At 37.9% G+C, this 60948-nt stretch overlaps 2 protein-coding genes, 1 long non-coding RNA gene and 1 other non-coding gene across 5 annotated transcripts; 2 read left to right on the top strand and 2 right to left on the bottom strand.

Annotated features, from left to right (window-relative positions):
* The first annotated feature begins 470 nt into the window (after nt 1-470).
* On the top strand, nt 471-4405 carry LOC106430532 (peroxidase C2). The gene is made up of 4 exons (XM_013871320.3): nt 471-758; nt 3323-3514; nt 3637-3805; nt 3891-4405. The coding sequence occupies exons 1-4, from the start codon at nt 531-533 to the stop codon at nt 4358-4360; spliced, it is 1059 nt and encodes a 352-aa protein (XP_013726774.1). The 5' UTR covers nt 471-530; the 3' UTR covers nt 4361-4405.
* Nucleotides 4406-8388: 3983 nt separating this feature from the next.
* LOC125577561 lies at nt 8389-10849 on the bottom strand. 2 transcript variants are annotated; one of them, XR_007315964.1, is made up of 5 exons: nt 10524-10849; nt 10140-10296; nt 9957-10016; nt 9785-9870; nt 8389-9245 (listed from the first exon to the last, which is right to left on the bottom strand). It is a non-coding gene; the product is annotated as an uncharacterized LOC125577561 (long non-coding RNA). The 2 variants fall into 2 exon arrangements; XR_007315963.1 differs by having other exon boundaries at nt 10140-10846.
* Nucleotides 10850-11879: 1030 nt separating this feature from the next.
* Nucleotides 11880-14366, bottom strand: LOC106430502 (deaminated glutathione amidase, chloroplastic/cytosolic). Its single transcript, XM_013871292.3, has 9 exons — nt 14139-14366; nt 13368-13504; nt 13156-13281; nt 12993-13051; nt 12758-12870; nt 12570-12662; nt 12397-12499; nt 12233-12315; nt 11880-12125 (listed from the first exon to the last, which is right to left on the bottom strand). The coding sequence occupies exons 1-9, from the start codon at nt 14295-14297 to the stop codon at nt 12102-12104; spliced, it is 897 nt and encodes a 298-aa protein (XP_013726746.1). The 5' UTR covers nt 14298-14366; the 3' UTR covers nt 11880-12101.
* A 20201-nt stretch (nt 14367-34567) lies between these two features.
* Nucleotides 34568-34674, top strand: LOC125578697. The gene has a single exon (XR_007316780.1). It is a non-coding gene; the product is annotated as a small nucleolar RNA R71 (small nucleolar RNA).
* Nucleotides 34675-60948: the final 26274 nt, after the last annotated feature.

The following is a 60948-nucleotide window of genomic DNA, read 5'->3' as shown; positions in this document are numbered from 1 at the left end:
TAATTTATTTGTTAAATTTAGTGGTGTGAATGTTGATGGTTAGCATACTTTATCCTATTTGAACATATATAAATTAGAATGCCTTTTGTTTTTTTTCTTTATATTTTTTAAGATATTGAACATATCTTAAAAAAGAAAAAGAAAATGCTTTATAAAAAACGAAAAGTGAAGTCATTTAAATACTATAATATTTTTAATGTTATTTTATTTTATTTGTCTTTAGTATTTTATATTATATTACAATATAATTAATATTTTGATTATAAATAATTTTTCTAGTGAAAATCTAATGTTAAGTCATCGTATTTGTCTCAGGTCCCTGATAGGGTCGGCACTGCACTGTATATGATGACGATAATTCACAAAACGAAAAGCCTCCAAGTTAGACCCTTTATAGAAAAGTAAAGAAGATTCGTTTTACCATTGGCCTCCAAACTAGACCATTTTGTCTATAAAAAGATTCGTTAGCACGAACCTTCATTCACACAACGCAAGTCTAACCAAGTAATTTAGTTTAGAGACCAAAGAAAATGCGTTCCTCTTCATCTTCTTCATTCGACTCGACAACCCTAATAAAATTGGGATTTCTTCTTATTCATGTATCATTGTCTCACGCTCAACTAAGCACTTCCTTTTACGATAAAACATGTCCTCAAGTCTTTGACATTGCAACTAATACCATTGTCAATGCGTTGAGATCAGACCCTCGTATTGCAGCGAGCATACTTCGTCTGCACTTCCACGACTGCTTTGTTAATGTAAGATACAATATTATATTCAACATACTCACATATACAATAAGATTAAATAACTATTTTCAACTAAAGAAAAATATATTGGCATATACTTCTGTTCCATTAATGGATTTAGTTTCTTCTATACTTTTCATTATGATTCAAATACAATAGCTATTCAGTGCTTCTATTCTCATGTTGTTGGTGTTCTAATTCCCTGTACACCTCTTTTAATTATAACCATATACTCATGCACCGTATCAATATTTATAAATAACTGAAATATAATAATTGGTAAAGATATCACTTTTCAATTGTTTATAAAATTTATATTGTTTGTAATTTATACATATATATATATAAGAAAATATATGATTTATTTAAATAATGTTACGTTGTTGTATTAATTAAACATGTGATGTCAGATAGAAAAAAATCAGATAGATTTTTCAATTTTTATTATATTAGGTTTCATTTATTTATTAAATTATAGTTATTTTCATTATATAACTAAAATATGTAACGGAAGTAAAATCGTGGTAATTTACTAGTTGCATTTAGTTATGTTCTTCATCTTAGATAGGTATGAGCATTTGTGAATTCATATAAACTAAAAACGGAAACTAAACTACAATGGATCTTTCCAGTAGATAAATTTTGCATCAAATGAAGAACCGATAGAATCTAAGTTTGGTCTCGATTTGATTCCTTTACGTTCCGAGTCAGTTTGGTTTTTACTATTAAAATCTGCTGAATACCTGAATTTTTTGGGTGTGGTTTGTTCTGAGGGTCTGACTGGTTTTTCTGCTACGATCCGCAAACGCAGTTTTTGCAGTTCGTAGAGATTGATAGCATTTTGAAACAATCATACAAACCGATACAAATCACTCTAAACCGCTCCGAATCTCTTAAAATTAAAAGTTGGTTTCAACTAGCGTTTACAGTTGCGGGCGGTTACCGGTGAAAAAATAAATATAAAATTATTTTCAAAAATATTTTAAAATTTTAAAATGGAAATATTATAAATAAAAATATATACATATTTTATATATTAATTAAAATTCACAAACAGTATCATAATTTGCTTTAAAAAACTTTAAACTAACTATTTATTAGAATTTTTAAACATTTATATACACAAATATATAAAGATATACACATATATAAAATGAATTAAATTTTTTTAAAAAAAAAAATTAATATAAATCTTCAAAACAGATTTTATTAAAATCTTTCAACTAATTTAATTTTTTTATAAGCAAACATAATATTTTTATTAATCATATTATATTGATAATTATTATATTTTATTACAATAGTATGTTTTTTATATTTTTTAAATGTTATAATATGTTGATAAGGGTAATTTATTATTAAAACGCTGCAATATCTTATAATCAACCAGTCACAAATATCCCGCAAAAGCAACAATTTTCAAACGTTCTACCAGTCATACAAAACGCTTAATAACGCTTGAAACTGCAACCACTCGTATTAGAAAACTCCCGCACCAGTCAGGCCCTGAGTACACAGTACCCAAAAGTTCAAAATATACATAAAAACCTGAAAATATTTGAAAATTCAAAAAAAAAAAAAACTAAACCAACACATTCATAGTACCAAAAATCTGAAACCCCGAGAAAACATAAAATATAAAAAATATATTTGTAAATAATACATTTATGTCAACAACTAAGTAATACATTAAATATGACTTTTCTAAGTTTTCTTAAAACCAAAAAAAAAATTTAAAAAAGAAATTAGTTCTCAAATTATCTGTTAATTTAATTCACAAATAATACTTATAAAACTAAAATCGTGAAAATAATGTAAATTTAAACATAAAACATACTTTTAAAATAATGATACAAATATTTTGAGACATTCTTTTATTTTATTATATTTTTTTATTTCTGTTATTTTGAAATGAATAATATATAGTAAAATATTAATTAAGAAGCCAACTGAAAACAGTAATAAGTGCTATTAGTATAATAATTATAATTTATTAAGGATGTTTATATAATTAACCATTGTGAAAATTAATATGAATGCAACAGGTAAAACTGATTTCAAATAATATTATATATATATATATAATATCAATATTGAAATTATTATTTGGATAACCAAATATTTGATTTAATTAGTATACCTCTACATCGAATAAAGTGCTTTCTTAAGTTTAAAATTCTGTTGTCAAAGCATAGTCAAAGATGATTTGTCAATAATGGGTAAACCCATAATCCAACTTGGCAAAATGTATTTGTATTATTGTATACCATATTTTTCTTGTCGGAGATCGAATCACAGTTTTCTCTCCAGCATCAAAATTCGAAACCATAGACTTTGAGAAACCTCTTTTTATACAATTTTCGGACACATCAGTTGACTGATGTTATATAGCTCTTTATGATAGATTTCTTGTTTCAGGTACGATAACTGAAAACATTAGAAATAATGATACTAAATCAATGTAAAAGGAAATGTAACAGATTTTTGTTTGAACAGCTGTTGAATACGTTGATAGTGATAGCGATATCTGGTCCAATTGACTAAATGTGACAAAAAATAACTGTTTTGTGAAGGGATGTGATGCATCGATATTGTTAGACAACACAACATCGTTTAGGACGGAGAAAGACGCGTTTGGGAACGCAAATTCAGCTCGTGGCTTCGATGTGATCGATAGGATGAAGGCTGCCGTAGAGAAAGCATGTCCTAAAACCGTTTCCTGTGCTGATTTGCTCGCCATCGCAGCTCAAAAGTCTGTCGTTTTGGTATACATTTCTAACAATGCAATGCAAAATAACATTTCAATTCGTTTTGCTATTTAAAGAGGGTTTCTATCCGAAAATACTAGATCAAAAGTACTTCTTTACTCTGACTTGACGTATAATAGGCAGGAGGTCCTTCATGGAAGGTTGCAAGTGGAAGAAGAGACAGTTTAAAAGGCTTTATGGATCTTGCAAATAAGAATCTTCCTGGTCCAGCTTCTACCCTTAAACAACTCAAGGATAGGTTCAAAAATGTTGGACTTGACCGTCCTTCTGATCTTGTTGCGCTTTCTGGTACGTAATCATTATAACTTTTTTTTATAACCAATAGTTGTATTCATTAATAACTCTATGGTTATATATATTTTTCTTTGGTTAGGTGGTCACACTTTTGGTAAAAACCAATGCCGATTCATAATGGACAGACTTTACAACTTCAGTGAGTCTGGTTCACCCGATCCAACCCTTGATAAATCTTACCTCAGTACGCTTAGAAAGCAATGTCCCCGCAATGGAAACCAAAGTATCTTGGTAGATTTTGATTTACGTACGCCAACAGTTTTTGATAACAAGTATTATGTGAATCTGAAAGAGAACAAAGGTCTTATCCAGAGCGACCAAGAGTTGTTCTCTAGCCGTGATGCTTCAGACACGATCCCCTTAGTCCGAGCCTACGCTGATGGTCAAGATAAATTTTTCAATGCGTTCGTGGAGGCAATGAAAAGAATGGGAAGTCTATCACCTTTAACAGGGAAACAAGGAGAAATTAGATTGAACTGTAGGGTGGTGAATTCGAAATCTAAGATCATGGATATGGTAGATGATAATGAATCTGTCAGCTATATGTGAGGTTCTATGTCATTCTTCTAATAATAATACTAATAATCTTAAGCTGTTGTCGAGATGTAATGTTACGGGTTTAAGTAATTAAGCCCCTTAGATAAAAAAAAAATCATTAAATAAACTAATCGACTAAAAATCTTACAAAATAAATCCTCAACTTTAATTCTGTTAACGTCTGTTATCCTTCATCATCAGTTTGCATAGATACTATGGTACATCTGGAAAAGAAGAAATAATAAAGTCTTTAGTAATCTGGATGTGGATCCTCTAGATACCCTTAAACTGACAGAAATGAAATCAAAACTCTGGGCTGAGGCACAAATATTGAATAATCAAAAGAGGACTCCACAGGTAAAGGCTACGATTCTTCCGTCAATTCCAGGAAGATAGTGTTTTACGGATGATTTCTGGAAAGAGAATGATATTTTTTCAGGTTAAGGATGATATAATACCTTATAAGGATTTGAGGACTTGATGGGGGCAAAGAATATCCGGGCTTCCCTCTCTCCTTTTCATGTAGAGATAGAAGCGTTACTATGGATAATGGAATGCATGAAAAACTTATTATAATTTCAGGTTACGTTTGCAACAGATTGTTCTCAATAGGTGAAGAATGGCCAGAGTTTGCAAGTTATTTGGAAGATATAAACAACTTGAAAGAGAGTTTTTTTCCGAGCACAGATTATCTATGTACCAAGAATGCATAACAAGAAGGCGGATAGCTTAGCCCACAGTCCTAGGAAGGAAACATCTTTTGTAGTTCACATGGATCAAGATCTCCCAGTATGGTTCACAAAGTCAATATGAGTCTATAAAGTTGATGACAAAAAAAAAACGTATGTTATCCTCCATCTAAAAACGGTGGTTTGAGGGTTTACAATTTTGAAAACTTAGTTGAGGAGTATTCTTGCGATTCAAAAATAGTTGACGGGTTTTATCACCAAAAATTATTAAATATTTAAAACTGATTTATGAGCCTTTTAAACTAATTTATAAATTCTTATACATTACTTTATTATAAAATTAATTTGTACATCCAAATTAACAATTCTTAATACTACTTAAAACTTAATATAACTTGGAAATATTAAATTATTTAATATTAGGCAATAATGATAAAATAAAATTTGTGTTTTATATCACCATTGTGCAATTTAAAATTTCTAAATTATATTAAGTCTTAAGTAGTGTCGAGGATAATTCATCCATGAAGTTAATCATCATAATAGAGCAGAACGCTAGTCTTCTTTTCTTATTTTCACGATTTCTGACCTTGGATTCATACTTTCTTCCTATCCCCAAAAAATAATGCACGATTAATCTTATTCTCTTTGATTTATGAATCAGTATGTTATATTTTTGTTTTATTGGTCAGTAAAATAATATATAATTGATGTATTATTCTTGATATATTGTATTACGTAGTATTAGTTCATGTTTTTGTAGTATCACGAATAATGTTATATTATTTTATCCTAACAAGTAGCAAGAATTTTAAAAGCTTATATAATCATTGTAAAACCATAGTAATCATTTGTAAAAGTATTAAAATATTTATGAAGCTTTATAAATCATTTATAAGATTGATAAAGTGATGTATTAAAATTTATAAATTAGTTTTATAGGCTTATAAATCATTCTAAAACAATGCATAAATGATAATACATATTTTAAAATGTTTAATGAGTTTTAGTGATAAACCCCCTCAATTGAATTGGAACTAAAATTGAGAGTTCATTTAATATGATTTTTAGTTGAGGGTTGTTCTTACTATTTATTTTTAGTTGAAGGGTTTAATTACTTAAAACCCTTTAGAAAATTATAAACTTGTTCATTCATAATATCGAGTATACAACCATACAGAGTTCCATCAAGAGATTTATGTAACGACCCGATCATCCATGAATAATGACGTGATCAGAGATCTTAACATTGCCAGAATGCTCATAGACATGGGAAGCACTACTGATATCATCTTCAGAGAAACCCTCAAAAGGATGAACACTTACCTATCTGAGCTCGTCCCAACGCCAAAACCAGTAACTGGTTTTTGTGGGTCAACGACAATGACTCTCGTATCAATCAAGCTTCATGTTTTGGCTGAAGGCGTGACAAAGATCGTCAATTTTTGAGTAGTGGATCACCCACCCAAATATAACGAAATCATGGGAACACCTTACATAAATTCCATGAGGTCCGTCGCGTCAGCTTACCACCTATACATCAAGTTCCCAATTCCTAATGGAACATTAACAATTTGGAGATGCCAAAAACAGTCGATCCTATGTTTCTAACTGAGTACAAGCTACAGAAATCAATACTACATCAATGGTAAAGTCCAAAAGCACGAACTCAACTCAATCTACGGCTGAAAACATATTGGAAAAAGATGACCCAGAAACGTCAACTCAAGCAACGGTTCCAAACAAAGAAAGCAAGCAAGCTTCCAAGCCCAACGCTCTAGACAACTCGGAAAATCCGATTCCATAAAAAGTTGTCATCTAGTAACAGTCATTAGGAAGTGTAAAAACACTCACGGCAACACACTGATCTACCAATGGTTTGATCCTCGAAAAGGATACCTAAAAAATTTGTCAAAAGACCAGTTCAACTGTCCCCCTCTCAAAAAGATAGGGAAATGGGTACGTTTAAGTATACTCGTATTTCTCATATTTTAAAATATCTACTTCATGTACTTGATATTTTCGAAACTTTTTTGGCAATAAGAAAACCCAGTTCGGCATAAAACGTCTAGCTAAACACTTTTGTCACAAAACACTCGCTCTCGCAATCACTTTACAGCTAAAACATCAATCTACGATTCCGCTATCGTATAGCCCGTACAAACGCGATCTTTCTCCTTAAACAATTCCTGAACAACTAGTGGTTAAACGAAATATTTCGACGGAAATTGTTAACGTCGTTTTAGTCCATTTTCCCTACATGTTTGATATGCTTCTAGTCAAACATGGTCCTTCAAAATCATATTGTTCTCTACTCACAACCACTTATTGTTCTCTTACACGATTTTGTACGAATCTTCATCTAGACTCTGATACCATTACTAAGAGATAATGTACTAGGAAAACTGTGTGTATTATATTCATTCTCTCACAACGTCAAGCCGTACAATATTCTTTTAGATACTAGGGTCGGCCCGCCCTACGGGCGGGATATATTTTACTTGTGATCAAAGTTATTATTTTTTGTATAATTTTGTGGTTTGTGTTTTAGATTTGCATTTCAAGAAACTGACGCGGACGTATAACGGAGTACGAACATAAACCAAATTGTTTCGTGCTAAGAGCATCTCTAAAAGCAATTTCAAAATTTCAAATATGAAGTTTTACATGCTCTAAAAGCAAGTTCAAAATTTTAAATTTCTAATTTTTGTACAGTGAAACTTCATATTTGAAGTTCTAATGCACAAAACTTCATATTTGAAGTTACTTATTTATAAATTCTTGCAATTATCTTCTTTTCAAATACTGTTGTTAACTTTTATTGTTATCACTTTAGTCCTTATAATCTTACTATCTTATAATTTTTTACTTTTAGTTTTTATAATGATTTTGTCAACTTTCATATAATATTTGGTAAAGTGGAGTAAAATATTTTGATTAATTATAAAGTTTTGCTTGAAATATCATTAATTTATATTTAAATACATATTTATATGTAGACAAACGTAAATATTCTGTAAATCTTTTATTATCTATGTGTATATTATATTTATTAAAGCTTCCAATTGAATTTAAATTATTCATTTGAAGAGAATGTAAACAACTTTCATCCTAGATGAATATATATATATATATATATATATATATCTCAAAAAAAATATTTTGCATATTTAAACATTTTAAATTTTGATGATCAATAAAATTGACAGGGTAAATCTTTATATCTTGAAGCCAAAATTTATTTTGAATATGTAAATTTATTTTCTATTTAATATGTAAGTTTATCTATTATATAAAAAATATGTAAAATATTTTAGTATGAAATGTTTAGGTACTAAAAATATATTGGTATTTTGTAGGTACTATGTATTCTATATTTTTGAAGTCTAAATGTTACATCCTTTGCTTCTTTTCTTTCTGATACACACTAAATAGTTATCTACTCTGTGATAAGAACCATTGAGGAATGCACAAAAGTGTCATAAAGCTATTTGGCTCAAACTTTGCATTAATTTTCAACAGGCTCAATCAAATATTTTCCATGAACTCTTTGAGAATGTCTTTCACAGCATCTTGGGGTTTGACTTTACCAGGAAGGATGGCTTCCACAATACACCAATAAAGAGCATCATCTTGTTGACTTCTTGATTCTCCGGGAGCACAACAAAGCTCAGGAAGCAGATCTTGCTGTCAGTACTAAGCCCCAAGAACTTGTCTCTAATAGTCTGAAATCCTTGATTCTTTTGAGATTTCATTTAACATGTATACCTGGCAAGGATTTCGATACATATGTCGTTATTCTCCACTTCACTGTCCTCAGAATGTAACCTTTCTGGTTTTTTGCATCTATTGGGAAGCAAAAAAAACCTGACACATCAACTCAAAGATCTTGTTGACATCCTCCGAGTCTTTTTTCACACCTTTGGTCAACTAAGTTTTGATCGATCCGTTTCCCCCTTTTTGAAGCAGTTTGTCAAGTGAAACTATATGTCTGATACCTCTTCTCCAACCACTTCGTTAAGCAGTTTGTCAAGTGACGCTTCGCCATATCCTCCTCCAACAAACAGATGTTACATTTTTGCTTATGATCAAATTCTCTGACTCGTCATGGTTCGAAGAAGTTTCAACCGCGACACTTCATTAGCCTTTGGAAGAAGAGCAGTCGTGGACTTTGTGAGGACTACTCGGGAGCTGCCATGCCAGATTTTCTTCTCAACAGATGAAATAGGGGAACAGTAAAATTGTGAGCAAAAATCATAGCACAATACATAGGTACCTGAAATGTCAATTTCTCTCTATCTAACTACAAAATTAAGAAATTAAGAACGACCGTGAATTCAAACAAAGCTATATGTTGAAGAGAAATGAAGTTTAAAATAAATTGTAGATCAAAACTCTTGAAGTGACTCATAAAAAAATGAAAAATCTCAGTTGCCAAAAAGACAGAACAGGAATGAGATTTGATGAGATAATAATAAATTAACAGTTTTATAATATGTATTGTGGAAGTACTGAAGCAGAAAAAAAGATCAAGAAAGACATTCTAATCAGCTCCATAAACATTTAGAGAAAAGATTTTTTTTAGATAGCAGAGAGATTTTGCAGCTATCTATACTCATGCTACAAACCTCAACTTCTTAGTCATCGGCTTCCTCATGACTTTGATTATACAAAATTGAACATATGAAAGAAAGTTTCTAATATGCCATGAATCATGATGCGTAATAAAAAAAAAACAACCACTGACCTCTTAACTACCATCCTAAGCATCGTCTTCATCATTAACCTCTGAGAATATAATTGAATGGCCTCATCTTCCTTTCGGCCTTCCTCCTTAATATCGTAACAAATCAATGATTGGTCAGCGACTCAAATAACAGCCAATATATAAATTGACTCTCGTTTGGCACTTGCTTTACCAGGTATTTGTGGTAGTCAACCTTGCACTTTTCAGCATTAGCAACATAAGATGCCTTCTTCTGAATTATTGAAATGCAAGTATCAGACTTAGTTTAAGAACATGTCAACTGAGATAATAACACAATTATGAGTACGTTCTGAGAGAACGTATAGCATTGTCTCCGGTAGATTTAATTTCTAACCTGTTTTTGCATTCAAATTCAACGCCAAAGTGCCAATCAAGATCAAGAGGCTAAGTTACAAAAGAACCTTCAAGGTGAGAAGGAGCCACTCACAGCAAAGCAGCAATATATTTGTTCCTTAGGATGCTCCATCTTGAAAGTCCTACAGAAATATTACCTTTGAATCATAAAAAAGTCCAGCATTAGCACAAAGGTAGAAACTATAATGATGAAAACAATAACTGACAAAAAATCTACTCTTCTAACCTTCAGTAAATTTCACAGATGAAAAAGTTTTGGACAGCCAAAAAGTTTAATCCTTGTAAACTACTGAACAAATTAAATTGAAGAAGCAGTAGCCAGTAGGCAATGATTATATGAAAACGAAGAAGACACTTGTTTGACCTTTTTGTTTAGTTTGGTTCCTTTACAGACGCTTTGCTACGTCCTGCTCACTTGATGGGCTTCTTGACACCTAAAGAGATCGATAGGCAACATCATTAGGAACTCTATAATTTAGTCAGGTACTTATTAAAATCATTAACATAGAAAAGGAGACCTAGGCGGGTGTAAACAATGCAAACAATTGTTCGGCTCAGTAACAAAAAATCAACATGTGACCAAAACAGAACGCAAACACATAGTAAAGAGGAATCAGAGATATAATCAGGTAAGAAAATCTAAGGTGGAAAGCTTATGATTGGGATGATAGAACTGATGAAATTCACTGGGTAGGACTTACGTTTTTATAGGTGAAGGTTCTGAAAAAGAAAGTAAAAGAGGATGCATTCGATGACAGATTGGGTGAGGTGTGAGGTGTAGAGAACAATTATTACTCCATTAAAGACGACGCTTCAATTCATTCAACTTGAATGATTCAAACTCTGTAACGTTTCAAGATTTTTCCGCCGGCAAGATGAACAGAAGAAAAACTTTAGGGCTATAGAAGTTTCGATGTCAAAGATTGTCTTCAACAATAGACAAATTAAATTTCTGTACAGGCCCACAAAAAATAACACATACACGAATGATAAAGCCCAGTGGAAAACTACCGGAAACAAAATTCGTTTACCATGACACGTGTTGAACTCTCCTTCCCCTATTTTCTTAGGTGGCATCACAGGAGAGAAGCAAACACTTCTTTATATAATTAGATTTTACTCTATCTATGGTTATACCAAATAATTATCAACATCTCGTATGACTTACCCCAACTAACCATAACCCTTATTTAGATCATCTTCTAGAATATTTACTAAACCGAACTTAACGGGCCTTAATACATAACAATCACTTCAACTTTGAAGACTCTCCCATACCGAGTTCAATGAGAGTTCCACTGAGTTATCCCACCAATCATAAACGTGGAGTTCTATGTTCCTGTACACTTCGCTAACAAAGTCTTGCTTCTCATCACATTATCACATATAAAACTCGTCCTGTTTTACGACGGTTCTCAAACTAAGAGTCTAGTAATTTCCTTCTTCCATTAATAAAGGAAGATGCTGCACTAGACATACGCATTATCATTGTAGTGTTTGGCTTTCCAGCTAGCTTACGATGATGACAATGTGGACGTTTTGTATTGAAAATTTGATGTGTACGTGTGCATTTCGAGCTGTACCTTGTTGCTCCACCAACCATGCCCACAATGCTATACTCCAACCTCAGCCGCAGCAATCAGCAATACATCCTGAATCTCTAGTTTAATCAGTGTAAAATTATTCCTTCAAGATTTCTTAAACCACCTAAGACGACAGATTATGAAATTCATGGACATTGGCTGATAAAGAACCCTCTTGTGTAAGAGCAATTAATCCAAACTCATCGACGCCAATCTCAATTCTATTCTACTCACAATAAAGTATATAGACCTCAAACAATCCTTTTGCGACTAGACAACATTCATAACCTCACCACTCTGAGATCTTCTTGATCTTCCTTCCTTCCAGAATGTCTCCTCATGTAAGCGTACAGGGTTATTTAGAGATCTATGGAGACCCGTTGCTGCAAAAACCAAAGAACATGGACATATAAGACTTTTTTTGTTCCCATACAGAGTTCTTCTTCTATCTCATTCATTCGGGTTTTGTCAAATGTGTTTGTGTTTTTACCTTATCAATTGGCATTTTAGTTCTCACTGACTCAAGCAGCGAAAAATCAATATCTGCCACGGTAATGCCAGTCGAAAAACGATCTGCAGGAAGCAACAAATGTATCAAACTGCATTCAGAAGATATCAGAAAGAGATGTAACAAATCCAGAACAAGATCCTCACCAGGTAATCTTCCAACCACAGATCCCCACGGATCAATGATCAGTGTGTCCCCATAACTTTCTCTTTTCTCATTATGTTTTCCAGCTTGAGAAGCAGCTATTACCTAGGCAATTGAACAAAGATCAATAAGATCAAGTGGTCAAAGAAAGAGAGAAAGTGTGTAATCCACATACATAACATTGTGTTTCAATAGCTCGGGCTCGGAGAAGAATCTCCCAGTGTGCCTCCCCAGTGACCGTGGTGAAAGCTGACGGTACCAGTATAACCTACAAAGGATGTTTTCATCACATTGTTGTTTCATTGTTTTAACCTACACAAAACCAATAAAATATAAGACAAACCAAATTACATAGAAGGTTACCTGAGCTTTCTGGTCGAATCTCAGTTGCTGATAAATCTTTGGAAACCTCAAATCGTAGCACACTGTAAGGCCTAAGCGCCCAACAGGACTGTCTACGGAAACAATATTCTTCCCTGAGAAAATACAAGATTAATGATTCATCTCGAATACATCAGTTGGTTTGTACTTATAAAAGTCTCGCAGGAGTGCTCCACGAAAAATATGATAAAAGAAGATAACAAGATAGAGAGTTTACCTGGAACCGTAAAGCTGCTTTCTTTGTATGAGCTTCCACCAGGAACATCAACATCAAACCTTCATAAAACGTAATTTGTTACTGATTTTACCCAATACAGCTGAAACAGTTAAAGAAATTAAAATCTTGTTTTAAAAATCCAAGAATGGTCAAAAATAGTTACAAATGCATTTTCTGGTAAGTGCTTTGTATCATCCCAGTATCATCGATCACGACATGTGTATTATACAAATGGGTATCATCAAATCTTTCTTGGAAGCCTCCAAGAGACAACCACATATTTGTGTCCCTGCAAAAACAGGTTAGAGAGGCTATAAACAAGGAACTGTCTTAATTTATCTTAAGCGAATTTAAGCTAAGAACATCATTACATACCTGGCGAGAGAGCAATACCGTTGCATGACTGGCCCGTCTAATGATTCAGCGATTTTCACACTGTCTCCTGATTTCTCGCCCATATAGGAGAAGTTCTCAGGGAAGCAAATCAGCTTAGCACCAGCCGATGCTGCTTCCTTTTGTCAGAGACATAAAGTCAATCCTAGAGTTAGATATTAACTTAAAATTGCAAATTTTATCCTGCAGTACACATCTTCATGCATTCGAAACATCGGTACACTATTTAAAGTATATGAAATGTCACAGCTAAGCTACTTCTTTTAGTGCTTAATGATTACTCATCAAGAACTCTGTTCAATTTAGTGTGTATGCAATAAGATCAATCTAGTATTTCCCTATTATAACAAGAGTCCTTTTTTTTTTTTTTGTTACAAAAGGTTGGTTATACTCCTTCAGGTCTGAGACCACAATATGTAATACTAGTTTTGTTACAAGCCTCTTCGTTCCTTTGACTCCTAAGCTTTGCTTTGGTATTTTTTTCTAGTTGAGCTAACATTAACACTTGGTAACTATCCATTTTCTTTCTTCACTTGAACATTCTCAGAAGACTGTTATGGAATCTACCCTTTTTCTACATTATATGCACAAACGATTGTATAATCAATCTAGAATCAAAATATGATAAGTCAACTGGTAACATAATCAATCAACTGATTATCATAAAATATTTATGTAAGCAACGAATCAACTGGAGAAGGCGTTTATGTTAATCAGGAAATGAATTTACAGATATAGGGAGGATTGATTTACTTGGACGAGACGAGAGCAGGTGTTGAAATTCGCCATCAGATCATTGACGGATGTCATCTGAGCAGCGGCGACGCGAACCGTTTTCTTGACGGTAGCCATTGGAATTTGGGTAGACAGAGAAGCTTTGGTCAAGTCGACAGAAGCAAACCAAGTGTTCATCCGCACCTACTTTGATGTTTGATGAAAGACGATTTGATGTTTTTTTTGGGTTATATAGTAGTACTAGGTTAAGATCCACGCGATGAACATTATATATATAAATTATTTTATATATTATATGTTTATAACATATTATGAAATAATAAATATATATTGAATAATTAAAAAGTCATTATCTACTACTTATATAATAAAATTGGTGCGAACATATAAATAAAATTTATAAATCGAAAAAATATTTTTTCTATTTGATATGATATATAATTAAATTTAAATGATAGTAACATATATATGGTATATTTTAATATTAATATTTATTAGATGATACTTTTTGCTCATATTTTTTTATCATTTGTATCTGTTATAGCAAAAAGTCTAAATTAGTGATAACAAAATTTTCACTGTGGGATTAATGGTTTAAGTAATTTATAATATTTTAAAAAATTAAGTTGTCAATATTTTTTCAAAATTTTTATCAAAAAAAATATTCAAAGTAAATTTCAAAATTAAGATATTTATGTATTTTTATATGGCATATAGTTTAATTTAAAATGATACATATATTTATATATCTTTTATTTTTGATACATATTAAATGAGACTTTCAACTTATATTATTTTTTAATTATTTGTATCATGCCATAACAAAAGTTTTAAATCATAGATCACAAAATTTGAATGTGAAACTTTTAACAGTTTTAGTAATTTATACTCGTTTTTAAAAATTCAAAATATAATATATAAATTTTTTTTTTAATTTTTATTATATGGTTACTATGATTGTTTAATCTATTTAATAGCTTTAAATTAAAAAAATATTATTATAATACACACTTATTTTTATCAAATCTTTATTATTCCAAATCATTCATTGTCATATATACTTGAGTCACATTAGGCAATTCCGTAATCTTATTTAAGGAAAAATAATGAAGCACATTAATAATGTATTTATTGTGGTTTAATAAAAAGCTTATTATATATTTAGATGGACCAACATATTTCTCTAAGGATTCTAAGAATCATTCTAGCGATGACACGTGGCTACAAAAAAATGTTGTAATGCTTCTCAAATAATATATTGGGGATATGGTATTTTAATATATTTTGTGTTTGTTTTTCGATAATGTGTTGTTGTGTTTGTAGTAGTACTTGCTAGTGGTAAAGTGAACATCTGATGTAAAGCATATTGAATTTGCATATTGAATTTTAATAACTTCACATTTATGCATTTGTTGATTTTAAGATTAACAGTTTCAGTGACAAATTTTAATTTTAATTTTTTTGAACATTATTCTTTTATAATGGTTTTTGCCATTTTTCAATACTTTGACCTTGAGCCATCACCATCTACGTATTTCGTTTACCTTTCCGCTGAGCGGTGCTTCTCACCATCATCGGAAAAGATCGACCTACGTGCTCTTGTTCTTTCTTGCATTTTTCTCCTGTAAAATTATATGGTACACTACAAGAAAACATCGGCATACTGAGAGAAAAAATCGTCGGTATGTCGTCGGAATAACACTATTCCGAGGACATACCGACGAAAAAAGTCCTCGGAAATAACTCCTCGAAAATTCATATTTCCTCGGAAATCCTTCGGAAATTTCCGACGGAATTCCGAGGAAACTAAATTCCGAGGAAACTCCGAGGACACTAAGTTCGTCGGAATGTTCCTCGGAATATACTGAGGGACGCCTTCCTCGGAATATTTCGATGGAATTCCGATGGTCCAATCCTCGGAAGTTTCGACGAAACATTCCTTGGAATGTTCATCGGGAATTTCCGAGGAACGTGGCCCTCGGAAAATTCCGAGGAACTTCTTTCCCTCGGAATTTCGGAAAAAGTTAATTTTTTTTAAAATTAATTTTTTTTTAAATTAAAATTTTTGAAATTTAAATTCGAAAATATAAAATTAAAATTAAAATTGAAAACATATTAGATAATATTCAAAGTTAAATAAAAATAAAACATTCCAAGTTTTTGAAAAAAAAAAAACTACGGGTCTTGAATGTTCGGGAACACCTCGTTCGGGTACATCCTCTTCATCATCTCCATCATTTGCTCGTTCAGCCTCTTCTGTGTCTCATAGCCCGCCTGTTGAGCTGCCATTTGAGTCTCCAACGCAGATATGCGATCATCCTTGTCCTTCAGCTGAGCCGTAAGTACTTCTGGATCAACATAGGGTGGTGGTGCAGAAGAAGGAGCAGCCGATCCTTGTCCACATCGTTTGAAATCCAATCAAAGAACGCATCCTTTCCCGCTGCATCAAGTCGGTATATGGGAAAAGGAGCCCTACCATTCTCATCAACATGAAGTTCTGAACGAGCACATATATCGACTAAATCCAGTCTTGACTTCAAATTATCTTTTGTTTTACCTTGAACATTAAGGATCGTGTTCATGAGATTGTCAAAAAAGTTCTTCTCAATATGCATTACATCTAAATTATGCCTTAGTAGATGATCCTCCCACTAAGGCAGATCCCAGAAAATACTTTTTTTTTGTGCCAGTTATGTAGGTCTCCAACACCATCTACCGGAAAACGCTCATGTCCACCGACGTCTGGCGTCCTTTCTGCACCAAAATCTCTAAGTTGTGTCTTCAAATCTTTCCCACGAATTTCCGGAGGTGGACTGTCAAACACCCTCTTGTTCTTCGTAAACAAATTCCTACTTCTACGATATGGATGATCTGGTGGTAGGAATCTCCTGTGACAGTCAAACCAACACGTTTTCCTTCCGTGTTTTAGTTGGAAAGCATCAGTGTTATCTTGACAATATGGACATGATATCCTTCCATGCGTTGTCCATCCAGATAACATACCATATGCTGGAAAATCACTTATTGTCCACATTAGTACTGCCCGCATTTGAAAGTTTTCTTTATACGAAACATCGTATGTTTCAGCACCTTGAGCCCATAGTTGTTGCAACTCATATATTAGTGGCTGAAGAAACACATCAAGTGATCTCTTAGGATGCTCTGGTCCGGGAACGAGAATCGAGAGAAACAAAAACTCTCGTCGCAAGCAAAAGTTTGGGGGTAGGTTGTATGGTGTAAGAATGACTGGCCATAGAGAATACTGTCTTCCACTCTTGCCAAACGGGCTGAAACCATCAGTACATAATCCAAGGTAGACATTTCTTCTCTCATACGCAAAGTCGGGATACTTTGATTGGAAATGCTTCCACGCTTTTGCATCTGAAGGATGTCTGATCTCACCATCTGTTGAGTGTTCCGCATGTCATCTCATTGTTTGCGCTGTGCGTTCAGACAGATACAACCTCTGCAACCTTTCCGTCAAAGGCAAATACCACATCCTTTTATATGGCACTGGAACTCTTCCACTCGTATCTTTATAACGAGGCTTCCCACAAAATTTGCATGAAACCCGCTGTTCATCCGCCCTCCAATAAATCATGCAGTTGTCTCTGCATACATCTATTACCTGATACGATAAACCAAGACCAGCTACGAGTTTCTGAACCTCGTAGTATGAGCCAGGACCTACATTATCTTCAGGTAGAATACCTTTTACATAATCAGCAATCGCATCCACACAGTCTTCAGCCATATTATAATCCGTTTTAATGCCCATCAATCTTGTAGCAGATGATAAAGCTGAATGACCATCTCTGCAACCTTCGTACAATGGTTGCTTTCCAGCACCCAACATATCATAAAATCTCCTAGCTTCTGCATTGGGTAAATCTTCCCCTCTAAAATGATCATTTACCATCTGCTCAGTACCTACACCATAATCTACATCCGTTCTAATTGGTTCTTCTAATCTAACCGCTGGCTGAGGTTCGCTAGTACTACCATGTTCATAATCAGTTTCCCTATGATGATACCAAATTTTGTAACTTCGTGTAAACCCACTCAAATATAGATGAGTCCTAACATCCCACTCTTTAATAACCTTTTTATTTTTACAATTAGAGCAAGGACATCTTAATATACCTGTTTTTGCTTCCGGTTGTCGGTGAACTAACCCCATGAATTCGGTTATACCTCGTTGCTATTCTTCCGTAAGCAATCTCGTGTTCGGATCCAAATGAGGTCGATCGATCCAAGAACGAAAATAATTTGAAGAAGACATGTTTTTTATGAATCAAATTCGTGTGTAAAGAGAGTGAGAGGGAGGATGAAGATATGGAGTGAATGAAGAGGAAGAGGGGTGCTTGTATTTATAGGTGAAATCCTGCCGACAGACCGAGGAAATTCCGACGGAATTCCGATGCCAACGGCTAGTTCGTCGGAATTTCCTCAGAATTTTTAAAATCCCCCAACGGCTCTCCAACGGCTCTCTAACGTCTATAATATTTCCTCGGAATTCATCGGTTTTTTCCGAGGAATACAATTTTCCTCGGTATTCCATAAGAATATTCCGATGGAATGATGTTTCCTCGGAATTCCGTCGGTATATTCCGAGGAAATTCTGAGGAAACCAAATTTTGTGTTTCCTCGGAATATCCTCGGAATATCCTCGGAAATTCCTCGGGATATTCCCAGGATTTCATTTTCCGTCGGAATGTCCGTCAGAATACCGTTGTTTTCTTGTAGTGGTATTTGTTTTAGATCGTGTTTATGAATTCTTAATTGTGTCGTTATTTCTCACGGCGTTTTAAGCTGTTCCAGTCAATATTAACTGTTCAAAATTTTCCTTAGATTTTGGCTGATGTTAGGGACTGCATCTCCTTGGGTTGGGTCAGAGTTAGTCGTATTTGATGTTGTATTTATTCCTCGTCCTTGGCTTGCCGTCGATAGTTTCTACTCGTTTTGGTTTTCAAGATATGGTTTTTGGTGATATGACGTCTATGCTGTCTTTTATAGCTCAAGGACGACTCCACTGTTTGCTGATTTCGTTTTATCTCCCCTTTTTTCTATGTTCTCTCATCTCATTTTGGCTTTCAATTGCCCTTCAACCAAACTAACTAAACACTTTTGACTTTTAACTTAAATATAGTACTAACAGTTAATTATTCAATACACTAGCAAATATTTACTAATAAAAGGGACTTTTTAAAGCTCCATAGAGCATCCACATCAGTAAAAAAAACTTTTCCCGAAAGATGACACGTGGCATAAAATGTAGTTTTACATTTTAATATTACTAATTTCGAAAATTATAAATAATATGTAAACATACAGCATAAAAAATGGAAAAACTACATTAAACATATATAAGATTAAAATGTTTCACTTGAAAAAAATACGGCTTATCTCCATAATGTAAATTACCGTTTTATAAAAAAAAAACAAAAAACATTATATATAATTTCGAAAAATAATAAATATATGTAAACATACAACATAAAAAATGGAAATACTACATTAATATATGTAAGATTACCATTTTAAATTTTTATTTAAGAAAAAATAATAGGTAAACATACAACATAAAAATGGAAAAAACTACATTAAACATATGTAAGAGTATCATTTTTCACTAAAAAATAAGACGATTTATCTCCATAATGTAACATTACTATTTTGTAAAAAAAAACATTATATATAATTTCGAAAATAATAAATAATATGTAAAAATGCAACATAAAAAATGGAAATATTACATTAAACATATGTAAGATTACCATTTTTCATTTAAAAATAACAATAATATGTAAACATACAATATAAAAAAATGGAAAAACTAAATTAAACATATGTAAGATTACCATTTTTCACTAAAACAAACGGCTTATCTCCATAATGTAACATTACCATTTTATAAAAAAGAAAAAAAAACATAAATATAACTATTTGACTATTTGTCCAAGTTCTTCTATTAAACATTGCCGTTTTACATTAGAAATGGAAAAATACATTAAGATTTAAACATTTATCTTAAAATATAAAATATAGATATTAATAAATATAAAGTATAAGAAAGAGAAATACTCAATATATAGAAAAATAAATAATAAGTAAATATTATAAATATATAAATATACAAATTATATATACAATAATAAGTAAATGCATAATTTTTAAAAAATGGAAATAGTACATTAAATATTAAACATCTATCTTAAAATGTAAAATATAGATATTAAGTAAATAGAAAGTATAAGAAAAAGAAATACACAACTTAAAAACAATGGAAAAAGTATATTAAGATTTAAACATCTATCTTAAAATGTAAAATATAGATATTACGCAAATAGAAAGTATAAGAAAATGAAATACACAATTTAAAAAAAAAAAAAACTACATTAGTATTTAAATATCTATCTTAAAATGTAAATCTATCTTAAAATATAAAATTATTAGTAAATAGAAAGTATAAGAAATAGAAATACACAATATAAAGAAAAATAAATAATAAGTAAATATATAATATAAGTAAATAGCCAATTTTAAAAATGGAAAATTACATTAAGATTTAAAAATATATCTTTAAATTTAAAATATAGATATTACGTAAATAGAAAGTATGACAAATGGAAATATACAATTTAAAAAAAACTGGAAAACGTACATTAAGATTTAAACATCTATCTTAAAATGTAAAATAAATATATTAAATAAATAAAAAGTACAAGAAATGGAAATACATATATAGTAAAATAAATAATAAGTAAATAATGTAAATCTATAATATATGAATTATATATATAATAATAAGTAAATACACAATTTTATAAAAAAATGGAAAAAAATCATTAAGCATTAAAAATTTATCTTACAATGTAATATATATATAATATAAGTAAATACAGAATTTGAAAAAAATGGAAAAAGTACATTAAGATTTAAATATCTATTTTAAAATATAAAATATAGATATTACGTAAAGAAAAAATATAAGAAATGGATATAAACATTTAAAAAAATGGAAAAGTACATTAAGATTTAAACATCTATCTTAAAATGTATATCTATCTTAAAATAGTAGTAAATTATATAAAAATGGAAATACCACATTAAACAAAAAAAAAATATACAGTTTTACATCAAGAAAGTCCCTTTAAAACTCATTATTCCATCAACATCAACCTCACACTATCAAGGAAAACTTCAAAACACTCTAGCAAAAAAATGGTTTCGTCATCAACTCTTGCCGTCCCAAAAATCTTTAATGACCTTGAAGGAGATTTTTTATAACAACGAACTTCTTATTAGGTGGATTCATTGTTGGGAAACCCGCAACTTCCAAAAGCCAAACTTATTCATGGGAATTGAATTGCTTTTCAGAGACTCAAAGGTATTCTTACAGATTTAAATTAATCTAATCCATAATTTTATTGTTAATATTCATACTAACTCTTTCATGATCAAACCATTACAGTTAATAACCATTCAAGCGTTTATCCCGAAACACTTCCTTCCTCGCAGAATCAGGTATTGGTTCATGTTGGTTTAGTATCGTTTTTGGTTTATTAACCGGTTTAGGATGGTCCTATTGTAAATATAATTTAAGTTTGTTTAGCATATATTATGCTTAAAATAACTTAAATTAAATAATAGTAATATTATGCTTAAAATATAATTTTAGAGAGTTTTCAAATATCGTTTACAGAACATTATAAGTGATGAATTTAATTTATTAAATTTGTTTATTACTTAAAACTAAGTTTTTTTAAAAACATACTGAGTTATAAATATCAATGATGGATTGGTGAGTATAACATGAAGACAAAAATATAAATATAGTAATATTATGCTTAAAATATAATTCAGCTTTTATTCAGTTACTCAATATATAATATCTTAAATTATTTTTTTTTTAAATATACATAATTTATATATATATAGATTAATCTTCCAAACTTAAACTATTATATTATATATGAATAATATTTTCTAAATAAAAATAATTTCTGATTAAAATAAATAAAAACAACAAATGGTTATTTTCAAATAATGAATGTAATTTACATTATACTATCATTTAACAAGTATTAGACACGTTTTGATATATCATTATTTTCTATTTCCAGAAAACAATAAATTGTTAAACATCAATATCATCTAGGTTAAGTATACGAACATCACTAATTCAAACATCACAAAAATTATTTACATAAACATTATAATACAATAATTTAATCAGAAAATACAATTCAAAAAAAATAATATTCAAAAGAATAGTTATATACTTAATATTTGAAAATCAAAGATATTTTTGCTAAAATTGTACTTATCTGGCCAAGGAGATCGACCATCTTTTTACGGATCGATCGATTGTTGAGCATGTGGTCGATCCGAAAATACTATGCAGTTTAATTAAATATCTAAAACATTTACAACACTCAACATATAGTTTTGCTAAATATGATAACTAGATAGCTAACAAAATTACAAAAAATATATTTAAATAGTAAAAAATATGTTAATTTAACGTGTTAAAATTTAAAAATAAATTTTAATTATGACATGCATCTTAACATTTATATAAATATATATCATAACCTAAATATAAATAATTTAACAACTTAAATTAGAAAAAAAAATAAAAATCCTGGGCGTAGCCCGGGTTAATCCCTAGTACGTAATAAAAGGAGAATAAGATTCTTAGATAGACTCTCTACGTCAGATGAAAAAATCACCCATTCATATTATAAGGTTTTGCCACGTAAGCTACGGTTTGGGCTTTGCGTTTTTTAAAATCCATCGTAAATAGAAGAGTTATGTGGATCCCACGTTCGGTTTGGTTTTGTGATTTATTTCTCGCGTGACGTTCGGTTCGTTTTCAGTTCATTCGGTTAGATAAGTAAGTTTTCTAAACTCTGCGTTTTTTGATTGAAATTAGGGATTAATGGTTTTCTTTTTTCGTCATCACCTCTGGTGCCCCCAACCGCACAAAGCAGAATCTCCTACGGGCTTCATAATCGCCTATGCCCCTTTTTCATTAAGTAGGCGTGAAATGACGGGAATGCCCTTGGAATGTGAAAAAAAAAAAAAAATCGAATTGGGGGGGGGGGATTTCGGTCTGGGTTTCGGTCTGGGGTTGGTGTGGGTTTCGGTCGGGTTTGTCATTAATTCAATTCAATTGGATTTCTGGAAAAATAAAATTTAAAATTAAAATCCTGCAGCTCCCACCTGAGAATCTCAGAAGCTCGTTAGCAACTCTGTTGTCGACGTTGATAGCTACTCCGGCGACACCATCGGACCGCAACGTTTCCACCAGCTAGCATTCTTTCGGATAGGTCGTAATGCAGGTTAGTTATTCTCTCCTTATCAAGCTGCAAGATAGAAATTTGATTTAGGGTTTGTAATTGAAAGTGTTGAAACAACATTGATTCTGGGATGATTTGGTTGATTTATATATGAAATTGGTATGCATTGGGGTGCGTGAATTGTCTTAATTGTGAGTAGCTTTGTGTGGGAACCGAAATTTGCACTGTCGATTTCCGTTTAAATAAGGAAACTAGGAAAACCCTAATTTCCCAGAGGACCCGGATATCTGTTAATTACCACACGTCAAGCAATCAGAACACGAGAATAACAACGATAAAGATAAGAAATCGAAAAGAGAGAGCAAAGTAGATCTTTATTCCGAATCTGCGTATGAGCGTTACAACAAGGTATAAGCCTGGGCTCGAGAGCTGTCAGCGAGATTCCTAGTTCTAGCAACCCTAAGACGGCTAAACCTAATTGAGTCGCAGCTCGAAATAACAAAAATGGAAAATTGCCTAAATTGCTCTACGTGCTAAGTTTGCTCTGAAAAAAGTTCTCTTTCTGCTCCTCGCCTAGGACTCCTTATATACTAGCTTTGGCTCGAGCTCGGTCGCTACGTAGCGACCGGGCGGGACGATCGCTCGGTCGCTACGTAGCGACCGAGCGGGACGATCGCTCGGTCGCTACGTAGCGACCGAGCTTTGGCTCAGGTTTGGTTGCTGCATAGCGAACGAACGGCGTGTATGCGTGGTGACCGAGCTTGGTTTGTTCGGTTTGAATCCCAAATGATACTTCTTCGTAAAAACTTCGTATTGGTTATTTTTACGAAAATTACATCTCTTCTTTTTCTATCTCTTTCGGAAATACGATCTCCGAGGATTTTCGGGTGGTAATTCCGTCGTAACCGTTTTTGACCCCTACAGTTAGCCCCCCAGCCCGTTAGGATCATGCATCGTAGGATCCTAGCGTGCGGTTAGGCATGTTTGGCAAGTTAGGCATGATGGATGGAATTAATATCCGAAAGTCCGAGCTTGAATAGTAAATCCTCATGTCTTATAAGAAGGGAGGTAACTTGTTCCATAATTTTTTCACTTTCTTGTCTTTCTCTAAGATCTTTCTTAAGAAAAAAATTTCTATCTTTCTCTCCACCCTTTTCCTCTATTCTCTCAAGAGAAGTGTAAAGATGTCGAGCAAGAAAAAGATTGCGAAAAAAGGGTCTTCGTCCGCGAGTCCTTATGAAGAGCTCATCGTTCCTAAGATGGAGTTCGTGCCTCACTCGGTGCATCCTGCCGAGAACGAGGCATGGTGGGTTGCTCATTATGGCTCGTTGACCCCTCCCAAGGAGAAGCCGTTCCCGGTCCTGGTCCATCGTGGAGTCGAGGAAGAGGATGCAAGCAGGACTACTGACGAGTTTCTCGCGACGATGCGATCGTTCTACCACATCCCGGATGCTGTGGAGTTCCGGGTTCCCTGCCGCGGGGAATGTGCCAACAGCCCCCCGGAGGGTTACTTTACTTGCTATGAGGCGTTCGTAGTGCGTTGTCGCCTATGGTTCCCCATACCCGAAATTCTCGTCCGAGTGTTGGACCGTTTCGAAGTTGCGATAAGTAAGTTGACACCCCTTGCCATTCAGCATCTTATTGGGATCCTGATCCTAAGCTACGAGCATGGCCTTTCCCTTTCCGTCGATCATTATGAAGCGCTTTTGAGGCTTCAACTTGTCAGGGGTACGGATAAGCATAGGTTGGTCCCTCGGAAATTTATGTCAGTGGTTAAGAAGTTTATTTCGAACTTCAACTCGTGGAAGAAGTTCTTTTTCTTCATTCGTATAGACGCTGCATCCGTCGAAGAGAGTTGCATTCCACTGTTCCGGAGGTTGCCGAATGATCGTACCTTCATCAACCCTTTTGCTCCGTTCCCCGAGGACATCATTTCGGTGAGGGATCTTCTCAGGAATGGTCCCTTCTTCTGGACTTCTTTTACGCCGAAGAGGGTTCGGAAGGCACTGAGATTCGTGCAAACCAGTCCTGCTTTAGATGCGGACACGGGAAGCGACTCCGAACCTGACGACCAGAATCCCGTCGAAGCTCCAACAGCTGTTCCGGAGTCGAGCTCTTGGAAGGGAAAAGATGTCGATCTTGGCGACATAGAGTTTTCGATGGATGACTCTATGCTTCCAGGATGGGATCCGAACCTTGCTTACGGCGACGGGAGCGGTTCGAGCGAGGCCCCTATTCCGGATTTCGATGACTTCTTTGCTTGACTGCCACCGGGTTTCGATGCTCCACCTCCTACGAAAGAATCGGCGAGGCCGAGAGTCGTTGCGGAGGGATCTCGCATCATCAATGGGGTTAGTTTTTGAGGATTTCTTGGTGATTGTCCGGTGTATACATGTTTATAACATGTAAATCGATTTTGCAGGGCCTGAGCCTGCTGGGCTCGGCCATTGAGGCGGGCCATAGAGAAGCCATGGTCTACCGCTTCAAAGCGGAGAAAGCGGAGCGGGATCTCGCTCGCGTGCAAGGCGAGATGCTGGAGCGAGAGGCGCAACTTACTCGTGATCATGCGCGGGCTGTTCGTAAAGTGGAGAGGAAAGGCAAAAGAGAAATTGTCGAGGTGATGAAGACTCGCGCATCTCAATTCCAGGTTTACCTCGGTAGGTGACTTTCGCGAGTGCTGCGGTTCGGTCGGAAGTCTTTGGAAGACGCGAGCCGATGACTATGTGTTTGAAGAGGAAATGAGCTTGATGAAGAGTGGGATGAGTGAACGTGCCCATGCTGAGGCGCTTATCCCTCCGATTGACGAGAGGATTCAAGGGTTCTGGGATTCCATCCCGGTTTCCCCTGATACCGAGGAGGTCCCGACCGGGTTTCCCGATGGTGGCGAGGAAGTGGATCGTCCCGCGGATGCGTTCGGTGCTTCGTTGTCCGGGGACTTTGACTTTGGATTATGAGGGAAGGATCAGTTATCCTTTTAACTGTTTTCGGCCGAATGTGGCCCTTTGAATTTGGATTTTGTTTAGGCCTAGATGGCCGTATTTGTATTTACCGGGACTGGCCGTTGGTGGCTTTGAATCCCTTGCCGCTTTACGCGGTTTATTTATATGATAAATGTTTTTGTTCCGAGTTTTCCTGAGTAGGGTTGAAGTAAATACGAGTTGCCGTCTCGTATTTAGTTCTGATTAGACGTTCAATCTGTCGGTTCGTTCGTGATTTTCGTAAAAATTTACTTATCTTTACGTTTTTCGAGAACCTTGAGATATGAACGGAGAGACATGGTTTAGGATCTCGTATCTTTTAGATATCATTCCTTGAGATGTTTGAGACCAGAGCGTTGGGTTTAGGGCAAGACCTAGGTTTACTTTCGGTTAAGGTTTGTGCGGTGACTAGCCGGCTATCGTTTTTCCTGTTGCGATTTCTTCCTGACTCGCACCGATTTAAAGTCCGCGATATGTTCTCGGCTTATATGACTTGTATGGTATGAATCGAGCATCTTCTCAGAATCGACTGGAAGTGCTAAACCAAAATTTCGGATTTTTGTTGTAGCGCGCTTTTGTCCTTGTGCTGGACGTTTTTTAAAGATCAAAAGAGTGATCGAATTGCGTTTGTTTAAGACGGCTGGCGTGTTCGTCGGGGCCAATCGACGAACGGGGTGTAAGGTTTTTGGTGGTCACGTTCGGACAATTTGTTAGTATTGTCCTCGAATTTTAACTTTTGCGACGTCTCGCAGTTATTTCGAGGCTTATACGTGTATTTTTGCGTGTTTGAAAGATGATAATCTTTACGATTTTTGGGCCGGAAGGGGCCGTAGACAAGAGTCTTAACGTTTTCAGGCGTGTCCTGAAATTTTCTTTTGTGTTTTACTGAAGCGTAAACGTTTTCGATAAAAAAGGTCAACGTATATTGTAGTAAAAGTTTTTGAAGTTTCTAAAAACTCGATTACAATAATGAAGATTTTTCTGAGTGGGAGTATACGAGTATACGCACCCACTCCCTTTTTAGAGAGGGGGATAGCTGAACTCGTCTTTTTTGACGAGCTGCCTACGTACCCCTTTCGAGGATCAAGCCATCTCGTAGTTCTGTTTCATGCCGCGAGTGTTCTTACTCGGCGGTAGATGTCGCGATGTCCGCCTTGACCGTGTCGATCGTGGCTGGGTCGACGCTATTTTCCGGATGTTCCGGTTGAGTTGTCGCGAGGGCTTCAGATTTATGTCGAGCTTCGACGTCCGATGCGTTTGCGTTGATAGACGATTTTACTTCGTCTTCTCCCGGGGCGCTTTTGGCTGAAGATCGATCTATCTTTGCGCGTTTGCCGTTTGCGGAAGCCGTGATTTGCCTTAACTTATGCTCCGCGAGGAAGCATAGTCGCGATTGTTTTTGGCATCCCCAGATGGCCGCGACTCCGCTTGGCGTTGGGAACTTGAGACCCAGGTGGTAGGTCGACGGAACTGCCTGCATGGCGTTGAGCCATGGGGTTCCCATGATCACGTTGTAGATAGCGGGATGATCGACTACCGTGAATTCGACGATTTTCGTGATTTCCTTGGCCATGAATGGCAATTGGATTGATCCGAGGGTCATCGACACTTCGCCTGAAAAACCCGTGAGCGGTTTTGGCGTCGGGATTACTTCTCTGAGTTCGATACTCATCCGCTTGAGAGTGTCGCGGAAGATTACGTTGACCGTGCTTCCCGTGTCGACGAGTACCCTTCCGACTTCTAAATCTCGTATGACGAGATCTATGACGAGCGGGTCGCAGTGAGGTTGGTCGATACCGCCGGCTTCTTCCTCCGTGAAGGTGATCGAGCAACTTTGGCCGTCTCGAGGAGGAGACCATGTAGGCCAATTTGCACTTGACTCTGCCTTCCGTTGGTAAGCCTTGATAGCCGACACGGTATCGCCGTAGTATTGTGATCCTCCGATGATCATATTGACTCTGCGACGATTGTTATCGTTCCCTTTGTCATCCGGCCTCCTACCGCGTTTATCCCCAGGATGGTTTCGTTGAGGGGATTTTTCAGCGGGCGGATTTCTATCCGTCTTTGGAGGCCGATCAGAATCGAGGATGAGATCCTTGACGCTAGTTACTTCCGAAAGCTCTCCAGCGAGTAGCTTCGCAGCCAGTCTTGCTCCCAAGACTTTGCAATTGGTCGTGGAGTGTCCTCGGGATTGGTGGAACTCGCAGAAGGTGTTTTCGTCATATCCTTGATTGCGAGTCCATGTGTTGCCCGTGGTCCGGCCTTGATCCGAACTGATCGCATAGTTATGCGCCCCTTGGAGATCTTCCCCTTCGTGATGGACGTACTTGTCGTTACGAGAGTTCTTCTTTTTCCCTTTCGGATCTGCGTCTTTCGAGGATGGTGTCGGCTTATGTTTTTGCGATAAGACTTTAGTTTCCTCCTCGACTATGATGTAGTCCGTTGCTTTGTGGAGGGCGTCCTGGATCGTTCGCGGTTTGTCGAGAGTTATCCATTTTCTGAATTTCGACTTGTACCAGAGCGTCTTTCTCAGCGCGTCGATGGCCACTTTGTCGCTTATCCCGCTGACCCTGGACATTATCAGCTTGAACCGACTGATAAACTCGCGGAGGGGTTCGTCTTCCCTCTGGGAGAGACTCCAGAGGTCAACATCGGAGGTTTTCCTGTCTATGAATACAGAGTACTGTTTGAGGAATTCCGATGCGAGCTGTCGAAAACTCCCGATGGTGTTGCGACGAAGGCGTGCGAACCATTCGAACGCTGCTCCTTCGAGATTTTCGACGAACAGGCGGCAATAGCCGGCATCTTTTTCGCCGTCCTTCAGTCTTGCTCTTCCCATCGCGATGTGGAAAGCCTGAAGGTGCGCTTTTGGGTCGGCCGTACCATCGTACTTCGGTACTTTGATCTTTCCCGGATCGGACACCCTCATGTCCGAAATGCGACTGGTAAAGGGGGTCTTTCGAGCTCCTTCCAGCAGTCGATCGATCTCGGGGGCAGCACTAGTAGCATGATGGATTTGAGACTTTACGGCTCTCACTTCTGCCGCGGTCTTAGTGATGTAGTCGCGAAGATCGCGGATATCCGATGTCTCGTCAGTGGATTTCCGAGCCTGTCGGCGTTTACTGCGAGTGAGCTCGGTTTGCCTTTCGGCCAGCTCCTCTTGTTCGTTCCAATAGGCGACTTCTTCTTCTTCCGTCATTAGTTTTTCGAACAGGGAGCCTTCCCGAGCGGATCAGCTTCTGGTCCTTCTTGGATGTCTGTCGACATCCTCGTCGGTGTCGTTGGAGACATCGCTAGGATCCAGGTCAATGTGTTCGGCTTCGTTATCCTCCGAATCCTTTGCAGGGGGCGGAAGATTTTCAGGGTTCCCCTTTTTGACGGGAGATTTCTCGCTAGGGTTTTGACCGGTGATGTTAGGAGTTTTCAAGGCTCCTAAGACAAATGTTGTAGTATAAATGATTGTCGAACCAGTTCTGAGGGATATCAAAGCACCGAGAATGCAAGTACTCACTTAATCTAAGTGCAACCAATGATTTAGATGGGTTTTAAACTACTACTAATACTAGAAAGCAATAACAGAATGATACTTTCTTGACTAAGGGAAAAGAGAACTCATGGGCATAGGGATTAGACCTTGGGTGATCAAGTATCGAACTAAGGATGGCAAATAATCAATCAAACTATCAACCTTAAGCCTAGACACAATTCTAAGCAAGCTCTATGTCTAGATGAATGCTCATTTGCTAACATATCTCAAACATCAAATGTCTTTGGTTGAATAATATGAAAGCAATCATTACTAACAAGTCTATTAACTATCTTAGCACCTTTAACAACAAATGTCTTTGGCAAAGTATACTAAAAGCCTAGGAGAGTTGTCTCAGGCATTTCATCAAACACCTTTTGGGTGGGAAATGCCTATTGATCAACTTTTGAGTGGCCAACTCAGAAGATGCATTATGAATACTCTACTAGCAAGGAACAAGAATGATCTACACTAAAACATCCTAGAACTAACCTAATCACCCTTGATCTCCCTAACCCATGAATTCAAAAGTGATTACTCACTAATCTCCATGATTCCTCTTAAACCCATATTGGATTTTAGATTAACCATGTAGAGAAATAGATAAGAAATCAACAAGAACACAAGATGAAAGCAATGAAATCTGAATCAAAAGAGGTTTTTTACTAGTTCTTCTCTAGAAAAGAGATTATCTTGCCTCCAATGGCTTACCAAGTACTTAACTTAGGTTTAGAAAGTGTAAAACATCAAAACAAATGACCAAAAGGCCCCTGAAATAACATAAAAATCGTCCAAGCAAAACACGCGGAGCGACCTAGCATAGTCGCTCCAGGAGGTCGCTCCCGACGCGTTTTTTTGTGTCTCGACGCGTCAAAACGCGAGTGACTTGAGCTGGTCGCTCTGGCTGGTCGCTCTGGCTGGGAGTGACTTGAGGTAGTCGCTCTGGACTGGTCGCTCTGGCTGGGAGCGACCTCGGTAGGTCGCTCTGAGAGGTCACTCTGCGATGCTCGACCAGGATGGATATGCCTCTAGTAAATTGATCATAACTCCTTCATTACATCTCCAAATGACTTGAAACCACTTCCATTAGAAAGCTAACTCAATTTGCTGTGTCTCCACAAAATCTTAGCAACAGAAGATTTCTATAAAGGCTCAATCCATGCTCATCTTTCACCCCCTTTTGGATCACAATGCTCCCAAACATCTCAAATCACTCCATGGCACACTCCAGCACCTAATAAGGACAATGAATGCAAAATGCAACCTACACATGGCTAAATCCTAATCTATATGATGAAAATGCTCATGGATGAATGGATAAAACAATGTAAATATGCAAGATATCAACTCCCCCAAACTTGTTCTTTTACTTGTCCACAAGTGAACTTTCTAGAACTCATAGGGAGAGAGGTTGAAGGTGGGAGCACATAGCAAAAGAAACACAACTAGCACACTCTCTTATTACACTCTAGCTTCTCTAGGCCTATCTTAACTCTTTTTGTTCTTACACTCATCATCAAGCATCCACACATTCAAATCAACCAACTCTCATATTCATTAAGCACAAAACATCAGGTGAATTCTTGCAAATGGTCAGTTGGTCCAAGTCATTTGGTTGGGTAAGGGAAGGCTTTTATTCAAGTGATTCAAGAGGTTCAAAACATATGATCTTTAAGGTGGTTTACTCTCGAAACAAGTAGCCTTGACATTGCACATAATATATCTAAGAAAGGGATCAACTCATGCATACAATGCTCAATCTCCATTGTTCTACCCTTTTCCCAAACATACAATTACACAATCATTCCCAAATGTCAAACCCAACTCACATCTCTCACCAAAAGATCCTAAGAGCTTTAACTCCTTCTCTTTGAAATCTACAAGGGATTTTTTCAGAACCTCAAAATATTTCTTAGCTCCTAACAACTTTGCTAGCCCCCCTTTTTTTTTTCTTTTTCTTTTCTCTTTTTTTTCGTTTTTTTTTTTTTTTTTAGGTTGGGGGCCAAGACTTTCAAAACTTGAGCTAGAGGCTTCTCTACTTATCCCAATAAAACAATTCACTTAAGCACAAAGAGTCTATTCTTTTTCTTTTTCATTTCTCCCAAATCATAATCACAACACTCACCCCCCACCTATAGCTAGACAATAGAGTGCCCAATCTAGCAAGAATGAAGATCAAGCATTGTCGTTCCCGATACTCTCAACATTATGCACATGTAAGACTTTCCGAAAAAGGCCTCACTCATCACACAATGAAAGCTTAAAAGGAGGGAAAGGTTTTGGGAGTGGTCTACCACTAGAGTTTGTCAAAAAAGATTGGCATAAAAGATGTGACAACTCAAGTGTGTATAGCCATGACTCAGTACACAAGGGACCATGAGCAAGAAGCATTAAGTTCGTTCAGTTCAAATAAGGTTGTAGTTGGCTTCAAAGACTGAGTTTCAGCAATCAACAAGTTTCAGGAAGAGTTTTCAAGGCTCGAAACATACAAGTCTTTTTGAGAGGTGCAAAAGCTACTCAGGTGCAACGTAGTGTTCTTTACAAGGCATTTAAAATCATTGCTCCCAATGCAAGTGAATGCAACCTATATGCTCTAGACTCTCCTAGAAATGCAAATGATGCAAACTAAATGATTGTTTTTTTTTTTATATGCAAATAGGTATGCAATGCATGACTCAATGAAACAACATCAAAGCAAACATGATCAAATACTTGGTACCTCCCCCAAACTTGAGTTACACAGTCTCTGTGTTGTCAAGTAGAGAGAGCTACCCAAAAGAAGACTAATATGCAAAAATGAAATGGTATATACAAGGGAGTGTGGTGGTTTACCTTCTATGGGGAATGAGTAGAGGGAGATGCTCCCTCCTCGTCGTCCTCAGGTGGTAACTCTTCAAGATGCTCATCAGCAGGAGTGGCCATCTCTTCAATGTAGAAGGCTTGCCCGAACACAGTTGGTTTCCTCATTTTCTCCTTGATGTCAAAGTGGAGGATGTTCTCTTTACCCAAATGGAGATCAATCGTGCCTTCCTTCACATTAACAATAGCTCCTGCTGTAGCTAAGAATGGCCTTCCTAGAATCAATGGGTCTTGAGCCTCCTCACCCATCTCAAGCACCACAAAATCTGTAGGTATCTCATACCTTCCAATCTTCACAGGGAGGTCCTCTAAGATGCCCACAGGGTACTTCACTGAACGATCAGCTAACACCAGAGAGAGTCTACACTTCTTGTACTGAGTGAATCCAAGCTTCTTTGCAACAGACAAAGGCATCAAGCTGACACTAGCTCCCAAATCGCAGAGACTTTTCTCAAATACCATAGGTCCAAGAGCACAAGGTAGTGTGAAGCTTCCTGGATCCTCTAATTTCTCTGGAACATCAAGCCTCTGGATGATGGCATTGCACTCATGGGTAAGAATCATCATGCCTTCCATCTCCTTCTTCTTTGCAGCTACAACATCTTTCAGGAACTTGCTGTATTGAGGAATCAACATGAAAGCATCGATGATGGGCATTGCAACCTGAGCTTCACTCATTTGCTTCTCAAACAGAGCCTTGTACTTCTCTAGCAGCTGCTTCTTGAATCTACCAGGCAATGGAAGTTTGGGTTCATAGGGAGGAGGAACAAAAGAACTTTCACTTGCTGGAGTAACAACTTCACCATCCTTTACTGTCTTCTTCTCTTCCCCAACCTTTCCTTTACCTTTGGCTTCCACTATCTTCTCCAAGATCTCGTCATTGATCTTCTCATCAACAATCACCACTTCATCATCTATGTTGATGGCAACCCCCTCACCTAGTTTCTCAGCATCCTTGGTGAGGGTTCTAGGAGGTAACTGTTTACCACTCCTAAGGGTGATAGCTTTGGCCTCCTTGGGGTTTTGGTCAGACTTTCCAGGTAGAGATCCTTGCTGGCGATTCTGGTGAGTGTTCATGGAAGCAAACTGATTCTCTAAATTCCTGACTGTAGAAGCAAGGTGTGAGAATTTGTTGTTGAGCTCATTGTAGCTCCCATCAATCTTGGTATGAAGGTTCTTCAACTCATAACCAACATGCTTCTCACTTCTAGTCTGAGACTCCAAGATTTGTTTCAGTAAGGTATCAGTGCTGCTCTCTTGAGGAGCAGAGGAGCCAGACAAGGGGTTTTGCTGAGGCTGATAGCTGCCTTGCTGGTTGTTTCTTGGCGTATAACCACTCTGTTGGTTGTTTGGATAGGATTTTTGTTGGTAGTTGTTGTACTGAAAGTTGGGCTCCTTTTTGTACCAGCTACCATTGTTGTTAATGAAACACAACTCCTCTTGACCTTCCAAACCCTCAACCTCATTGACAGCAAGTGGATCTTCCTTCTTGGAGTTACCAACAAACTTCAGCTGCTCTTGGGTTGCTTTTTCAGCAATGAGTAGGTCGATCTTGTTTTCCAAAGCTTTGATCTCTTTCCTCGTCTGCTTATCATCTGTTCTACTACCTCTGTCGTGGTCTCCCCTGTAGACTGCATCACTCTTTACCATGTTGTCAACCAGCTCTTCTGCATCTTCCTCAGTTCTCCCCAAGAAGAACCCATTGCTAGCTGTATCCAGTCTGGCTCTGTACTTAGGAAGAGCACCACGGTAGAATGTGCTCAGAAAGCCTCCTTAGAGAAGCCATGGTGTGGGCATTGAGCTTGGTAGCCCTTGAATCTCTCCCAGGCTTCACTGAAACCTTCCAAGTTCTTCTGTTGAAAGCTGGAAATCTCGCTTCTCAGCTTAGCAGTTCTTGAAATAGAGAAGAACTTCTCCAAGAATGCTTTCTTGCAGTCATCCCAAGTGGTGATGGAGTCGCTGGGTAGAGACTTCTCCCACTGACGTGCCTTATCTCCCAAAGAGAAAGGGAATAGCTTGAGCTTTAAGGCATCTTCGGACACACCATTGGTTTTTGACAACCCACAGTAGCTGTCGAACCTGTCCAAGTGATCAAATGGGTCTTCTAGTGCCAAGCCATGATACTTGTTGTTCTCGATCACATTGAGGAGTCCTGACTTGATCTCAAAGTTGTTGGCTGCCACAGCGGGTTCTCGGATTCCCAATCTATGACCATGAATGTTGGGACGGTCGTAAGTGCCAATGGGTCGAGCTGCTCGCTGTTGGTTAGCTGGAGCATTGTTATTAGCGCCATTTACGCTTGCATCATGCTGATGTATGTCTCCCATATCAGTGTGCAATCTCTGCAATTGAGCCTGTTGCTCTTCTTCTCTTCTCTTTCTAGCACACTCTCTCTCTAAAGCTCTGATATCTGCAACTCTTGGAACTAGGTTTGATGGACCCCTACTCCTCAAGTGCATACACCTGTAGATTAAAGGGAGGTGAAGAAGAATCAGTAACAAAAGAAAATAAAAATGACTTAGTCTCAAGCAAGTGACTAAATCTCAATGTTGAAATCTACTCAGAATTTGGCAACGGCGCCAATTTGATGTTAGGAGTTTTCAAGGCTCCTAAGACAAATGTTGTAGTATAAATGATTGTCGAACCAGTTCTGAGGGATATCAAAGCACCGAGAATGCAAGTACTCACTTAATCTAAGTGCAACCAATGATTTAGATGGGTTTTAAACTACTACTAATACTAGAAAGCAATAACAGAATGATACTTTCTTGACTAAGGGAAAAGAGAACTCATGGGCATAGGGATTAGACCTTGGGTGATCAAGTATCGAACTAAGGATGGCAAATGATCAATCAAACTATCAACCTTAAGCCTAGACACAATTCTAAGCAAGCTCTATGTCTAGATGAATGCTCATTTGCTAACATATCTCAAACATCAAATGTCTTTGGTTGAATAATATGAAAGCAATCATTACTAACAAGTCTATTAACTATCTTAGCACCTTTAACAACAAATGTCTTTGGCAAAGTATACTAAAAGCCTAGGAGAGTTGTCTCAGGCATTTCATCAAACACCTTTTGGGTGGGAAATGCCTATTGATCAACTTTTGAGTGGCCAACTCAGAAGATGCATTATGAATACTCTACTAGCAAGGAACAAGAATGATCTACACTAAAACATCCTAGAACTAACCTAATCACCCTTGATCTCCCTAACCCATGAATTCAAAAAGTGATTACTCACTAATCTCCATGATTCCTCTTAAACCCATATTGGATTTTAGATTAACCATGTAGAGAAATAAATAAGAAATCAACAAGAACACAAGATGAAAGCAATGAAATCTGAATCAAAAGAGGTTTTTTACTAGTTCTTCTCTAGAAAAGAGATTATCTTGCCTCCAATGGCTTACCAAGTACTTAACTTAGGTTTAGAAAGTGTAAAACATCAAAACAAATGACCAAAAGGCCCCTGAAATAACATAAAAATCGTCCAAGCAAAACACGCGGAGCGACCTAGCATAGTCGCTCCAGGAGGTCGCTCCCGACGCGTTTTTTTGTGTCTCGACGCGTCAAAACGCGAGTGACTTGAGCTGGTCGCTCTGGCTGGTCGCTCTGGCTGGGAGTGACTTGAGGTAGTCGCTCTGGACTGGTCGCTCTGGCTGGGAGCGACCTCGGTAGGTCGCTCTGAGAGGTCACTCTGCGATGCTCGACCAGGATGGATATGCCTCTAGTAAATTGATCATAACTCGTTCATTACATCTCCAAATGACTTGAAACCACTTCCATTAGAAAGCTAACTCAATCTGCTGTGTCTCCACAAAATCTTAGCAACAGAAGATTTCTATAAAGGCTCAATCCATGCTCATCTTTCACCCCCTTTTGGATCACAATGCTCCCAAACATCTCAAATCACTCCATGGCACACTCCAGCACCTAATAAGGACAATGAATGCAAAATGCAACCTAGACATGGCTAAATCCTAATCTATATGATGAAAATGCTCATGGATGAATGGATAAAACAATGTAAATATGCAAGATATCAACCGGAAGGTCGTCCTGCTCTATCGAGTGGGGTGGCGAAGTCGAGCCTCTTCCCGCGGATTTTGGTGGTTCCGCGGGGACGGATAGCTTGGGTCCTTGCCGTTAAGGTTTCAACCTGTTTAGTCAAGGTATTCACGAGCTTATCCTGTTCTTCCGACCTTTTCTCATAGGTGGCGAACATCTTTTTGAACTCCTCGAGCGTCACGGCGTTGGCTTGCGCGTTGGCTGCGGATACGTCCGCTACTGGAGTGTGGAGATCGGTGCCGCTGCCTCCATTAAGAGGAGTTTGCACGTTATCCGCGTCGTTGGTTGACATGTCAGATTGTGTGTGGCTTTTGCGGGTTAGATTGATCCGTAAGTCCCCCTCCTTCTAGCGCCAAACTGTGGGAACCGAAATTCACACTGTCGATTTCCGTTTAAATAAGGAAACTAAGAAAACCCTAGTTTCCCAGAGGACCCGGATATCTGTTAATTACCACACGTCAAGCAATCAGAACACGAGAATAACAACGATAAAAATAAGAAATCGAAAAGAGAGCAAAGTAGATCTTATTCCGAATCTGCGTATGAGCGTTACAACAAGGTATAAGCCTGGGCTCGAGAGCTGTCGGCGAGATTCCTAGTTCTAGCAACCCTAAGACGGCTAAACCTAATTGAGTCGCAGCTCGAAATAACAAAAACGGAAAATTGCCTAAATTGCTCTAAGTGCTAAGTTTGCTCTGAAAAAGTTCTCTCCTCTGCTCCTCGCCTAGGACTCCTTATATACTAGCTGCAAGGTCGGTTTACGCTTTTACTCTTCTGCCCTTAAGCCGTCATAGCATAAAATGGAGATTTTCCATTTTTCCCGTTCTTCACAATTATCTTCAAAACTTCCGTATTTATCCGCGGAAACTTGACATTTATCCTTCCTCGTGGGCCAAGCGTGAACCATGATGTGGTTTACGGGCTTCTGGTTAGGAAAATCGTAGGATGGGCTTCGAATCGTGTTTTAGGTCCCTTTGGGCCGTTTTCCGATCTGACACGTTTACTACGAGTTTTCCGCGGTTTCTAATCCGCGAAGTTTGATCGATGAATTAGAATAGCGGGAAACATGGACTGAGCTTGCTACGGTCTTCGGGAGATAGCATTCGAAGGTTTGACGAGAATGCATGGACTGGTGTCGTATCGATGTTCGGAAAGGTTCAATCGCTACGCAGCGACCGAACTTTGGCTCAAGCCCGGTCGCTACGTAGCGACCGGTCGCTACGTAGCGACCGAGCTTTGGCTTGAGCTCGGTCGCTAAGTAGCGACCGAGCGGGACGATCGCTCGGTCGCTACGTAGCGACCGAGCTTGGCTGAGCTCGGTCGCTACGTAGCGACCGACCGGGACGATCGCTCGGTCGCTGCGTAGCGACCGAGCTTGGCTCGGGTTTGGTTGCTATGTAGTGACCGGACGGCGTGTATACGTAGCGACCGAGCTTGGTTTGTTCGGTTTGAATCCCAAAGGATACTTCTTCGTAAAAGCCTCGTATAGGTTATTTTACGAAAATTACATCTCTTCTTTTACTAACTCTTTCGGAAATACGATCTCCGAGGATTTTCGGGTGGTAATTTCGTCATAACCGTTTTTGACCCCAACAGTTCTAGCAACCCTAAGACGGCTAAACCTAATTGAGTCGCAGCTCGAAATAACAAAAACGGAAAATTGCCTAAATTGCTCTAAGTGCTAAGTTTGCTCTGAAAAAAGTTCTCTTTCTGCTCCTCGCCTAGGACTCCTTATATACTAGCTCCAAGGTCGGTTTACGCTTTTACTCTTCTGCCCTTAAGCCGTCATAGCATAAAAATGGAGATATTACATTTTTCTCGATCTTCACAATTATCTTCAAAACTTCCGTATTTATCCGCGGAAACTTGACATTTATCCTTCCTCGTGGGCCAAGCGTGAACCATGCTGTGGTTCACAGGCTTTTGGTTAGGAAAAATCATAGGATGGGCCTCGAGTCGTGTTTTAGGTCCCTTTGGGCCGTCTTCCGACTCGACACGTTTACTACGAGTTTTCCGCGGTTTCTAATCCGCGAAGTCTGATCGATGAATTAGAATAGCGGAAAACATGGACTGAGCTTGCTACGGTCTTCGGGAGATAGCATTCGAAGGTTTGACGAGAATGCAAGGACTGGTGTCGTATCGATGTTCGGAAAGGTTCAATCGCTACACAGCGACCGAACTTTGGCTCGAGCCCGGTCGCTACGTAGCGACCGAGCGAGACGAGTGCTCGGTCGCTACGTAGCGACCGAGCTTTGGCTTGAGCTCGGTCGCTACGTAGCGACTGAGCGGGACGATCGCTCGGTCGCTACGTAGCGACCGAGCTTGGCTGAGCTCGGTCGCTACGTAGCGACCGAGCTTTGGCTCGAGCTCGGTCGCTACGTAGCGACTGAGCGGGACGATCGCTCGGTCGCTGCGTAGCGACCGAGCTTGGCTCGGGTTTGGTTGCTACGTAGTGACCGGACGGCGTGTATACGTAGCGACCGAGCTTGGTTTGTTCGGTTTGAATCCCAAAGGATACTTCTTCGTAAAAACCTCGTATAGGTTATTTTTTACGAAAATTACATCTCTTCTTTTACTAACTCTTTCGGAAATACGATCTCCGAGGATTTTCGGGTGGTAATTTCGTCGTAACCGTTTTTGACCCCAACAGTTCTAGCAACCCTAAGACGGCTAAACCTAATTGAGTCGCAGCTCGAAATAACAAAAACGGAAAATTGCCTAAATTGCTCTAAGTGCTAAGTTTGCTCTGAAAAAAGTTCTCTTTCTGCTCCTCGCCTAGGACTCCTTATATACTAGCTCCAAGGTCGGTTTACGCTTTTACTCTTCTGCCCTTAAGCCGTCATAGCATAAAAATGGAGATATTACATTTTTCCCGATTTTCAAAATTATCTTCAAAACTTCCGTATTTATCCGCGGAAACTTGACATTTATCCTTCCTCGTGGGCCAAGCGTGAACCATGCTGTGGTTCACGGGCTTTTGGTTAGAAAAAATCGTAGGATGGGCCTCGAGTCGTGTTTTAGGTCCCTTTGGGCCGTCTTCCGACTCGACACGTTTACTACGAGTTTTCCGCGGTTTCTAATCCGCGAAGTCTGATCGATGAATTAGAATAGCGGAAAACATGGACTGAGCTTGCTACGGTCTTCGGGAGATAGCATTCGAAGGTTTGACGAGAATGCAAGGACTGGTGTCGTATCGATGTTCGGAAAGGTTCAATCGCTACACAGCGACCGAACTTTGGCTCGAGCCCGGTCGCTACGTAGCGACCGAGCGAGACGAGTGCTCGGTCGCTACGTAGCGACCGAGCGGGACGATTGCTCGGTCGCTACGTAGCGACCGAGCTTTGGCTCGAGCTCGGTCGCTACGTAGCGACCGAGCGGGACGATCGCTCGGTCGCTACGTAGCGACCGAGCTTTGGCTCGAGCTCGGTCGCTACGTAGCGACCGAGCGGGACGATCGCTCGGTCGCTACGTAGCGACCGAGCTTTGGCTCGAGCTCGGTCGCTACGTAGCGACCGGGCGGGGCGATCGCTCGGTCGCTACGTAGCGACCGAGCGGGACGATCGCTCGGTCGCTACGTAGCGACCGAGCTTTGGCTCAGGTTTGGTTGCTGCATAGCGATCGGACGGCGTGTATGCGTGGTGACCGAGCTTGGTTTGTTCGGTTTGAATCCCAAAGGATACTTCTTCGTAAAAACTTCGTATTGATTATTTTTACGAAAATTACATCTCTTCTTTTACTATCTCTTTCGGAAATACGATCTCCGAGGATTTTCGGGTGGTAATTCCGTCGTAACCGTTTTTGACCCCAACACTTTGCACGGAGATCTCTCCGATCAATCAATCGTACATACATTTGAGTTCTTGTTTAAGCATTAAGCATTACTTTGTATAACTAGGTATAACAAGTAGAACTGATAATTGTTGTAGAGTAGGTAAAACTTGGTAAAACTGTTGACAAGTCGGTAGAACAAAGAACTACAGGTATAACTAAAACTTTTTTATTTTGTTCTTGCAGGATACAATGATAAAATATGTGAGCGTCTATTTCAAATTCAAAGGGGAGATCTCTTGTGTAACCTTGAAGACAACAGTGGAGGATATAAGTTTGGCAATGCTAGAAGAAAAGTTGTATAAAAAGCTTGCGTTGGATGAAAGTAAGGTAAAACTGGCATTGAAGTGCATGCCGATGGTGTATGGATCTGAAGAACAGCAAATTATTCGTGATGATGATGATCTGTTTGGTTTCCTAACAACCGTTGATAAAGACAACCGTAGATCTCTTTTGTTAGTGGAGGAGACGAGTAGATCAGATCAGTTAGAGAAGGTGTCGAGAGTGGTCATAAGTTCGTTTGGTATGAACTACGAAGTGTTGCAGGGAAATGATGATGTTTATGATGAAATCGGACCGAAGGCCATAACTCTGTATGTAGAAAATGATCAAGAAAATCAACAGAAGGATCCAATAGATGCAGAGAATGATTATATGGATACGGACACCGCAGCGGAGACAGACACTGCAGCAGAGACAAACACTGCAGTAAAGACAGACACTACAGCAGAGACAGACACTGCAGCAGAGACAGACACCGCAGCTGAAACAGACACAACAGCTGAAACGGACACAGCAGCTGAGACGGACACCGCAGCAGAGACGAACACCGCAGGTGAGACGGGTATGGGTGCATATAAGTATGTTGAGCAGCCACCTATAAAAAAAGCTAGTCAGGTTATAGAGGCTTGGGAAGATGGTTTGGGTCTGTATAAGCTTCATGAGTTTCCAAGTAAGGAAGCACTTCAAGAGGTGGTCGATAGAGCTGCATTTGGTGAATGCTTTCGTTATGTTATCAAAAAGTCGGACCGGAGACGATTGGTGTTAAAATGTTGTTAAGCAACCTGTAAGTGGAGTTTACGAGCTGCAAAGATTTCAGAGACTGAAATTTTTTCAGTTAGGAGGTACACGGGTGTGCATACATGCGAAATATTTTCAGTTAGGAGGTACACGGGTGTGCATACATGCTCTCGGTCTAATCAAAGTAAAAGCAGCAACATCAAGAGAAAAGGCTCAGCAGAATTAGTTGCAACTTTTCTGAATGAGGAATATCCTGGAAAACTAAGTACTCCTGTTCCGAAAGATATCATGGATCTTATAAAGTTAAAACTTGGTGTAACAATATCTTACTCGACAGCCTTGAGAGGGAAAAATCTAGCTAATTCTGAGTTGCGTGGTGGTTCGGAAGAGAGCTACAAGATGCTATATAGCTACTTGTATATGTTAGAGCAGGTCAATCCGGGAACAAAAACAGGGGTGAAGTTGGATGAGGGAAATAAGTTCAAGTACCTCTTCATAGCTCTGGGAGCTTGTATTGAAGGTTTTGCAGCCATGAGGAAGGTGATAGTTGTCGATGCCACATTTCTGAAGATTGGATATGGCGGTGTACTAGTATTTGCTAAAGCTCAAGATCCTAATCGTCACCATTATCCGCTTGCGTTTGGTGTACTCGACGGTGAGAATAATGCTAGTTGGACATGGTTTTTCGAGATGCTCAAAACTGCTATACCAGACTATTCTGTATTAGTATTTATGAGTGATAGAAACCAGAGCCTAATCGCGGCTGTAGCTAATGTGTTTCCACAATCTCACCATGGCCATTGTATATGGCATTTGTCTCAGAATGTGAGAGGGCATGCTTGTAACACAACCAAAGCCGTAGTCGCATGGAGATTTATGGAGTTGGCTAGGTGTTACACGGTGGCTGAGTTCGAGTCTGCTTACGCATCTTTTAAGGTGAGATTTCCTCCAGCGTACAAGTATTTGGAGGAGCATACGGATAAAAGCACATGGGCTCGGGATTATTTCTCAGGTGTGAGATACAACTTGGACACTAGCAACAGTGTGGAGTCAATGAACAGCATCTTTAGGGACGCCAGGAGGTATGCTTTAATACCATTGTTGGATACAATCATCAAAAAGTTTTCAGACTGGTTCAATGAACATCGGAAGAACTTTGTGGCTGGGTAGATTGATACCAAACTGGTTCTTCTTGTCGAGATTCACTTGCATAACCTATGGAGCACAGCTGAAAAAACACCAGTGCGTGAGCTTAATAGTTATGAGCTTGAGTACGAAGTAACCGACACTGAAAATGGGAAGAATTATGTTGTCAACTTGATAGAGAATATATGTAGCTGCAAGGTGTATGATTATGAAAAGTATCCTTGTCTGCACGGACTTGCTGCTTACTTATATTTCCTTGAGGTTGAAGCTGCTCCTGGTCGTCGACGTGATGTCAAGATAGAGTATCATGAGTTATGCTCGAAATATTACTGGACAGAACTTTGGGCATTGGCTTATTACAAGACCATTTATTCTGTGTCGGACAGGTGTGATTGGAATGTACCAGATCACATCAAAGAGCTTCTGATCATACCTCCAGATCGCCTCAAGAGGAAGGGAAGAAAAAAGAATAAGAGGAATCCATCTGTTGGGGAACAACGTAAAAGGACACAAAACATAAGGCGACCAAGGCAAAATTCTGGTTTCAGTTGGCTGTTGTTTGGAATGCATAGTAGTAATCCCAGTGAATCAAACTAGATCTTCTTGTTTGGATTTTATTGCTGTTGTGTTGTTTTGGCTTTTGGTATGTTGCTTTGAAAACATTGGTAAAACTAAGTATATCTTTTGTGGCATAGACTCGAATTTTCTCCTTTATAGACTCGAATTTTCTCCTCTCTCTCTCTCTCTCTCTCTCTCTCTCTCTCTCTCTCTTAGAGCTCGACTGTTCCCCTTCTCAGTACAAAATACCGAAGATGCAAGGAGATGGTTCCGGATCGTCAAGGAGAAGGCACAATTCTGGTCGGAAATTGTGTTTTGTGGCTTAGAGGCAGCCATAACCCAAGCTTGGACAGAGAAGAACCCAAGGCGACGATTTTATGGTTTTCAGCGTTTCAAGGTATCCCATCCGATTATAGAACTACCGATTCTAATGGGAAAATAGCTTTACAATTGAAATTATGGCAGGAGAAATGAATGCAAGTTCTTCGCATGGTTTGATGAAGAGGACGGGACATTATGGCAAAAAAAGAGCTTTGATTGAAGCCCGGGATGAGATCCAAAATGAAGAAGAAATTGTTAGAAAGTTTGAAGAATTCTATGTTTAAGCGATCTAACCATGTATTATCTAAGTTTAAGTGTTTGTTTTGCAATCTCTGTTTAAGCGTTTTGGCAGTTATGTTTAAGTGATATATTGGAAAACCGCAGAAAACTAGTATAACAAGGTGTAACTATGATAGAAATCGGCATAATCCGAAAAATCCCAACTACATAAGTCTTAATACAAAAACACGGTCACCAAAAATTATATAGCAGATACTGCTTCTCAAAATACATTAGTGAAGATAACAAATATTTACAAACCTCATAATAAAAAAACTCATTGTTTCATGAAAAATATATCATCGTATATAGTCTTTCAAAGAGCACTTTGTTAATAAGATCAGCTTATAAAGAAGTATTCTATAGTTTTCATCATTTAAAATATGTTATTGCACTAATCATTTATGCTTACATGGTAATGCAGAAAAATGACAAGTAAAACTTTCTTTAGAAATTAAAATTATACGTAAAACTTAAAAATGTTGAAATCACGAAAAGTAGAACTATGAAGAAAATGGGTAAAACCAGAAACTTCAGTATAACTAAGAGCAAATATTTCAGAGGGAGAATAAAAAAAAATTTCGCGCCTAAACGAAAAAAGCCAAAATTTCCAATTATTTAGGTCAAAAAATAGATTCCCTCTACTCTTTTATCTGAGTCTCGTCTTTTCCTATCTTTTCCCAGACACTTTTTCACTTCCCCACCACTCTCTCTTTCTAATCTCTCTCACCATTCATACACTCTCTCTTTATACATTCTCTTTCTATATTCTCTGAAGATCTAGGGTTTTACTCTTTCCCTTTTACTGAACATGACTCATCCGCATGAAGAGATGAAGGAGATGAAGAAGCTGAAGAAACACTACGACATGATAGGGTTCATTGCCGATGCCCAATATGGAATTCCTACCCGTTGCCCATGCGGTGGTGAAATAATGACGAATGTTTCTCCAACTCCGAAGTACAAATAAGATTTTGATACCTTGCCTGGGAGTAGGTACTTCACCTGCAAGAATTATGAGGTAATTTCCGCTTATCTTTGTCTTCGTTGTAAAACTAAGGGAAACTGAGATAAACTGAGTTTATACTATGGGTGAAACTGTGTTATACTCTAGGTGAAACTGTGTTATACTCTGGATATCTCTGGGTGAAACTGTGTTATACTCTGGGTATCTCTGGGTGAAACTGAGTTATCATATGGGTGAAACTGACTTCCACTTTGGTTGAAACTGTGCAGGACGATGGGTTGCACTTTCGCCAGCCATGGGCTTTTGGTGTTCAGCAAGAAGTGGAGCGCCTAAGGGGGGAGGTGAAAGAGTTGGCAGAAGAGATTGCTAAGCTTAAGAGGCTCATTACCTCGACCTTCCGTCCATGAGATTCTCGACCTCGCAAGTTCTGAGTTCATGTGCTAAAAACTTTGGCTTCCCTACCTATCTATTTTTCTTATTTCGGTTAATACAAGTCTTTGTTTCTTAGGAGAGGACTCTACGACTCTTGTTAAGACTTGTGTAAGTTTATGTGTTCAATCTTATGTTATGCCCAAACTTATGTTATGCTAAGCACTCTTATGTTTATCAATTGGTACTCTATATTTAGACTTTCATCATCAACCATTATTCTAATAAACTAATTTCCTAGACATTATCAATAGGTACTCTCTTAAACTAATTTCCTAGACTTTATCAATTGGTACTCTCTATGTTTAGACTTTCATCATCAACCATTATTCTAATAAACTGATTTCCTAGACATTATCAATAGGTACTCTCTTAAACAAATTTCCTAGACTTTATCAACTGTTACTCTCCTAGACTCTCACTCGACCTACACAATAAAAGTAAAAACATCCACAACAAAGATCGCATATATAGTCATAACATAGTTAAAAGTTCTAAATCCACATCACAAACAAGAAACACATCAAAAGACATCGTTTGTCTACTTCATAAAACACATAAAACAAAGTTCTAACACACCAAGCAAGTGAGGCATCTCTACTTCACTTCTTCCTGTGTTTATGTTTCTTGGCTTTCTCTTGTGCTGGTGCTTCTTCTTCTGCTGCTTTAGATTGTGCCTCCTTGAACTCCTCAATCGGGGCCAATCTCCCATCCAAATGGTCAACCTTCTTGTCAACTGTCCTCATCAGTTTCATCGTTCTTTTCAGCAACTTCATAACATCTCCCAGTTGAATCGACTGCTCACCTGCTTCTATTCCATCCCCTGCTGCAGCTTCACTCGCTTCTGCCTGTTTTTGACGCGCAGCTACATCCTCGTCGTGCATGTCTTGAAAAAAGACCTTATAGCCTGCATCCAAACACTTCTCCCTCTCTAGTTCTACCCTAGTTCTACCATAGTTTTACTTTAATCCTACCACAATATTACTCTACTTCTACTACAGTATTACTCTAGTTCTACCACAGTATTACTCTAGTTCTACTTTAGTTCACAGGTAAACTTGAGTCTCGGTAAACTTACGGTTGTGTTAGACAATTCCTTGTTTATCGCCGAAAGTGACACCCCTGTCATTCCATTTCGTTTGAATGAGGACTTGCACATCCTCGGGCAGTTGACATCAGCTTCTTCAACAGGTTCTCTGAACGCCAATCCTAGCTTAGGAATTGCCTTGAATGCAAGAAGCTGTTAAACACAACATTTATAAAATACCATCAGTAAATAACAATACCAATCAAGTCATTAATGGGATTTTGCATACTTCTAGTGGAACACAGAAACCCGAAGCGGCCATAATGTATTCTCTTTCACCACCCCTCCAAAATGCTTCATTGTGTGAGAGATCTCCTTCAGCATGTAATCATAAAAGAATCTCCCCCATGGAAAGGACTTACACAAGTCAATATCATCCACTGCTCTCTGGAACACCTCCAACACAGGATTAGCCTTGTGTCCAACCTTCGTCTGCGCGAAAACAACAGAAGCTAAGAAGAATAGAACCGCCATCTTCAGTCTGTCTTTGTGGGGTCCCATGTCACGAGCTTCTTCTTAACATCCTCCAACTTTCTAAGTTCTCCTTCCTTGAAATGTCGATCAACAAACTTCGTCCCACCAAGATTTTTGTAGCTGAGAGGATAGTTGTGGCAGAATAGCCCATATATCAAACCGTGTTCCCTCAGCCCATAACGGATGGCTACGCCCTTCACAATTAACCACACTTCTCTCCGCCTCTCGCAACCGGCAGTACGTAGCAACAACATCCACATACCTTGAACCCTGTGTTTGTTCTCGCTTTTCATGTGGAAAATGTGTCTGAATTGAGGATGCTCCGTGAACCAGTTCCACTTCGCGTTAGACAGCTTCGGTTTCAGATTGCTTATCGTATTAATCGCACTAGCTATCATGCATCTCGTCCCTAGCTTTATTTTTTTTGTACTCAGATGGCTTGAAGAACATTATGGTTGGTTTGATTGCCTCGAGTGCCTCATTTGCATCCAAATCCTGCAAGTTATATCCAATTTATATCCAAGTTATATCCAAGTTATACTCAAGTTATACTAACGCATACCAAAGTAATACTAAAACTGACAGTTTTTCCAATAGTTCTCCTAGTATTACTAACATTAACCCACTCGATTTACTACCTCTCCCTAATCATATGTTATGACTTCAATTCAAACTCATTGATAATTTGTTACATGAGTTTCAGGTGGATTCCCATTCTCGTTTGCTTCCTCTTCTCCTTCTCCATTTGCTTGTTCTTCTTCCGAACGTGCATTCACTTCATTCTCTCCATCTGGAGGTTCTTCTTCAGAATATTCATGGTCCTCGTTAGAACTCTCCTTCTCTCCATCTGGTTTTTCTTGTTCTTCTTCAGAACCCTCATCCACTTCATCTCCAGAAGCGGTTTTCTCATTCACTTCATCTCTATAAGCGGTTTCACCATTCTCTTCATCTCCAGAAGCGGTTTCCTCATTCTCTTCATCTCCAGAAGCGGTTTCCTCATTCTCTTCATCTCCAGGACCTTTGTTCAGTATCGTCGGAGCAGCTTCTGCAACCACATTAAACGGCTCCGTCATCTCCGCCGTATTCTCAGATAAGTCCTTTCTCGTCTTCTCCGTCGAGACATCTGTCGTCTTCGTCTTCTCCATCGAGACATCCATCGTCTTTGTCGTCGATTCATCCGTCGTCTTTGCCGTCGATTCAACAACCTCCACCGCCCTTGTTTCACTCTCCTCCGTCGTCGTCTTCTCCACATTTTCTCTAGAGCCCATCTTTGCAAACTTCTCTCTCGGAGCCTCTTCCTCCGTTGGATTCTCATTCCTTTTACCCCGTCGCGTTTTGACCACCATCGCAATCAGAAGATTTCACCGGATTCTATCTTGATTCTCACCGAATCAAGCTCGATTTTGGAAACTAGGGTTCTTCTCGTGAGGAAAGAAAGAAAAAGAGGAGAGAAATGAGTTTTAAAAATTTCGACAAATTGGATTGGATCTCTCTCGAAATACATTGACAGGGTTTCCTAAAGCCGACAGCTTTGGTTTGGTTTTGAGGGATTGGTTCGGTTGGTTAGTATGGTTACACGGTTAGACGATTCGGTTTAATTGATTTGCCATACAAACGGGTTGGGTCGGGGCGGATGGGTTATATCCTGGTATAACTTGTAAATACTTCAACTATTCCCAGGATTTTATGTCATTTCCATATTTTCCGAATTAAAAAAAAATTATATTTTTTTCTGTTTATTAGAGTGTCTAATAGAGATTGGATTATCACATCTGGGGGCACCAGAGGTGATGACTCTCCTCCACTTCTATGACTCAGCTGATGTTTCAGTCCAGAGACAATGAACTCTTATCTTACTTCTTTGGCTCCCTTATCGTTCAACGTATTCCTCTTAATTTCCCAATAAATGTCATTGTCATTTAACCCAAAACGCTGTGTATCTCTCTGTTTCCTTCGCCTCAAATTTATTAACTGGAGAAGGTATAGAATTGGATGAACCTTTACAAACACTCTCAGTTAATCTCCTTTATCAACCGTAGAAAGAATCCTTATGCTGTGAAGAGGCAGATGACTAACTATATGCTTCAGGACGATGAAAAGCATCAGAAGGTACAAACTTTTTCAAAACCCAATAAAATTTGATTCTTTACTCTTTAGTTCAATCTCATATTCCTTATTAATCTTTCTTCTTTTTACTTCTTTTTGATTATGTCTTCTGGTGGTGGCTCTGGCTCGTTGCAATCGACTCTTTGGTCACGATTCACCTCCGGTTACAGCCTTCCTGTCGGCCCTTCCCGAGAACCATCACTGCCGCGGTGGAGACAAAACCTGTTATGATTCCTTTTCAATCAAAACAAGCTTCAATCGGTGAGCAGATACGATCTGTTTAAGCTAACGGGAGCTCATGTTTTACTCAGTTGATAATTACTTAGAATCTTTTTTTATTTGTTGGTTATAATACGACGATTTATAAAATAAAAAGCTCGATGTTCATTTTGTGTATAGTTCCAGCAGATCAGAAAGGAGAAAGACAAGCAGTGAAATGATGATGCATTAAGACACAAAGCAAGGAGCTACCACAAACAACAGAGACTGTAAAGTAAGAAACAAAAGACTCGTAAACTCTGACTTAATATTAACATGAGCAAAGCTCTCTTTATATACAACAACGCGATTCCTTTCTCCTCAAGGTATTAGGGCTTATCGCTAACGTTAATTAATAATAATACAAGAAGATAAACCCAACATGAAGTTAATCCTTATCTAAGGATTATCTTCCTAATACTCCCCCTCAAGGTGGAGATTGAAGATCCTTGACTCCCAACTTGGAAGACAGATATTCGAACTGAGGACGTCCAAGTGCTTTAGTGAGAACATCAGCAACCTGATCCTTAGAATGAACATAGGTCGTAGAGATAAGGCCAGCCAGTACAGCATCACGAACACTGTGACAGTCACGCTCCAAATGTTTGGTACGCTCATGGAATACCGGATTTGCCGCAATGTGCATAGCTGCTTTGTTATTACACTAAAAGGGAACTGGCTTGGTTACTGGTACACCTAGATCCTTTGAAATATTGATGACCCACTTGATCTCTTTTGTTGCAGAGCCCATGGCTCTGTATTCAGCTTCAGCGGAAGAAAGTGAGACCGTCTTTTGTTTCTTGGTTTTCCAACAGATAGGTGAGCCACCAAGGAATACAACATGAGCACTCAACGAACGCCGGGAGGTAGAACAGTTACTCCAGTCTGCATCTACATACAATGAGATGTCCAGTTTTGGATCAGAAGAAAGAAGAATGCCCTGTCCTGGACAGCCTTTAAGAAACTTCACAACACGAATGGCAGCATGCCAATGATCCTCACGCGGAGCCTTCATAAACTGAGACAAGAGATGAATGGCAGAACACAGCTCTGGTCGAGTATTGGCCAGGTAGACTAGCCTGCCGACGAGCCGTCGATATTGCTTTGGATCGGGCAACAGTGGGCTCTTGTCTGCGGCCAGATGATGATTTTTCTCTACTGGAGTTGCGACGGGTCGTGCATTGGTTAGGCCAACATCAGCAATAAGATCCAGAGTGTATTTCCGCTGAGAGAGTACCATTCCTTCATCAGAACGAGCGACTTCAATATCGAAAAAGTAACGTAGCTTTCCCAAATATTTCATCTTGAAGCACCGACTAAGATATGCCTTGAATTTAGACATAAGTTCCATACAGTTTGTTGCAAGGATGAGATCATCAACATACACGAGCACCCGAACTTCTTTATCTCCTTTTGTAAACGAGAACAGAAAATAGTCATAGTAGGACTGTACGAAGCCAAACTCAATAAGTGCAGACGACAACTTAGAAAACCAACATCTTGGTGCTTGACGCAGACCGTAGATAGACTTGTTGAGACGACAAACTTTGGTAGGATCAGAATGTTTGAGGAAGCCTCATATAAACTTCTTCTTTAAGATCTCCATGGAGAAACGCATTGTAGACGTCCATTCGATGAACTTCCCAGCCTTTTGCAGTAGCCAAACGAAGCAGAAAGCGGACTGTGTTCATTTTCACAACAGGAGTGAACGTCTCCTTAAAGTCATCACCTTCTTTCTGATTGTTACCACACGCAACTAAACGAGACTTGTGACGATGTATTGTGCCATCAGGGTTGAATTTTTTTCGGAAAATCCACATACAGGGAATAGCTTTCTTCCCAGGTTGAAGAGAAGCAATATCCCACGTACCATTTTCCTCTTGAGCAACAATCTCTTCTTTCATTGAGTCACACCAGACTTTATATTTGATAGCTTCAGAGTAGCTTTTGGGTTCAGAAGCAGCAGTAACTGCAGCTAGAAAAGCTTGATGCGACCCTGAAAATTTGAGATTAGTAACATAATTACTGACTGGATATCGAATTTTACCTTGGACTGTTGCATAGGACGATGATGAAGAGCAGATGGGAACGAGATGGGTTTCTTCAGTATCTTCTAAGCACTGAACATTGTGAGATACATAATCATGAAACTTGGCAGGTGGGGCTCTGTTTCTCTGACCACGACCTAATGTCTCAGGAACAACAACATTCTCAGAAGAATCAGCAGATACAGACGTAGGTTGCACGTTATCACCAGACGGAACAGACGGTGCAGTGTGCTGTGCAGCAGTTGACTGATCTGTTGGTGGTGAGGACGGAAGAACCGGTTGAGACAGAGGTAAGACCGGTTCAGCATTACTCCCCCTTTCGACTGCAACGGGTAGCTCTTGAACAATCCAGTCATCATCTGATGACATCGGTAATACGGGAAGAGCTTTACTTGGCTGATTCGTGGTGACCGTATGTGTATCAAAGGGAAATTCATTTTCATGAAAAATAACATCACGAGAGATCAGAAATTCTTTTGTATCAAGATCATAGACCTTCCATCATTTTTGATTGTAAGGATAGCCTGCAAAGACACAACGCCTGCTTCGTGAACTGAATTTATCCTTGTCTCTAGCTCGATGATGGACAAAGCATAAGCACCCGAAGACTCTGAGCTGATCATACGATGGTTTTTTTGAATGTAGAACTTCAAACGGAGACTGATTATTGAGAACAGCTGAAGGTGTTCTGTTAATGAGATATGCTGCAGTTAAAATAGCTTCTCCCCAAAACTTTGTAGGTAGATTTGCTTGAAATAACAGCGCCCGTGACACGTTAAGGATGTGTCTGTGCTTTCTTTCAACACGACCATTCTGTTGTGGAGTGGCGACACAAGAAGTTTGATGCAGAATTCCATTTACTCGAAAGAACTGCACCATAAACATGAATTCAGTACCATTGTCGCTTCGAACAGTTTTGACTTGTTTCGAGAACTGCCTCTCTGCCATCGTACAGAAGTTTTGAAGAACACTTTTCACCTCTGACTTCTCAAGAAGTAAATATGTCCAGACAGAACGAGAGAAATCATCTACTATAGTAAGAAAATATGAAGCTCCAGTAGAAGAACGTGTACGATAAGGACCCCATACGTCGCAGTGAATAAGTTGAAAACATTCAGTAGTTTTATTCAAACTTTCATAAAAAATCTCTCGAGTCTGCTTAGCTCGAAACAAATGTCACAAGGACTTTGAGAAGCAGATTTAGTTGAATCAAACGACAAAGGTAGTGAAGATAACACTGAAAACGAAGGATGTCCCAGCCTTTGATGCCACTGAAGCTGATCAACTGAACGAACATTTGAACCAGCAACATGAACTCTCGCAGCCATAACATCTTTGAAGAAATAAACCCCATCCCGTTCTTCACCTGCTCCAATCAGGGTCCTCGTGAAACGATCCTGTAAAATCAATAAGGTATCGGTTAGTACAGCAAAACACTTCTCTTGTTTTAGTAACTTTGAGACCGATATAAGAGAGCAGTTGAGGTTTGGCACGAATAACACATTCGAAAGAATGATGTTGTGTGAAATCCGAAAGTTGCCAAAGTGTGTGGCATAAGTTCGGTTTCCATCTGCAAAACCTACTGGACACGGTGGGATGGGAGTGACATTGTCTAAAAACGAGAGCTCTCTAGTCATATGGTGCGAGGCTCCAGTATCAAGTATTAGATCTCCATAATGTTTCTTACCAGTTAACCTATCAGACGGTTTGGCCTTTTCATTCAGTAACTGAGTAAGAGCTCTCCACTGATCGTCAGTGAACTCTGGAAACGACAAGGCGTTAGAGGAGGTAGCATGAGCGTTGCGAGCTCCATTGTTCCTACTTTGATCGGATGTAGAAGAACCACGGACACGGCCACGAGCTGATTTGCTATCTCTTGATGGAGACCGCTCTTACCACCAATCTGGAAAACCCACTAACTGCCAACAATTGGACTTTTCATGACCTTTGCGACCACAGTGAGTACACTGATTGTGTTTTGTAGATCCTGAATTGTTGCTTGCTTCAGAAGATTCTTTCTTGGTAGCAAAACCAACTGCACTCTGCTGCACCTCTCTGTCTTTTGCTGATGAGAGACGCTGTTCTTCACGAATAACCTTGGCATAAGCTTCACCAAGATCAACAGGTGAATCGCTAGCAATGATCCCTTGACAAACACCTCCAAAACGAGCTTCATCCAAGCCCATTAAAAATTGGTGAACTTTCTCTTCATCTCGTTCTTTCTCATAAATTGCGGCTGCACTGCAACTGCAGGGAGGAAGAGGTTTGTACATGTCCAGCTCTTCCCACAGTTTAGCTAAACGGCCATAATAATCCATCACGGACTGACCATCTTGACGACATCTTGCTAACTGCTCCTTAAGAAAGTGAACTTGAACTTTATTGCCAACAGAGAACCTCTTCTTCAAGTTATCCCAAAGTTTATGAGAATCTGAGATAAACGTAACGGTGGATCGAACCCGCGCCTCAATAGATGAACGAATCCAACCTACAATCATCGAGTTGACAGAGGACCAAAGTTTGAAGTTTGAATCAGTGATCGACGGCTTCGGAATTGTGCCGTCAATGAACCCCAACTTACGTTTTGCCCTCAATGCATTGACTAACTCAGTGGACCACTCATTGTAGTTATCACCGGTGAACGTCACAGAGGTAATAAGCGCTCCAGGATTGTCTGAAGCAAACAAAGAATACGGAGACGTCATTTTCGCACTCGTACCAGTCTGCTCCACCGGAGCAGCAGTGCTTTTAGTAACAGACGAAGCATCATCACCAGCCATCAACTTGATGTGCTAGTAAACTATCGAGAGAAAAAAAAATTAGGTTTCAGGATTGTAATGCTCTGATACCATGTAAAGTAAGAAACAAAAGACTCGTAAACTCTGACTTGATATTAACATGAGCAAAGCTCTCTTTATATACAACAACGCGATTCCTTTCTCCTCAAGGTATTAGGACCTATCGCTAACGTTAATTAATAATAATACAAGAAGATAAACCCAACATGAAGTTAATCCTTATCTAAGGATTATCTTCCTAAAAGAGACCAAAGTCCGCGGTGAAGGCGGTGTTCGTTGACGGGTCGGGTGGAACTGGACTGTTCTTGCCAGGCAGTCATGGTACTGCTGTGGAGTCACACAAGAAATCAGGTTAGAGGCAGCCATGACACATGTTTCCTCTTTGTCGAACTAACACGTACATGCTTCTGTTTCTTGGAATTTTGTGTTGGCATACGCATGAGTGCTTGATTTTAGTTACATGATCTCTGGATTGCGACGGATTCAATCTAGATTTGTCAATTGGAACTTATATTTTTGGATGATGTTTGTGAGTCAAAAGGCCGAGTTGATTTCACTGGTGTCTGATTTCTTGAAGTGACTTCTATGTTGGCAAGTTTGGTAATTCTTCATCTCTTTTTTTTCAGGTCAAGATCCTTCACTGGCTAAATCATCCAAAAGTACTTAAATCTTGCATGGTAAATTCTTAGCGGTTACCTAAACAATTATTTGACTCTTTTTATATTTAACTGTTCTTGATTATCGTTTCTTTTCGTCTCAGGTACAAACTTCTTCTAACGGTGGTTCAAAAAGAAAAAGAAAACTTCTTCTCATGTTGCATTTTGGTGATCATTACAGCATGATTTGATTGTCAACTTTCTTATTGATGGTAGGTAATATATTTTCTAAATTTCACTTATTGTGCATGATTTTAAGCTGGCAAAAGGTTCAGTGTTTCTGAGTCTATGGTCTTGCCTATGACGTTGTCATACCATGCTTTAATATCCTTGCAATTATGAACCAAAATTCAGAACAACATAAGCTACGTAGCAGAACACTTGATGAAGATGGTGAACAAAACACTCAAACACCATCAATGATCACAAGGAGAGAAAGGTTAAAGATGCGAGAAGGCGTTGGAACCTTCACAAGAAGACATCAAGTTACCTTTCACTATGAAGACGGTCCATCCCAAGCCTCTTAGAGAATCGAGAAACACATTAAAGTAGAATTTCGATAGGTGGTGCGGCGAGACGAGGAGTCTAAACCAATAGTCATGGAAGATGAAGGCGTTTTTGAGGTTGGGGTCTATCTATGGAGGTTTTGCATCGGGACAGTTAAGAATCATTTGTAAATTCCACACTTCCAAAGCTTTTTGCAAGACCTGTCAATCAGATACAAACTTCCTCAGTGAACAGATTATGTAAAACAAAATATCCTTTCCCACTACCTACAAAAGATTTATTATTCCGCTGACCACATACGTACGCTAGACCTCATACTGTAAATATGTTTGGTTACAACCCAATTTAATGCAGTGGAATGAGATGAGCAATACATTGTGAATATTTAGGTGATGATGCAGAAATTAGAAGAACACACTAAAAAGAAAGCTAAATGGTGTTCAAAAATAAAACAAAAAAGTAAATCAGCTCATAAAATATTCATCAAACAAGTAATAAAATGAGGATATAAGCCTTAGATAGAGTGTCCACATAGGCGAAAATAATCGGCCAATGGAAAACTATATTTTTGCCATCTCACCTCCTCTATTTGTTTTTACAAAATGATCTTTTAAATTTATTTAAACAATTATAACCGAATACATTTTTTTAGTGAAATATATTATTTTTATAAATATAATTATATATTTATTTACATAATAGTTTGTAAATAAATATTTAGTGTAAATAATATCATAATTTTATAAAACACTAAAATAAATTGGGTTGGTTTTCAACTTTCACAAATAAAAAGTATTATTTGTAAACTTAGAAAAGAATATATCAAGAATATTCTTTTTCAGGAGAGAAAATAGAAAAATACATATCAGAGACAAATCTATCTCTATTATGAAATTCATTTATTTTAGAGAAAAAATAGAGGAATACATTGGAGATGGTCTAAGGCATGGCCGACGTAAATGATCGTCGTTGAGATTTCAGCTTTTCTAATTCTTACTATTCTAATGTTTCAATATAATTTGAATATTCCCTTTGCTTTATAATATAATGGTTTAAAAGTATTTTTTGTTTCACTATATAAATTGTTTTAATATTTCAATGTAACTTTATACTTATTAGATATTGTGTGGCCAATTAAATATATAATTACTGTGTAATCAAACAAGTAATAAAATGAGGATATAAGCTTTAGATAGAGTATCCACGTAGGTGAAAATAATCGGCCAATGAGAAACTATATTTTTGCCATGTCACCTCATCTATTTGTTTTTATAAAATGATCCTTTAAATTTTTACTTAAACAATTATAACCGAAAATATTTTTTCAGTGAAATATATTATTTATATAAATATATTTATTATTTTTATTTACATAATAATTTGTAAAGAAATATTTAGTGTAAATAATATCATAATTTTATAAAATACTAAAATAAATTGGGTTGGTTTTCAACTTTCACAAATAAAAAGTATTATTTGTAAACTTAGAAAAGAATATATCAAGAATATTCTTTTACAGGAGAGAAAATAGAAAAATACATCTAAGACAAATCAATCTCTATTATGAAATTCCTCTATTTTAGAGAAAAAAATAGAAGAATACATTAGAGATGGTCTAAGACATGGCTGACGTAAATGATCGACGTTGAGATTTTAGCTTTTCTGATTCTTACTATTCTAATGTTTCAAATAATTTGAATATTCCCTTTGATTTATAATATAATGGTTTAAAAGTATTTTTTGTTTCACTATATAAATTGTTTTTATATTTCAATGTAACTTTATACTTATTGGATATTCTGTGGCCAATTAAATTATGTAAATTAGTGTGTAATTGATTAAATTTATATATTAAATGACATTTTTATAAAGTAATAACTTTTTAATATTACAGATTTTAATTAAAACTGGAGGATATAAGCTTCAGATAAAGTGTTCACTAGGCAAAAATAATCGGCCAATGAGAAACTATATTTTTGCCATGTCACCTCCTGTGTTTGTTTTTAGAAAGTGATCTTTTTAACTTTTTACTCAAACAATTATAACCAAAAATACTTTTTTAGTGAAATATATTATTTATATAAATATAATTATATTTTTTATTTACATAATAGTTTGTAAAGAAATATTTAGTGTAAATAATATCATAATTTTATAAAATACTAAAATAAATTGGGCTGGTTTTCAACTTTCACAAATAAAAAATATTATTTGTAAACTTAGAAAAGAATATATCAAGAATATTTTTTTTAGGAGAGAAAATAGAAAAATACATCGGAGACAAATCTATCTCTACTAGATTGAAGATGTGAACACTCGTGCAAGTGTTGACATATGGGTGCATTCCGACTTCATCTGCAAAGGATACATTTTGGGTCGCCTCATTGACCCGTTGTACCGAGTCTACTGTGAGATTCCCACAACAAAAAAGATATCAAGATCACTAGACAAGAAGTACAGAGGTGAGGACGCTAGCTGCCAGAAGTATGTGGTTGCAAAATTTCATGACTTCAAAATGGTGGATTTAAAACCCATCATAGATCAGGTGGAAGCGTTTCAGCTCATTTGCCATGAAATCGCTGCTGAAGGAATGTCCATCTGCGAGAAATTCACAATTCGCAGTTTCATCCAAAACTCTCTCCAAGCTATGCAGATTTCAAGAACTACATGAAGCACAAAAAAAGAAAATGGGTCTCGAGGAACTCATCATGAGGCTTCAGATAGAATCCAGGAACGGAAATGATGATAAGCTCCATGCTAAAGGGCACAGTGTCAACATGGCTGAGCACAAAGGCAAAGGAAAGGCACACGCCCACTCTCCTGCCAAGTCTTCCAAAGCTGTTGCAGTCCTGAGGGCTTCTGGAACAAACTTAAGAAAAAGGGCATTGAAATCAATGCGAATGTGGAGAAATTCAAGGGAAAATGTCACTACTGCAACAAAGTTATACACAAGACAGTAAAGTATTGCAGCAAGATCAGAGACGAGAAGGCTCAAGCGAATCTCACTGAGGAGGATCTCATTACAGTGGTGATTGAGGTAAACAAGGTTGAAAGCAAAAACTTCAAGAAATGGTGGTATGACACAGGGGCGACCACCCACATTTGCACTGATAGGGTGATGTTCAACATTTATCAGAAAAACAAGAATCGGGAGTAGCTGTTCATGGAGAACACTGCAGTCTCAAAGAATGAAGGTTGTGGCAGTGTGGTTATGAATATGACATCTTGATATGAAGTCACTCTTACGATTCTGAAGCATGTGTCTGACATGAAGAAGAACCTGGTCTCGGGAACCTTGCTCATCAAGAATGGAAAGTAATAGATATACATAACAATATTTTGTGCAGTCAGCTATGAAGGTTACAAAGTACTTTTTCCCACCTCCTTTTGTATGTTTTTTAAATCACATAAATCGGCGTGAATTAAATCTAGAGATGTGTTAGTTTTTTTTAACATGAGGTGATGACGTTTTTGTGAGCTTATCCTGTATGCATACTTCACATTTTTTGTTTACTTGTTTTTCATTTTGGGATTAGATTTAGATTCATTAATCTTTGTGTAGATTTGTAGTTTACATGGCCTAATCGTTCATGCCGTATATTAAAAGATTTAACCAAATAAGCAACTTGCTTCTTCTTATTCATTGAAACTTTTGGAGCTACAACTTTCGGAAGGACTGTCATCAAAGATGAAACCGTAGAAAAATTCAAAGAATTTAAACTTGAGGTCGAAAATCAGCTTAAAACAATTATTAAGATAGTTAGAAACGACAGAGAAGGAGAGCCAAGATTGTTATTGCATATGTTTAGAGTCATTTCTATTCATATGGAAGATTGTTGGGCCAAAATTATTAACCAAAATGGGTAAAATAATATAAGGCAAAAGTTGAAGAGAAATTGGCCTACGGATTAATAAAAAGTCTTTTGGCTTTTCATGCACGGTGGGAAAAGTTCCACATCGGTTGTGAGACCTCACCACCCATCCATGCACGGTGTTCTTAGCTAGCCAAGAATGAGTAGTATAAATAAGTCTTCATGATAATGCTTGTTCAAATGTCGTACATGAGAGGATAGGCTCGCCCCCATGTGCGTGCCGCCGCCGCTCCGGCTCGGCTCGGGGCCGGCGCGTGCACATGCACGTGCATCTTGGGTCTTGGTGAAGGGTCATAGCCCAGTAAATTCTTTTTAGACCAAATTACTTTTGTTTTTTGGCCCATTTTTGAACCAAAAACAGTATGATGTTTGTGTCTAAACACTGCGTAGTTTGTTTCAAAACAACACACAATTCATCTGTTTTTCTAAGATATTTATTTTAAACGAGAGAGTACATCTTGGGAAGGGGAAGTTTCGTAACTCACTTTCCTCGATCTCCGCGAGATTTCCCCCCATGTGCAGTAGTTGCGGGAAGTGGCTCTCCTCTGTTTCTTTAAATAAATCCGACTCTCTTCATTTATTTCTGAACTTTTCCATCGCAATCCAACACCGAAAAATCCCACGGAATAGTCTAGAGAGTGTTTCATACATATTAGTTCGTTAGAGCGTTCACGAGTGAAGCGTGATCGTCTGCCATGGTTGTATCCTGGGATTCGATATTTAGCACAGTCCCATCTCACTACGGAGCAAATATTTAGAGTTAAGAAAAGAGATTGTATCTCGACTCCATGTCCGTTTCGAAAACGTTTTCTTATCGATTTTGTATTCGTCTTTTGACTTGTCTCTTTCATTAACATGGCTTTATTTATACCGTTTATGTCAATTCGGTTTTATAGCTTCTACTGGTCACAAGTTATCTCAAGTGACTCAAAAATACCTCATAATCTTTCGTACTAAATGATCATCTTGTGCTAGACTAACCGTTGTAGAGTCCGTAACTTTACCTATCCAAGATCCCATATCAAGTACACAAAGTAACTGGTACAGTTTCACCCAGTCACCAGGTTTAACACCATGAAGCAGATGATTACTTAGAGAGAGTCTCAATATGGTTTCAACAGTGGGAAAGCTGACCAATATCTATCTTGTGAGAAGAGTATGAACTGAGAGATTGCTAACTGACGTGTCTTTAAACCCACTGTTAAAAGTCAACAACATTATAGAATACCAAATAGAAGAAGAGTAAGCATATTTTATGGAAAGCTAAAAAGTTTAAAACTTTAAGATCAAATTTGTTGCAATACTAACATAGAAGCTGAGGGTGCATCATGTCTTCATTGACATGGAGGATCTACACTATGAGAGAAAGTAGAAAACAAGGTTAGATCAGTTTTAAGTAATCATCAAGTGCTAAATTTAAGAGTTACTACACAGTTTTCTTTCATGTTGAATTAAGACTCACTGTTACCTTAACACCAGATTAAACCGTGTTCCTTCCTTGATCTCTCTCAAAAATGAAAACTCCAGAGGTTGAGCTTTTGTCTTGTAAGATGAACTCTATAAAGCTAGGAGCCACCAGTGGACAATCAAAGCTTTTCTTATGCTGACGGAAGTTTACGAGAAATCGAAATATCAACGTTCCTCGTAAGTACTTAGCTCATAAAATGTAATACAGTGTTTTGCTGCTGATCATAGCTACCATTTTAAAACCTATCTAAGGCCAATGAAAGCAA

This window comes from Brassica napus, chromosome A9 (assembly GCF_020379485.1).
Source record: "Brassica napus cultivar Da-Ae chromosome A9, Da-Ae, whole genome shotgun sequence".
Lineage (NCBI taxonomy): Eukaryota > Viridiplantae > Streptophyta > Magnoliopsida > Brassicales > Brassicaceae > Brassica > Brassica napus.
Note: the sequence above shows the minus strand (reverse complement) of the source record. Positions and strands in the feature narration are given on the sequence as shown.

What these genes read in the sequence shown, in the direction of transcription:
- LOC106430502 (XM_013871292.3), bottom strand. Translation starts at nt 14,297, where the DNA reads ATGAACACTTGGTTTGCTTCTGTCGACTTGACCAAAGCTTCTCTGTCT. An exon ending in ACTTACCAGAAAATGCATTT is followed by an intron (nt 13,052 to 13,155) that starts GTAACTATTTTT and finishes CGTTTTATGAAG; the next exon opens with GTTTGATGTTGATGTTCCTG. An exon ending in TGTGGTTGGAAGATTACCTG is followed by an intron (nt 12,316 to 12,396) that starts GTGAGGATCTTG and finishes TGCTTCCTGCAG; the next exon opens with ATCGTTTTTCGACTGGCATT.
- LOC106430532 (XM_013871320.3), top strand. Translation starts at nt 531, where the DNA reads ATGCGTTCCTCTTCATCTTCTTCATTCGACTCGACAACCCTAATAAAA. An exon ending in TCCACGACTGCTTTGTTAAT is followed by an intron (nt 759 to 3,322) that starts GTAAGATACAAT and finishes TGTTTTGTGAAG; the next exon opens with GGATGTGATGCATCGATATT. An exon ending in TGATCTTGTTGCGCTTTCTG is followed by an intron (nt 3,806 to 3,890) that starts GTACGTAATCAT and finishes TTCTTTGGTTAG; the next exon opens with GTGGTCACACTTTTGGTAAA.